The sequence below is a fragment of the Phragmites australis genome, chromosome 19, assembly GCF_958298935.1.
Source record: "Phragmites australis chromosome 19, lpPhrAust1.1, whole genome shotgun sequence".
Lineage (NCBI taxonomy): Eukaryota > Viridiplantae > Streptophyta > Magnoliopsida > Poales > Poaceae > Phragmites > Phragmites australis.
Window position 1 is genome coordinate 18244255 of NC_084939.1, and position 72089 is coordinate 18316343.

General features: G+C 44.7%; 2 protein-coding genes across 8 annotated transcripts; both read left to right on the forward strand.

Annotated features, from left to right (window-relative positions):
• The first annotated feature begins 9922 nt into the window (after positions 1 to 9922).
• LOC133900078 (disease resistance protein Pik-2-like) lies at positions 9923 to 34616 on the forward strand. 5 transcript variants are annotated; one of them, XM_062341182.1, is made up of 6 exons: positions 9923 to 10385; positions 25942 to 26017; positions 26552 to 26655; positions 26769 to 27953; positions 28365 to 29033; positions 32372 to 34616. In XM_062341182.1, the coding sequence occupies exons 4-6, from the start codon at positions 26880 to 26882 to the stop codon at positions 34193 to 34195; spliced, it is 3567 nt and encodes a 1188-aa protein (XP_062197166.1). In that variant the 5' UTR covers positions 9923 to 10385; positions 25942 to 26017; positions 26552 to 26655; positions 26769 to 26879; the 3' UTR covers positions 34196 to 34616. The 5 variants fall into 5 exon arrangements, with proteins under 5 accessions (XP_062197166.1, XP_062197165.1, XP_062197167.1 ...); XM_062341181.1 differs by having other exon boundaries at positions 26789 to 27953; XM_062341183.1 differs by having other exon boundaries at positions 26579 to 27953.
• A 2082-nt stretch (positions 34617 to 36698) lies between these two features.
• On the forward strand, positions 36699 to 42700 carry LOC133900110 (cysteine-rich receptor-like protein kinase 19). 3 transcript variants are annotated; one of them, XM_062341235.1, is made up of 7 exons: positions 36699 to 36949; positions 37100 to 37260; positions 39562 to 39823; positions 39932 to 40163; positions 40278 to 40428; positions 40539 to 40730; positions 41862 to 42700. In XM_062341235.1, the coding sequence occupies exons 2-6, from the start codon at positions 37120 to 37122 to the stop codon at positions 40716 to 40718; spliced, it is 966 nt and encodes a 321-aa protein (XP_062197219.1). In that variant the 5' UTR covers positions 36699 to 36949; positions 37100 to 37119; the 3' UTR covers positions 40719 to 40730; positions 41862 to 42700. The 3 variants fall into 3 exon arrangements, with proteins under 3 accessions (XP_062197219.1, XP_062197221.1, XP_062197218.1); XM_062341237.1 differs by having other exon boundaries at positions 41869 to 42700; XM_062341234.1 differs by lacking the exon at positions 41862 to 42700 and having other exon boundaries at positions 36700 to 36949; positions 40539 to 40879.
• The last annotated feature ends 29389 nt before the right edge of the window (positions 42701 to 72089 follow it).

A 72089-nucleotide genomic window follows, 5' to 3' on the forward strand; every position in this document is an offset into this window, starting at 1 on the left:
TCTCTCTCTTTGAACCGGCTCAAAAAAGAAAGGGACACAGTGAGGGGAAAATTTTTTGAAATAGCAAAAGGTATATATCAAGCCGATCAACAGCAAGGAACCAGGAGCAGTAAGCCACCGAGATTCAATCGCAAAGGGGAAGAAACAAAGTCACCGGGCAAAGCAGTACAAAGAAATAAACAAATACAGAAAGAGTAGCACAAGAACATCAAATCCAAACAAATCTCATTTTACTTCTCCGCCCTGCAATACGAAACAGAAAACAACCAAGGCAAACAACAGAGGGACGAAGACAGCAGCTGTAGACCGTGCGCCATCTTAGGGAGGGAAAATAAAACCCAAAAATGACCACACGTGCATATCGAACCAATAAACAGTAAGGAAGAAGAAGAACATAGCAAAGAAATCCGGGGGCATGGGAGGGAAACAGTACGCAACACCCCTGTTGGTTTAAGCAGCATGGAAAGCGACCACCCCAAAAAGTAACAAATCGAAAGGAATCCAGCAGAAGCAATAAAATAGATAATAAAAAAAGCGACCACCGGAACCACCTAGCCATCACAACTCAACAAATCCGACCAGGAGCACTGACAACACCGAGCAACAACGAGCAGGCAACAACAGAATCTAGCGAAGCAAAAACAACGGCTCACAAGGGATGCCAAACGCGAGTACAGGCACTGACCACAGCAATCAAGACCATGGAAGCAACAAGCAACACTCAGCAGCCAAGATCCAAACCTCGCAAACGGTAGGGAGGCGAAAATGGAGGAGAAAGAAGGAGGAGGCAGGGAGGCGAAAACGGAGGAGAAAGAACGAGGAGGCACCTAGGTTCTATTGACCGACGAACAACGAGCAGACAACAACAGAATCTAACGAAACAAAAACAACGGCTCACAAGGGATCCCAAACGCGAGTACAGGCACTGACCACAGCAATCAAGATCGTGGAAGCAACAAGCAACACTCAGCAGCCAAGATCCAAACCTCGCAAACGGCAGGGAGGCGAAAAGAGAGGAGAAAGAACGAGGAGGCAGGGAGGCGAAAAGGGAGGGGTAAGAACGAGGAGGCGCCTGGGTTCTATCGACCGACGGGCACACTGGCTGCCTGGTCATCGGGACACGCGTGTACGGAGCCGGTCAAACGGCGTGGCACAGCGGCCTGCACAGCCTTCGCATTAAAAGCCAAGCCAACTGGCACGCGGGAAGATCGAGAGAAGCAGGAGGCAAGCCAACCGGCACGCGTGGGAAGATCGAGAGAAGCGGGCGCGAACCAGCCAGAAGGCACGCACGCGCGGTGGGTCATCGTGAAATCCAACGTCGCACGCGCGGGTGGCAAGAATATTCTAGAAATCGATCGGCAGCGCAGCAGCGTCACACGATTTCGGATCAAATGCTGGGAAAGAAATCAGCCGACGTGGCTAGCCCGGCTGGCCAGATACCCGCGGCGCTGTCATATTAAGTAATGTCGGATCGTACAGCGGTAGATTGACTTCTGACAGTTAGCCACTTAGGGTCCGTTTGGTTCAAGGGATGAGGTGGGATGGGATGGGGCGATCCCTGTTTTTGTGGTGTTTGGTTCAGGGGCAGCAGGGATGGGATGATCCCTCCTGAGGAATATTCTCTCAATATGCTGGATGAAGATATCCCTCAAAATTAGTGGAATGAAGCCATCCACCTTTGCTAATCATGCACATTAGTAAAATGATTAATGATATTAGTATGCTTGTATTACTTATTAGTACATATTACTATGAGATTAGAATCTGTAAGGATTAATGTACTAATTATTGCTAATTAATGAGCTAATTAAAGTATGATTATGGTTAATTAGTATGTTTTATTGTTAATTAGTAATGACTATGACAAAAGTAACATTAATACATGTTGGTGCATGTTGATTAGTGTATTATTAATAATTATTATTTAAAATTAAAATATATAATTAGTTGATGATTCTCATCCCCATCCGTCCTCGTCCCTCCAACCAAACAAAAAAGAGACTCATCCCATCCAACCAACCAAACAAAAAAGAGGATCATCCCATCCCTAAAAACAGGGACGGTCCTATCCCATCCCACTTTGTCTCCTAACCAAACGGACCCTTAGCCTGTTACTTTGTAGGGAAAAGAGTAGTAGTTTGTAATTTAAGTACATCGGCGGGAATAAAATTTAACCCAAGAAATGTAATAATTATATTTCAGCATCCTTGCAAACAAAAAGAGGGGTCCAGTTTAAATAACATGATCCAAACTTATTTGGCCCCTGTTTCTTGATGGTAACACCGAATTTCATTGCGAGTAGATGTAGATCTAGAATACTTATCTATTTTCTGATATTAGCCAGGAATAGCTTCGTCAGAGGGGGCAGCGAGCCATCACGGGCCCACCTTTTCTGGCGCCTCCCTAAGCCAGGAGCCCCACGAGGTGTGGTGATCTACAGAAGCTGTCAGAAAAAAAAAGCCATTTTTATCGTGTTTGAGTATATGTGTTCGTCGTCATTTGCAGATGGCAGATGAGCTTTCATATATAGTATAAACAGACTTAAGAAATAGATGATGGGGTTGGTTGACCACCTCATTCCCAGCTGGCTGACCGCAAACTAACACGTATTAAGGAGACTTGGTGAATTAGTAATACTAGCAACTACACACGTATTTCACATAAATAAAATCAATAATATTGTAATAAGATCAAAACTTTTTTTTAAAGATCACGGCGAGCTAGAGCTTCAACCGAGCATATATTAAAAAGAAAAAGAGAATTGATCCAATTTATAAGAGAAATCAGACCCAAAAATCTTAACAAAAGCACATTTTTAGAGAGAAAAACCGGCACCTAATCCCAAGACGATAATGCGACCCTAACTAAACAAACAACGCTCACACCAAAAGGCACAACCAGACAACAGACAAGACCAACCTAACTCAACTCGCACGCTAACCAACCAAATAACTAACACCCTCACAACTCGGTCGGCGAAGTCCTACTCCCACGCCGCACCTCTCTGCTCCCTCAGAACTCAGTCAGCGGAGCCTTGCTCCCACGCCGCATCTCTCTATCACACAAATCGATAGCATGTCGCTTTAGAGGAGCGAGCATTGGGCCAAAACACTGTCGTGAAGCACCAAACTAGAATGAAGAGCCTTCGTAAAACGAGGGCGTAGGGGTAAACATACAGAAGAAGCCGACAGAACAAACCCAAACCGGCATACGACTCTGAGATGACAATACGACCTCGAACAACTCAACAACGCCCACAACACATGGCGCAACCAGTAAACAGTTGCGTCCAACCTAAATCAACTCGCGCACCAAACCAACATCCTGAGCCACAAGCCAGCGGAGCCCTGCTTCCACGCTAGTAGCAGCTTGGTTGGCGTAGCCCAGCTCCCATACTGAACCAAACCCCTAGTTAGTTAGCGAGCGCGTCGTTTCAGAGGAGTGCGCATCAAGCAACAATTGGTGTTGGGAACGCCGCATGAAATGGAAACACCATCGTGCGGAGCGGAGGCGTAGGGGCCAACGTACAAAATAAGCCAGAGGCACCGATAGCGTGGGACACTCCGAATAGAAGAACCGCTGTCGCCAACGAGAGCAGGAGGGCTGTCTCCAACGATACTAAAACTTTTCATGGGAAACAATAATTGAAAAACAAAAAATTGAGGATACACCCCTGTAAATAGAAGGAAGTAATAGTGTATTAATGGAATAGTAGAATAATCCACTCTGCGTCCTCTGGCATAGGGTTCAGCCACATTTCTCACTGGCAAAAAAAAAAAAAAAATCACGCATATTTCTGAACATATATATGCCACTCGTAAGTTGACAAAAAATATTCCTACAGGAAATGCTACTTTGTATTTACGGAGAAATACAGTATTCATGGAAAATGCTAATCGCAGCCATTTTCCTTTACGAATGAGGTTCAGACTTGCTGACAGTGACTGCTAGAGCAAGGAGATATTTCAAGCCAATTTAAGGTGTGATACAGGCACATCACATTCGTTGACCGACTTGCTCGTACGTGTTCAGAGATTAGCTCGAATAATTTAGGATCTCCCACTGCGAGTTCCATGATAACACCATACTCGCCTACCTCAATAACGCACCCAATCAAATGCATCCATATTCTAATTGGCAATCTTGGTCTTGGGTCAAGTCAACTTGTGTTTATCGGATCCAGATCTCATCGGATTGCTTTGTAGCTTCAAACACAGGAGCTCAACCATTCATCCTGGAACCCCTCCCCAGCTAGGATCCCTGAAGTCTTCTTCTCCAGGTTAGTGCTTCTAAGAAGCTGGTTTCTTTTCCAATGATTTTAGAACTATCATGTTTGTGCAAATTATGTCTTGTACTCGTACGTTGTTGAACAACTTCCTCGTTTTGGTAAAGCAGAAGTACAATAATTCTTGTCGAAGCTTACATCTGCAGCTCTACTCACATCGCCAGAAATGGCCAGTGACGCCGGCAGCAAACCGAGTCTTCTAAGCATTACCGAAGAAACTACCAGCAGAGTTTCTGAAGGACATTACAAATGGGTTCTCCCCTGGTCGAAAACTTGGTCTTAAGGTGCATTTGGAGCAGTTTATAAGATATATTTATGCCCAAACATTCTCCTCCTTTCGACCCACCCGCTCTCGTCTTAGGGAATGGTGCGCTCTCATCCCAGGCCATCCACCCACCCACCGTCACCAACCTCCCCTCCCCCTGGCCATTCCACCACACCAGTGACCACTCAGACCGCTCCTCCACTCCCCACGGCGGTGACCACTCTGGCCACGCCGTCCAGCTTAAACCCCCTTGTCGCTCCGTTCAGTCCGGGTCTGGTCGAGGCCTCGCTCTTTGGGCAAGAGTTGCCGGAATGGATGCTCTTCAGCCCCTCGTCCGCCTCAACCACTAACTCCAGCGGTCCGTCGTTGACGAGGCCACCATCCTACCTCAAGGTCGCTACGGGTAACACATCTAAGCAAGGCTACCAAGAACAACATCCCCCTTCGCCTGTGCTCCGGGATGCTGCTTGTCGCGTTGAGCGGCTACGTCTGCCGGAGCACCTGACAATCTCCGTGGTCTGGTGGTCAAGCCCCGCCTCCTGGCTATGTGGCCCTAGGTCGCTTGGTTGTGGATGCAGAGGGTTGTCAGCAGGTCGCCAGGAGGAAAAGGCGTTGGAATCATGCTTCACGCCCGCCGCTCCCCAGACTGGTCCCAATAGATCTTGTAGGAAGATGTTTTAATTGTTTTTCTACAGACCACGTAGCAGCTGTCTACCGGAACCCGTCACATTACCAGCGGTGCCGACAAGAATGGCACCAAGCTCTCCATTGCAAACGGCCTCGTTTCCCACCCATGGCATCGTCAGGAGCGTCGACAGGGATGTACAACCTCCAGGTCCCGCGGCACCCTCCTTCAGAATTGACCCGCTGCTAGCCAAGCCGCTCTCAACATGGGTTGTCTACGTCTCCAACTGCCTTCCGGGAATCGGCACCTTCTCTCATGCCGTATGCTGCCTCGCCTTCCATCTGTGTGGCTAAGTCCTCGCCGCCGGTTGCCGGACCTTCAACGACACCTACTAAGCAGCGACCCCTTCAGCAAACGTGTGTCATTCCACGGTATGCAGGGCTAATCTAGGAGGAAGCTCATCATATCTCAAGCATTGGTGGTGCTTGTCGTTGGAACCAAACCTCCGGTATCATCGGAGGAGGTTCGGTCGCTCTTGGTTGACTCCTACGGTATTGATGCCGCAGAATTCTCAGTTCATCGTGGTTCTCTGCAGGACTTCCTGATTGTCTTTCGGATTCCATCGCTTCACGATCCTGTGCACCACTCCGATATGCCCGCCGGTTCGCCCTTCCAGCTAAGGTTCAGGCCGTGGACACGCCAGTCGACGACGTGCACAGGGTCGATGCTATACTGTATGCTAATGGAGCTCAGAGGGATCCCAGCGCACGCTTGGCACATCTCGACCGGAGCACATCCTAGGTCCTTCCTGCTGCAATTTGCAGTTGACGCCGTCCACCGTGGCCAAGGATGACCTCCGTTGTTTTGACGTGGTGGCTTGTTGTATCAACCCTGCACTCATCCCCTCAGAAGTGAGCGTAATCGTTCCTAAGCCCATGGAGGAATACATTGAGAGGGGTCTCTTCCTACCCCGGACAAAATCATCCATTCCAAGCAGGCCTTCCTCCGCTATGACATCATCATCACCCTCAAAGAGATTCATGACTGGTGTCCGCTCTCGAATTCCTCTAATGAGGGCACACCACCGGATACCTTGGATAGCAACGGTGAAGATTATCCTACTTTTGATCCGCTGGCCGGTCTAGACCTTGGCCAAAGTGTGCAAGACTCCAGCTAGAGTCGAACGGAGGAGACGCCAATAGAGCGTGTGGTTGCGGCGTCACCTGTCCTCGATAGGACCGTTCATTCTTCTTTCACCGGCTTTCACCTTGTCGTTGTGTGGTGGTTGTCCGCCGGTGGCAGGGCTGGCCTGGACACAGACGGCCCCACTACGTTTGGTTGTTTGCAAGTTGAAAGGAATGATTTGCAAAGTGGTCAAAAGCTGGGGCCTGCAAAAGCAAAAAGGTCATGCCTGTTGGTCAGGGCGAGTGAGGCACCGCTCCAAGCTCTGGATCTGCTGGACCCTGTCCTCACTGTTCATCGGGTTCCGCCACCGGATTCGTGGGACCCCATGGCTGGGGAGTGTGTCTACAACCATCACTATGTGCAGCGTGATGTCCCACTGGACGTCGATGCCTCCCTCGTGTCTACCCACGACCCTCTGTCCAGGACCTGGGACCCAATGTTTGTGGAGATCTCGTGCCCATGCCCCTCTTTGCCAGGTCAACAGCTGTGGCTACAAGCAGGATGGCCCGATCACATGCGCTCTGGTGGCGATGTGCCTTCACCTGTCGCGACTCTGCCTATCCCATGCCCTGCTACTTCTGAAAAGGAGGTGTGGGTCTAGCTGCTGGAGGACGACCTCTCTTCAGAGCCCCGGTCATCTGGCAAGACGAGCCTGACTATGCCACTGCTGGAGAGTATGGGGCCGAGGGTAGAGTCCCGCCTCTTCACAACTGATGTGTTCACTCAAGTTATGGGCATGCCCTCGCCCTGCCCTCTGCGTGTCTATCCTCCCAAGATTTGTTCGCTGGTTTACCAGAGACATCGACGGAGGGAGATGGCTATGTCTGTGCCATCTCCACCTTCGCAGCCTGCCGTGTATAAATTCCTTACTCGTGTGACCACGCCTATAGACTCGGTACTACTGGAGCCACCCTCCTCTAAGCTCCGGCCTAGTGTGTTACCTTGCCGACAAAGCAGAAGGCTAGCCGATACAACAAGGAACTCCCAGTCCACTGTGGTTCGTCGAGCACAAACGGTTCTCATGAAAGCTAGGTGTCCTTGAAGAGGGGAGTCCCATCGATCAGTCTACCCAGGATGAATACACATGGCTGTTTGCCAAACCACTCTCCCGTTCCCACTTGGTTGTGCTCGCATCGCTCTTTGGTTGGGTCGTGTCGGAGGAGGGGGAGGTCTGGTCTGCGGATTTTAAAGATGAACCCACTTAAGTGTGCGTTTGGTGTATCGGTGGGTAAATTCTTAGGTTTCATAATACACGAAAGAGGCATAGAGATAGATCCTAACAAAATATCAGCTATAGATAAGTTGAGAGCACCACAATCAAAGAGATATGTCTGAAAATTGCTGGGAAAGGTCAATTATTTGAGGCGTTTCATATCTAACTTATCCAGCAAGGTTAGTGCTTTTACTCCCATACTTCGGTTAAAGGAAGAAACCGATTTTACTTGGGGGGAAGAACAGTAACAAGCTTTTAATGACATCAAAAAATAGTTGTCATCATCTCCCGTGTTAATGGCGCCCAAGGCCGGGATTCTGTTTTGGCTATATGTTGCTGCACAAGAGATGATAATAGGTGCTTTTCTTATACAAGAAAGCGAAGGGAAAGAATATGCGTTCACTTATTTGAGGCGGTGTCTCTTGGATGCGGAAACAAGGTATGCGTTTATTGAAAAATTATGTTTACCTTGAAGTACATGAAGGTATTTGTGGAACATATCGGACGGCTCACAAAATGGTATGGTTGTTAAGGAGAGCTAGATTTTATTGGTCGACTATGTTTGATGATTGCTCTAGATATTACAAAGGATGTGAAGCATATCAAAACTTTGGTGATATACAGTTAGCTCCTGCTTCTATGTTGAATCCTATCATCAAACCATGGTTGTTCCGAGGATGGGCTTTGGATTTCATCAGCCAAATTCATCCTTCATCTTCCAAAGGTCATCGCTTTGTTTTAGTTGCTATGGATAACTTAATAAAGTAGACCAAGGCCGTTCCCTTGAAGAACATGACACACAAAGAGGAGACAAGATGCCTCGTGCTATCAATGGGAAATACTTGAAGAAATATTATCCGAGTGTTTGTTAAGATGCTTGAGAAGGTAAACTATACATGGCCGATGTAATTTACTATCGTCCTAAGATATATCATTGTACATGGCCGATGTGAATATCATCGCCCTTAGAACATGCACATATGGCCGATATGTTGTTTGTATCGCCCTAAGTCATAACTTAGAGTAGAAGATAAGGTATTCGTGATTATCCTGTGTAAAAATATTTTTCGATGCGCAAGCTTTACCAAAAAAATAGGGGGGCATATGTTGATGGCAAAAAATGGCATGGCTAGATTTTTTGTATACACCGGATAGTTCGGTGATCATTATCGTGTCATCGTCGGACTATCCGATGCTAATAGTTCGATTTCGACCAGAAGACATACTTTCAACCAAGCATATATTAAAAAAAAGAGAGAATTGATCCAATTTATAAGAGAAATCAGACCCAAAAACCTTAACAAAAGCACATTTTTAGAGAGAAAAATCAGCACCTAATCCCAAGACGATAATGCGACCCTAACTAAACAAACAACGCTCACACCAAAAGGCACAACCAGACAACAGACAAGACCAACCCAACTCAACTCGCACGCTAACCAACCAAATAACTGACACCCTCACAACTCGGTCGACGAAGTCCTACTCCCACGCCGCACCTCTCTGCTCCCTCAGAACTCAGTCGGCGGAGCCTTGCTCCCACGCCGCATCTCTCTATCACACAAGTCGATAGCATGTCGCTTCAGAGGAGCGAGCATTGGGCCAAAACACTGTCGTGAAGCACCAAACTAGAATGAAGAGCCTTCGTAAAACGAGGGTGTAGGGGTAAACATACAGAAGAAGCCGATAGAACAAACCCAAACCGGCATACGACTCCGAGATGACAATACGACCTCGAACAACTCAACAACGCCCACAACACATGGCGCAACCAGTAAACAGTTGCGTCCAACCTAAATCAACTCGCGCACCAAACCAACATCCTGAGCCACAAGCCAACGGAGCCCTGCTTCCACGCTAGTAGCAGCTTGGTTGGCGCAGCCCTGCTCCCATACTGAACCAAACCCCTAGTTAGTTAGCGAGCGCGTCGTTTCAGAGAAGTGCGCATCAAGCAACAATTGGTGTTGGGAACGCCGCATGAAATGGAAACACCATCGTGCGGAGCGGAGGCGTAGGGGCCAACGTACAAAATAAGCCAGAGGCACCGATAGCGTGGGACACTCCGAATAGAAGAACCGCTGTCGCCAACGAGAGCAGGAGGGCTGTCTCCAACGATACTAAAACTTTTCATGGGAAACAATAATTGAAAAACAAAAAATTGAGGATACACCCCCTGTAAATAGAAGGAAGTAATAGTGTATTAATGGTTTATCTATCCATGGAACCTATGTGACAATAGCCCTATGTGTGTGTGTATATATATATATGGATTCATAGGGTTCAGCCACATTTCTCACTGGCAAAAAAAAAAAAAAAATCACGCATATTTCTGAACATATATATGCCACTCGTAAGTTGACAAAAAATATTCCTATGGGAAATGCTACTTTGTATTTACGGAGAAATACAGTATTCATGGAAAATGCTAATCGCAGCCATTTTCCTTTACGAATGAGGTTCAGACTTGCTGACAGTGACTGCTAGAGCAAGGAGATATTTCAAGCCAATTTAAGGTGTGATACAGGCACATCACATTCGTTGACCGACTTGCTCGTACGTGTTCAGAGATTAGCTCGAATAATTTAGGATCTCCCACTGCGAGTTCCATGATAACACCATACTCGCCTACCTCAATAACGCACCCAATCAAATGCATCCATATTCTAATTGGCAATCTTGGTCTTGGGTCAAGTCAACTTGTGTTTATCGGATCCAGATCTCATCGGATTGCTTTGTAGCTTCAAACACAGGAGCTCAACCATTCATCCTGGAACCCCTCCCCAGCTAGGATCCCTGAAGTCTTCTTCTCCAGGTTAGTGCTTCTAAGAAGCTGGTTTCTTTTCCAATGATTTTAGAACTATCATGTTTGTGCAAATTATGTCTTGTACTCGTACGTTGTTGAACAACTTCCTCGTTTTGGTAAAGCAGAAGTTCAATAATTCTTGTCGAAGCTTACATCTGCAGCTCTACTCACATCGCCAGAAATGGCCAGTGACGCCGGCAGCAAACCGAGTCTTCTAAGCATTACCGAAGAAACTACCAGCAGAGTTTCTGAAGGACATTACAAATGGGCTCTCCCCTGGTCGAAAACTTGGTCTTAAGGTGCATTTGGAGCAGTTTATAAGATATATTTATGCCCAAACATTCTCCTCCTTTCGACCCACCCGCTCTCGTCTCAGGGAATGGTATGCCCTCATCCCAGGCCATCCACCCACCCACCGTCACCAACCTCCCCTCCCCCTGGCCATCCCACCACGCCAGTGACCACTCAGATCGCTCCTCCACCCCCTACGGCGGTGACCACTCTGGCCACGCCGTCCAGCTTAAACCCCCTTGTCGCTCCGTTCAATCCGGGTCTGGTCGAGGCCTCGCTCTTTGGGCAAGAGTTGCCGGAATGGATGCTCTTCAGCCCCTCGTCCGCCTCAACCACTAACTCCAGCAGTCCGTCGTTGATGAGGCCACCATCCTACCTTAAGGTCGCTACGGGTAACACATCTAAGCAAGGCTACCAAGAACAACATCCCCCTTCGCCTGCGCTCCGGGATGCTGCTCGTCGCGTTGAGCGGCTACGTCTGCCGGAGCACCTGCCAATCTCCGTGGTCTGGTGGTCAAGCCCCGCCTCCTGGCTATGTGGCCCTAGGTCGCTTGGTTGTGGATGCAGAGGGTTGTCAGCAGGTCACCAGGAGGAAAAGGCGTTGGAATCATGCTTCACGCCCGCCGCTCCCCAGACTGGTACCGATAGATCTTGTAGGAAGATGTTTTAATTGTTTTTCTACAGACCACGTAGCAGCTGTCTGCTGGAACCCGTCACATTACCTGCGGTGCCGACAAGAATGGCACCAAGCTCTCCATTGCAAACGGCCTCGTTTCCCACCCATGGCATCGTCAGGAGCGTCGACAGGGATGTACAACCTCCAGGTCCCGCGGCACCCTCCTTCAGAATTGACCCGCCGCTAGCTAAGCCGCTGTCAACATGGGTTGTCTACGTCTCCAACTGCCTTCCCGGAATCGGCACCTTCTCTCATGCCGTCTGCTGCCCCGCTGTCCATGGGCTACACCTTCTCTCCTCCTTCCATCTGTGTGGCTAAGTCCTCGCCGCCTGTTGCCGGACCTTCAACGACACCTACTGAGCAGCGACCCCTTCAGCAAACGTGTGTCATTCCATGGTATGCAGGGCTAATCTAGGAGGAAGCTCATCATCTCTCAAGCATTGGTGGTGCTTGTCGTTGGAACCAGACCTCCGGTATCATCGGAGGAGGTTCGGTCGCTCTTGGTTGACTCCTACGGTATTGATGCCGCAGAATTCTCAGTTCATCGTGGTTCTCTGCAGGACTTCCTGATTGTCTTTCTGATTCCATCGCTTCACGATCCTGTGCACCACTCCGATATGCCCGCCGGTTCGCCCTTCCAGCTAAGGTTCAGGCCGTGGACACGCCAGTCGACGGCGTGCACAGGGTCGATGCTATACTGTATGCTAATGGAGCTCAGAGGGATCCCAGCGCACGCTTGGCACATCTCGACCGCGGAGCACATCCTAGGTCGTTCCTGCTGCAATTTGCAGTTGACGCCGTCCACCGTGGCCAAGGATGACCTCCATTGTTTTGACGTGGTGGCTTGTTGTATCGACCCTGCACTCATCCTCTCAGAAGTGAGCGTAATCGTTCCTAAGCCCGTGGCGGAATACGTTGAGAGGGGTCTCTTCCTACCCCGGACGAAATCATCCATTCCAAGCAGGCCTTCCTCCGCTATGACATCATCATCACCCTCAAAGAGATTCATGACTGGTGTCCGCTCTTGAATTCCTCTAATGGGGGCACACCACCGGATACCTTGGATAGCAACAGTGAAGATTATCCTACTTTTGATCCGTTGGCCGGTCTAGACCTTGGCCAAAGTGTGCAAGACTCCAGCTAGAGTCAAACGGAGGAGATGCCAATAGAGCGTGTGGTTGCGGCGTCACCTGTCCTCGATAGGACCGTTCATTCTTCTTTCACCGGCTTTCACCTTGTCGTTGCGTGGTGGTTGTCCGCCGGTGGCAGTGCTGGCATGGACACAGACGGCCCCACTACGTTTGGTTGTTTGCAAGTTGAAATGAATGATTTGCAAAGTGGTCAAAAGCTGGGGCCTGCAAAAGCAAAAAGGTCATGCCTGTTGGTCAGGGCGAGTGAGGCACCGCTCCAAGCTCCGGATATGCTGGACCCTTTCCTCACTGTTCATCAGATTCCGCCACCAGATTCGTGGGACCCCATGGCCGGGGAGTGTGTATACAACCATCACTATGTGCAGCGTGATGTCCCACTGGACGTCGATGCCTCCCTCGTGTCTACCCACGACCCTCTGTCCAGGACCTGGGACCCAATGTTTGTGGAGATCTTGTGCCCATGCCCCTCTTTGCCAGGTCGACAGCTGTGGCTGCAAGCAGGATGGCCCGATCACATGCGCTCTGGTGGCGATGTGCCTTCACCTGTCGTGACTCTGCCTATCCCATGCCCTGCTACTTCTGAAAAGGAGGTGTGGGTCTAGCTGCTGGAGGACGACCTCTCTTCAGAGCCCCAGTCATCCGGCAAGACAAGCCTGACTACACCACTATTGGAGAGTATGGGGCCGAGGGTAGAGTCCCGCCTCTTCACAACTGATGTGTTCACTCAAGTTATGGGCATGCCCTCGCCCCGCCCTCTGCGTGTCTATCCTCCCAAGATTTGTTCGCTGGTTTACCAGAGACATCGACGGAGGGAGATGACTAAGTCTGTGCCATCTCCACCTTCGCAGCCTGCCGTGTGACCACGCCTATAGACTCGGTACTACTGGAGCCACCCTCCTCTAAGCTCCGGCCTAGTGTGTTCCAAAGGTTGTTCCGAGGATGGGCTTTGGATTTCATCAGCCAAATTCATCCTTCATCTTCCAAAGGTCATCTCTTTGTTTTGGTTGCTACGGATTACTTCATAAAGTAGACCAAGGCCGTTCCCTTGAAGAACATGACACACAAAGAGGAGACAAGATGCCTCGCGCTATCAATGGGAAATATTTGAAGAAATATTATCCGAGCGTTTGGTAAGATGTTTGAGAATGTAAAATATACATGGCCGATGTAATTTACTATCGTCCTAAGATATATCATTGTACATGGCCGATGTGAATATCATCGCCCTTAGAACATGCACATATGGCCGATATGTTGTTTGTATCGCCCTAAGTCATAACTTAGAGTAGAAGATAAGGTATTCGTGATTATCCTGTGTAAAAATATTTTTCGATGCGCAAGCTTTACCAAAAAAATAGGGGGGCATATGTTGATGGCAAAAAATGGCATGGCTAGATTTTTTGTATACACCGGATAGTTCGGTGATCATTATCGTGTCATCGCCGGACTATCCGATGCTTATAGTTCGATTTCGACCAGAAGACATACTTTCAGGAAAAAATAGTCCGGTAAGGGGCTCATTGAACATTGGACTATGCGGAGAGTGGGATGAGAATTTGGTGCAGCAAATCATGCTCTCTGTATAAAATAGTCTGGCGAATGATCTAGTGAAAACGCCGGACTATCCGGTGTGTAGAAGGTCAATTTGCGTTGAAAACTTGCTCTCTGGAAGAAATGGTCCGGTGGAGATTCTGATGTATCATCAAACTATCCGGTGAGAAGGAGGTTTTTAGCTGAAAAAATGTTCTCTTGTGAAAATTGTCAGGTGAGGTCTTTGATGATCACCGGATCATTCGATGCGTTCAAAAGGAAAACTTTGCAAAAAATTTGTTCTCTGCAAATATTAGTCTGGTGAGGGTGTCTGGTGTACACCGGAATATCCGGTGAAGGCAGGTGTGCTCTCTTGTCAAAAGTTACTCGCTAGAAATACTCGTCCGGTGACATACTTCGGTGAGTATAAATGTGACGTCGGAATATTTGGTATGTCTAAGACAGAGTCTTAGAGTTTCGGCCGAGTGAACTCGCCCGATGGTCCGGTAGTGTTCTGGAGTTTGTTCTCACAGGACCATCCAGTGTTCAGTCTGAAACCGAATCGAAGTGAATTTATGAATTTGTTCGGATCTCTTTCGCGATTTTGGCCGAGCAGGATGTGTTTAGGGTTGGAATAGAGTCCTACTTTGATTCCCCAGGGTCAAGACCATACCCCCTATTATAAATAGTCGAGAGGTGGAGGCTGATTGCATATCCATCAGTCAATCACATCTATTGCATCTACTTTTCGTCTTACATTTACTTTCCTGCAATTTAGGGTTATTTCTTCGCTACTACTTCGAATCCCTATGTTTCGGGTGGCAGTTCTTTGTCGATTTGCTCGTAAATCGCCTGAGCGGCGATTTCCAAGGTTGCCAGTCGAAACCTTTGCTTGTTCGCTTGTAAACAAGCCGCGTGTCGCTGCGAAAAGCAACAAGTCGCATGTCGCTGCGTGTGGCGAGGTGTTGCCCAATTCCGCGCCAACACGCTGATTCGGTTTCGTGATATCTGGAGTTGCCTAATATGTGTTGTGCATACCCTGTCTGTGTATGATATAATCCTTATGTGTATATACCCTATAGGTAGGTATTCGACATGATATAACTTTAGTTACTTGATCTTCACAAATAACTTAGTCTCTATTCTTCAAACTTCTTCATGGGAGCAACTGCGCAATACCCTATATAGCAATTTCCAAGGAAATGGAGTCGACAAGGTTAGCGCCAGCGACCTCTTCGCACTGAAGCAATAGCCCACAGAGACACTATAGAGCTGTATGCGTCGCTTTGTACACATTCGTTGCCAAGCGAAGGGCTTGAGCAAAGACACCATCATTGATGCCGCTATACAGGGCATCAAAGGAGGGCTTCTGGTAGGAAAGCTTGCACAAAAGAGGCCAGAGAGTGAACATGAGCTCTTCAATAAGATAGAAGAGTATGCAAGGTCTGAGTTGGATCACCTTCAGAGGAAAAGTGAGATGGCAGCTTCAAAAAATGCTAAAGACAAATGCATCAGCTAGAGAGGCAAGCACTGGACACTCCAAGGACAGCTCGAAGCATATCAAAAAAGCCGAAGCATTTGAGTACACATCGAAGTCAACTAGATAGACTCCGGACCAGTCGAAGTTGCCCAGGCGATAAGTGAAGTGCAAGGCGGGGCTACTCGAGGAGGCCAGAGTGTCAGAGGCTGATGCTGAGGAGGCCGAGGTGGACGGACTCCGCAGGACCCGGCCACATTCTACTGTGAGTTACATGGTGAAGATGCTGGTCATAGGACTAAGCAGTGCCCACAGATCATGGCCATGAAAGAAATCTTAGCAAATCAATCATTCGATCATGCAAGAATCGTGCATCATGCCACACATTTCAGGTAGGGCGAAGCGTGGGAAAACAATCAGACCCGCAACCCAAGCACAATGTTCGCTAACCAGTGGCTACCAATGGTTGCACTGGCACACCAATATATTCCTTTACCTTCGGCCCAACCAGACCAGACGGTTGGCAAGTTGGCTTTCCAAGGAAATCTACCTCCGCCTCCACCAAGACCAGCGATCGAAGCCCCCCTGGAGACCAGCAGATCGGTGAGCACAGTAAACCATGGATACAATGTTGTGTTGGCAATATCTGGAGGATCCAATTAGGAAATAGAATCGAAGAGGCAGCGAAAAAAATATGTGCGAAGGTTTAACCACGTTGGTGTAGGGCCAACTTATGTTCATTCAAGGTGGTCCGATGTGCCCATTACCTTCTCACAGGAGGACATGAGGGTTCTAGATTACCCACATATGGACGCCTTTGTGGTTATGGCAAACATTTCAGGAAATGAAGTGCATAGAATTCTGATAGATGGTGGAAGCTCGACAGATATCATCTTTGCCGATGCTTTCGATAGGATGGGTTTGCAGCGAAGTGAGCTTCACCAGGCTGGGTCCCCACTACTAGGTTTCGGGGAAAGGCAGTCAATGCTTTAGGGAAGATAGCAATCCTGGTGTCATTTGGCGAAGGGTCAAACTTTTGAACGGAGGATATCACCTTTGATGTGGTTGATATCAACTATCCCTATAATGCAATATTCGGATGAGGAGTCCTGAATACATTCGGAACAATACCGCACCATGCATATCTGTGTATGAAGATGCCAGGTCCCGAAGGTGTCATAACGGTGCTCGGAGATCAACAGGTGGCCCATAGGATTGAAGTGGGAAATACTCCAGGTGGCGAAATATCCACGTAGTGGCTGGACCTTCGATGGATCATGGAGAGTGCGAAGAGCAACCGAAGGTACATAAAATGGTGAAGGCTGGACCAGAAGGGTAGACCAAGAAAGTGTTGCTTTGTCAAGATAGGCCAGACAAAAATGACGTCATCGGGGTAGAAATCACAGAAGAAGATCAACGAAGGTTGATAATGTTCCTTCGCAACAATGAAGATATCTTCGCCTGGTCTCCGAAGGATTTGCAATGAGTCAGCAGAGAAATCATTCAACACACTTTAAATGTAGACCCAAATGCAAAGTCCAAGAAACAAAAGCTTCGGAAGACTTCAAAAGAGAGGGAAGAAGCAGCTAAGGCTGAAGTGAAGAAGTTGCTTGACGCTGGCGTGGTGCGCGAAGTACTGCATTCGGAGTGGTTGGCAAACCCGGTGCTAGTGAAGAAAAGTAATGGCAAGTGAAGAATGTGTGTAGATTTCACAGACCTAAACTGCCACGAATTGATCAGCTGATAGATTCTACTGCTGGCTATGAGATGTTGAGTTTTCTGGATGTGTACTCTGGGTACCACTAGGTTTGGATGGCGAAGGAGGATGAGGAAAAAACAAGTTTCAGAACCTCCTTCGGTATATATTGCTTTGTAAGGATGGCCTTTGGCCTTCGGAATGCTGGCACAACCTTCGGTAGGTTGGTACAAATAGTGCTGAATTCACAGCTAGAGCGAAATGTCTTGGCATACGTCGACGACATAGTGGTCAAAATAATCAGAAAAGGACCACCACCTTGAAGACCTTTGGGAAACTTTCGAAAACCTGCGAAGTGCAGGCCTAAAGCTGAACCATAAAAAATGCGCATTTGGGGTGCAGTCTGGAAGGTTGCTGGGCTTCTTAGTCTCGAAAACGGGCATCAAGGTGGAACCCCAAAAAATTTAGGCAATAATATATATGAGATCCCTGTAGAGCAGGAAACAAGCACAGCGCCTGGCAGGCAGGTTGGTAGCGCTAAACCGGTTCATCGCAAAATCAGCCGAGCGAAGCCTACCTATCAGAAGTTGAAAGTGCCAGCTGTAGAAGTCTCTTCGCAGAAGGCACGCTCAGTCCCTATAATTGAGAGCGAAGATTGACGCTCTCCCATAATGGCTTATCTTCACGGCTACTATGAGCCCGAAGATAATATCGAGGCGAAACGCATGGCCTAGAGAGCCAGAAACTACAAAATTGTGGGGGATAACTTGTACAAGATGGAAGTCTGTGCATCGATGATGCGATGTATATCCCAGGCAGAGGGGCAAAACTTGCTGAGAGAAATACATAGAGGACTGTGTAGCTCGCACGTAGGCACTCGAGCCCTCGTCGAAAAAGTGTTTAGGCAAGGATTTTTGTTGGCCGAAGGCGGTCAACGATGCAGAGTATATAGTCCAAAGTTGTACACAGTGCAAGTATTTGGTGAAGGGATCAAACAAGCCTTCAACAAAGACACAGCTCATACCATCAATTTGGCCGTTAATGTGGTGGGGAATTGACATTGTCGGCCACTTACCAGTTGCCCCGGGAAATTTGCGTTATGCTGTCGTCGCGGTAGAGTACTTTTCCAAGTGGGTGGAGTCAATGCCGCTGGTGAATATAACGTCAAGAAATATCCAAAAATTCTTGTGACAGAACATCGTCTGCTGCTTTGGAGTTCCACGCGAAGTGACCGTTGATAACGGCATGCAATTTGATAGTGAAGGGTTCAGGCAATTCTGCGAAGACCTGGGAATCAAAGTCTACTTCACATCAGTGTATCACCCATAGTCAAATGGAGCCATGGAAAGGGCAAACAACATTATTTTTGTTGGTGTCGCAAGACGTCTGCAAGGCCTGCCGAAAGGAAAGTGGGTGGAAGAGTTACCGAAGGTCTTATGGTCCGTAAGAACAACGATAACAAGACCGACTGGGTTCACACCATTTCATCTGCTCTTGGCGAAGAGGCAATGACTCCGAAGGAATGTAGAAATAGATCATTTCGAGTCACAAATGAATCCGCACAAAGCGAAGAATTGACATCAAAAGATGCGTTGGAGGAAATAAGAATACTAGAAGGTGGAGAGACAAGAAAGTGTCCCCAAAGGACTCCGTCCCTGGGGATTTGGTACTACCAAGACTCAACAATGCTTCCACCATGGGAAAACTGCAAAGCAAGTGGGACGGCCCCTTTTTGGTGAAGAGGCCGTTAAGGCCCAGATCTTATCACTTGGCTACTGTAGAAGGTGATGAGCTCCCGCATACTTGGAATGACGACAATCTTTGCAAGTTCTATGTGTAGTAACCGAGGAAGTCTTCGCATCAATGGGAGAAGCACACGAACCAATGCAACATTTATGTAATTTTGTTTTCCTTTCATGTTATCAAAACAGTGTACGTGCGCTGTACTCTTTTCCTCACGGGGGGAACCCTTCGTTAGGGGGTGAGGTTTTTAATGAGGCAGTGACCTTTGTAAACAGTATAATATATATGGAAATACCCCAAGAAAGCATGTACTTTTTTTAGTATGCATAATTCATCGTCTAAGTGTTGCAGCCCTTCGAAAAAAGGAAGCACACCAATCGACGAGAAGCGCGCCAAGAACTCGCCATAAAAGTCAAGGTGCAAAATGTCAAAGAAAGACATCTTACCCTTCAACCTCGGATGGGCATAAACTCGCGGAGAAACCTCAATCATGGGTTGCTTCGAAGTTGTCCACATTTTAAACAATTTATTTCTGCAGCATCCTCGCCTCTATGGCAAAGTAATTACAATCGGGTTATAAATGTCTGTAATTCTAAAAAAAAGCCAAAGTGCTGCTCGACCTCAAAGAAGGCGGTGCACCTCTCGGCTAAGTCAGGGGCTAAGAGTGCCTGCCCCCGCATCGAAGGAGAAACAAACCTTTGGAAGGAAAAAAAATAAGAAAGCTGAAGTGCTGCTCAACCTCAAAGAAGGCGACACACCTCTTAGCTAAGTCGGGGGCTAAGAGTGCCTGCCCCCACACCGAAGGAGAAACAACCCTTCGGAAGAAAAAACAAAGAAAGTCGAAGTGCTGCTCGACCTCAAAGAAAGCGGTGCACCTCTCGATTAAGTCGGGGGCTAAGAGTGCCTGCCCCCGCACCGAAGGAGAAACAAACCTTCGGAAGAAAAAAAAGCTGAAGTGCTGCTCGACCTCAAAGAAGGCGGCGCACCTCTCAGCTAAGTCAAGGGCTAAGAGTGCCTGCCCTCACACCAAATAGAAACAAACCTTCGGAAGAAAAAAGAAAGAAAGCCGAAGTACTGCTCGATCTCAAAGAAGGTGGCGCACCTCTCAACTAAGTCAGGGGCTAAGAGGGCCTACCCCCGCACCAAAGGAGAAACAAACCTTCGGAATAAAAAAAAGAAAGCCGAAGTGCTGCTCGACCTCAAAGAAGGCGGCACACCACTCGGCTAAGTCGGGGGCTAAGAGTGCGTGCCCCCGCACTGAAGGAGAAACAAAGCTTCGGAAGAAAAAAAAGTTGAATTACTGCTCGACCTCAAAGAAGGCGGCGCACCTCTCAGCTAATTCGGGGGCTAAGAGTGCCTGCCCCCGCACCGAAGGAGAAACAAACCTTAAGAAGAAAAATAGCAATTACAATGCGAAACCAAGTTATGCACTACCGGGCCATTAAGAGCAAAGTTCCCACTGCCGAAGAACCCTAAGGCTTCAAGGTCCAGGGGACGGCATTCTCTAAATGATGCTTCACTTGCGTTACTGCTGAAGGTCCCTACGGCTTCAAAGTCGGGGGGGGGGGGGATGGTTTTTTCCGAATGATGCTTCGTGTACGTTGCTGCCGAAGGTCCCTATGGATTTAAAGTCAGGAGGGGGGGCGGACGGCGTTGTCAAGATCACACTTCGCACACGATGCTGCCGAAGATCCAACTCGGTAAGCACAAGTATAATAACAAAACATAATAATCATCTCAACATCCTTTATTTAACAAAATCATCAACATCAGGATCAACAAAATCCTTATACCATCGGCTAAAGCCAAATTAAAAGGCTATGCTTTGACTGGCATGAAAAGGCAACATTGGATCCAATGGGGATCCAGTGTAAGAAGATGAAGTGGTGGACGAAGATACATGCTAAGTGCTCCCGCATTCGATATGTTGCACTAATTGCGTAGAAGACCTCGGAGGTAACAAAATTGAAACTAGTGAGGCAGGAACCCACCCTTATCGTCTTCCAGCTCGGGCTTCGGGTCGACGAGGATATGCGGAGGCTCAACATCTCCGCGCGCAATCTGACGGGACTCACGCTCAGCCCTATGGGTATCTAAAACCGAAGGGCTAAAAGACTTCCAAAACGCTTTGGATCTAACATTCATCACGTCATAAGCCCTACACTTTGCCCTCCAGTACCTCTCGAAATCGATAGCTGGATGGCGGCGGTGGAAGGAGTCCCAACAAGACTAAGACATGAAAAAATTGTCCTGCCTCATAGTGATGGGAATAACGTCTTCGGCTACCTGCGTAGTGTTCGAGGGGAGGACCTGCGCAGGGAGCGAAGATAGTCAAAACATTTAACAACAAACAAAATTGTATATATTACAGAATGCCTCAGTCGATAACAAAATGTTCAAAACCCAACACGACGTTTCACGCTTTTTCTTCACACCTTCTCGGGTTCTTCGGCCGCCGCGGTCGTCACCTTAGCGAAGGGTCCTCCTTTGCTTTCGCCTACAGCAAAAAGTTCAATGAATGCACAGATGGTGAAAGCCCCCACCCTCTAAAAAAATGACAAAACACGTACTCGCTGGCGATTGATTTCCGCCTCCTGGAGGGCGAGCGCGCGGCCGTGTTTACACCAATAATTGGTGGTGAATGACCGCGCAGTAGCCTTCGACGCCCTTGACACGGCCACAGTTGACATATCCGTTGGGTAGCAGAAGGTGGGTTTTTGAAGTGCAATGTGATGGTCACAACCAGTCATTTTAATTGATTGCACTAAACTCCTTGCTGAGACCATAGCACAGAAGTCATCGTACAACTGGGCTGTAGGCAAAAGGCTTCCTCTGGTTTCACTAATCCATCCAATAAGTCCACCCAGCCCAACAAGATCAAGCGTTGGAGGCAGGGCCGAAGCACCGATCCCATTAAAGGTATTGCTAATGGTTTCACAGGCTGCAACGGCCTTCGGCTCCAGCTCTCCAAGCACAGTGTGGGCATCTTCGGATAGTGCCTTCGCCTCGTCCAGTTCTTCGTGTAGTCGCTGTGTTTTAGCTGTTTTAACGGTGCAGAGGGCTTGCAGCTCCGAAACTTGAGCTTCGGATGCCATTAGATTCTGCCGGAGGAATGATACCTCTTCCTCAGCCCTCTGTTTGCCTGAGCGAAGGGAGCTCACTTCCTTTTCAAGCTGCTACAGGCGCATATCAGCCTCCCTCACTCACCGTGCGAACTCACATTTTTGGGCTTCAAACTTCTCCGCCCGGACCTAAAACATGTCCCTCTGTGCCTTTGCATTTCTTACGCGGGCCTCGAAATTCTCTGCCTGCTTGCGCTGAGCGCGCGAGATAAGCATATCCTACGATAACGCATGGGTATGAGAACGAATAACCAAGGAAACAATGATAAAATATAAACAAATACCTTCACAATGGCAATGTCGGAAGCGTCGATGAGTTCAGTAGCAGGCTTTCACGCGAGAGAAATCTCAAGCTTGGGTAAAACAAATGTGCTAAAAATCTTCTTCGCATCACTGACCTCCCCTGAGCTTGGCTCAAACGATGAAATCTTGAAGGCTTTGGCTTCAATAGCCTTCGTGTCAATTAAGCCACCGTGACTCATAAGCCCCTTTCCTCCCGGCGGGGCATGGGTGGCGAAGTCTCCTCTTCCGTCTTTGTGGCTCTATGGCCACTGGACGACTTGTCGTTAGAGGAGGAACTCGAGGACGAAGAGGAAGACTACGAGTCAGCTACCACCTCAATATTCTCGGCCCCTTCGGCCTCAATTTCCCCTACCGCTGGCTCAGCGGTTGTATGCGGATCCAAAGGCTCCTCCTCATCGTCGCTAAGAATTAGTGTGGGAAGGTCCACACGTGCGCAAAAGGATGACTTCGGAGAAGAGGAGCGAGGATCATGTGTGCCCTTCTGGGGCTCCTATCGAATGGGTACAGCTCGGAGGGCTAGTGAGCCCTCGGGAGTGAATTCCTCGCGAAGGTCGTCGAAGGCTACTTCGCGAGGTCTCTTCCTTAGGGCGAGTGCTTTCTTCTTTTTGCCCCCTTGCGGTGAGGGGTTTGCGTTTCTTCGCTTCCTCTGGCTGCTAGTGGAAGATTCTCCACCGATATTGGCGGTCAGGGACCCTCTCCGCTTTGACCCGGTAAGGGCGCGGTCACTTTCGGTCTGTCCTTGTAGGCAAGACCTCGAAACTCAAAAATCCTGTTGAGCTGCCGGCCGAGACCTTACTCAGCGCATAGCTGGGCTTCGCCCTGGGTGAACTTCCCGAGCAGCATCATGGCCTTAGCCTCCACTTCGGCTGCCATTAGGTCTGCCACAAAGCAAGAAGTGTAAGCAAATTACCACCAAGATGCACTTACGAACGTGATAAAAGATAATACCTGTGAAACCGTGGAGAGCAGGATGGGGACGGCAGAGCCCCTCCGGCCCTTTGTCTCCAAATTCCGGGATGCTCCAGTCCCGACTGAGGGGCCATACTCTGGATGCCACAAACTCCTCTACGAGATCGCGAGTTGACAGATACTTCACACACCTGGCGAAGGCCTCAAGTGCCAGCCTTTGAGAGGCCTTCAGCTGCACATTGGGGGTGCGGTTCCCCTTCACTTCTTCGCACTTGGATACAAGAAAATCTTCCCGGTCCACTTTGTGGTAGAACCACCACAGCGTCCAATCCTTCTGTCATTTATTTTTGTATACCACAGCTGGTGTGGTCAAGCCAGCGTGGTAAGTAAAGTTTAAACATCCATAATGGGCTTCACTTTGCACGCTACGGGCGAAGACTAGCTTCGGCTGATGGTGAAGTCGGTGGGCGATGACGAAGGCCCTGGCTGACGCCTTCACTCCTTCGGAATGGGCCTCCCAGGCGAGCAGGCCAAGCCGAACGATAGTTTGTGTGAGCTGATGCAGGTAGACTTCAAACAATTTTAAAACTTTCGAGACCATGTCATTGCAAGGAAAGCGGAGACCCGCTTGGAAGTAGTCGACGAAGACGATAGCTTCATCATCTTTGGGCTCTGGCATCTCGTGGCTCCGCGGGAGGCTAACCTTTGAGACATCACTAATCAAGCGCTCCCTTACATGCCCAACCAGGACCTCATCATCCTCCTTAGATTGTCCAATCCAGTAGGTCTTTGGGCGGTTTGCCTTGACCTTCGGAGCCATTCGTGCTGAGCTTCGGAAGCTAAGAGACTACAAGAGACTTCTGAAAGAAAACCTCCGTACAAGAGCTGTGGCTTCAGTGAGTTCAAGCGATAAAAATTAAACCACCACTTGGAGCATATTTATAGCGGTGAAAACAGGGGGTAACTGTGGTTAAAATGAGACGCGTCGGAAGTTGAACTGTAGCTGTAAAAGACATTTCAGCATGAAGCGAAGACATTTAACGTGCTCGATCCGATGGTTGTGTAGGGCAGAATGGTCATACCAACACCAAAATACAAACAAAAAATAAAAATAACAATAGTCAAAATGAACTGCATGAGGGGGCAATCTGCTAAAAAGTTAAACTAGCTCTCGGGGGTCTTCGATGGGCCGAAGGGGACGACGTTGAGCTATATCATCCGATTTATAGGCTCGGCCCTTCGAAGATGAACCTTAACTATAGGGGGCTGCTATTAGGGGATGATCTCCCGTACCCCTTCGGATGGCAAGTCGAAGTCCGCCGGTGGTTGAGCACTGATAAATATTGCAGTTGTGTTTCAGGATGTGCAGGCGAAGGCTCTAGCGGGCCTTCGATCGGAGGCCAAAGGTCGATCCGCGAGGCCAATTGCCAGCATAGGTGAAGGCTCTGGCAGGCCTTCGGTCGGAGGCCAAAGGTCGACCCGCGGCGCCGAGGACTAGAATAGGCGAAGATCCTGGCGAACCTTCGAGTGGAGACCGAATGGTGACCCGGGGTGCAGCGCCGGGACTGGCCGAAGGTGCCTGGTGGGCATCGAAGCCCATATAGCTGCTCAGGGTATTGTTGTAAATATGCAGATGTACTTGATGGTACCATAATACCCCCGAATATATCGGGAATGTGGCACTTGGGGTGGAAAAACTGTAAATTCTAGTTTAGAGTGGTCGAGTACAGGCTATAAATAGACTAGTACTGTAACTGAGATGACAGAGAAATTAAGATTATTTCACCCTCTAAACACGTGTCACACTCTGAAGCCTTCGACTTCTCCTCCAATCGGAAGGCCTTATTTGTCTGGGGACTTATATTCCAACACTCTTCAAAGTATTAGATCAATTGTGATTGCAGCTACTTGTCAATCTTGCTCAGGTTTTGTGACTATTTTAGATTTTTAGTGGTTGTGCAGCTGGTATTGGCGAGTGCCTCGAATCATCACGTTCATGCCGAACATACTATTAACCGATTTGATTACCCTCCTGCCGAGTTTCCAGTTCTAGCATTCATCGATGCCCCCTGAACTCGAACCCAAACCATTGTTGTACTTACATATCGACCCTGCTGTAGGGAGAGGCAGGTACGTAAGAGATGCAAGCTAGGTGCTTGACGAAATTGCTCAGTGGAATGGTTGTGCTTCACTTGATTGATTACACCCCTACTTGCTTGTGCACGCCACCCCAGTCCCCGGTGCTAGAGGCACAACAGGAACGCCGACACGGCAACACCTCTCCTGCATCGTCGGCGTGCCATTATGATGCCGCCGCCGCTCCTCTATGCCACTATGATCCAAAGGCGTATGTTACTGCATGTGACCTGGCCCTCTCCAGCATTCGATCTGCGACCCTGCGTTTCGAATTTACCTTGGAGGTTAAATTTGATTAAAATCTTGCACTTGGCACATGAATTGCCTTGGGCAGGTAACCACGCAACATTTCTGCACTACCCCATTTGGCAGCACATTCATCACTCTTTGTTATTAACACTTACATGCACGATGCAAACTACTGATAACACTTGTAACTGAACCTTTGTCAGGCTTTCATATGATTATCCATTGTGAACACATCCTTTTTTTTCTTCTAAGATTAGTAGAATAAAATTATGTTTTTCATAGGACTACTGAGTTTTCAAAGTTTCTTCCTCGTTGGAATACTGGGAGAAGGTTGCAGAAGTTATAATGGAATTCAACAGTATGTATTTTATCAGAAGCTTTTCTCCGAGGCATTATATCCTACTCAGTAGACATATATAGCTTATCATGTCACTGAAAATTGTTCATCTGATGCAACTGCTCTGCTATTCTGTTAGGAACCTTCAAAACCTTCATCTTGCAAACCAAATTTAGAACTGTTTATAAACCCCTACAACATACTGTTGATCAGTTAGTTGAGTTTAGATTGTATAGTATATGGAAAAGGAAGTCAACTTAGGTGATGCCAAGGTTCAAGGCTGTTTGGGCTGTGGCCATCTCATTAACAGCTGGCTGATAGCAAACTAATTCGTATTAAAGAAACATATGAATTAGTATGACAAACATTTTCACTTTGTTTAAGCCCTACGGTATGAAATGTGTTCATTTAGAAATGTGTGTTTGACATATTTTTGCTGAGGTGTACCAATTGTCTTGCTCCTAAGTGGTCAATTTCGTGATTTACCCCCATGTGGCAACATAGGCCAATCATTCTGTTTCTATTTCATTAATTTTTTTTCTCTTTTTGATGCAGGTCAACTTGATTAAGATGTCGGTTCAGTGCAGATCCATTGACCCGAGACGCACAGCTTTTACATGGTTGTCAATTTGAAGTGTTCAGCTGGCGAGACTAAGTTTGTGAGTCTACTGCCAAATTAATTTGTTATTAGTCCAAATCATCTCTCAGATCTGGTCATTTCGTTTAACAATGTCCAAATTAGCTGTATCTCAGCTGATCTCTCCTTTTATAGTCTCATCTCTTTGTTCTTAGACGATGCACAATTATGAGCATTAGCAACATTACTTGCGACCTGCTACCACACAACTAAAACGTAAGTAGAGAGTGAGAGACTGCACGAGCAATGGCAGATCTCGTGGTTGGCTTGGCCAGGTCGGTGGTAGAGGGGGCGCTGACCAAGGCGCAGTTGGCAATCGAGGAGGAGGCAAAGCTGCGGCAGAGCACGCAGCGCGATCTGGTGTTCATCGCAGGCGAGTTTGAGATGATGCACTCCTTCCTCAACGTTGCCAACGAGGAGCGTGTCAAGAACAGTGTGGTGAGGACCTGGGTCAGGCAAGTCCGCGACCTGGCTTACGACGTGGAGGATTGCATTGAGTTTGTTGTTCACTTGGACAACGAGCCAAACTGGTGGCGCCGCTTGCTGCCGCCGTGCATGGCGGTGGCGGCGCTGCCCCTTGATGAGGCAGTCGCTGAGATACAACAGCTGAAGGCCAGGGTTGAGGATGTGAGCAGGAGGAACTCGCGCTACAGCCTTATTAGCGACTCCGGCTCAAAGCCCATCACGCAGCCACAGCCGGCGTCCAGCACCGCCGTCAGCACGACAGCGCTCGATATGCTCGTTGAGGCGAGGCACACTGCGAGAAAACAGCAAGGCTTGGGGGACCTCACCCAGTTGATCGCCAAGGAATGCAGTGACCTTGGGGTGATCTCGGTGTGGGGAACAGGTGGTGATCTTGGTACGACGTCCATCATCAGGAAAGCCTACCAAGACCCGGAAATTTGCCAAAACTTCGGATGCCGTGGCTGGGTGAAACTGACACATCCTTTCAATCCCCATGAGTTCCTTCAGAGCTTGGTATCTCAGTTCTACACAAACTCTTGCCTGCAAGAAGGAACCAATGTAGATGTAAATGAACTGAAGAGGATTGAGGTTACAGCGACCACGCAAGGCGGACTCATTGATGCGTTCATGAAGCAAGTAAATGAGAAGAGGTACCTAGTTGTCCTGGAAAACGTGTCCACAATGGGAGAGTGGGATGGCATCAGGACATATCTACCTGACAAGAAGAACGGCAGCTGGATCATTGTATCCACGCAGCAGTGTGAAATCGCAAGCTTGTGCATCGGGAATTCTTATCAAGTGTTGGAGCTGAAGCAGTACTCAGCTGAGCACTCTGTATGTGTCTTCTTCAAGGAGGTAAGCCTGGGCGTCATCAAGTTATCCAACAACGATGTATATTTTCAAGATCAAACTCGAGTTCAGCTGGGGGATATTAAAAAAGACAAAAATTCATCAGGAATATTGTTTGTATAATTTCCATCTCTATTCATTCACTGATTGTCAATTTGATATCTTTTAAATGAAATCATGCTTGATGATTCAGTTTTACACAATTGCAGAATGTCATCTCCCTTACATATGAGAAATTTTTTAAAACTTCTACACATGGTTTCTACCTGATGTAGCCCTTAGAGTATCCCAGTTCATCATGTAGGACTTTGGCACAAAAACTTTGTGCCCACTCCTTGTGTGTTGCATCTCTCTCCACATCCCCTCCCTCAAGCCTAAAGTTCCTTTGTATGCCCTTGTAACTGTTTTCTCTTTCAGGGTTCTCAAGGTCATGGAGTTAAAGGTGAGGAGATCAATAAGGTGATGGACAGCAGCATTGAGATATTAACACATGACGGAATGAGCCACATGAGTTACTTTCCCACATCTAAAAGGAAAGCTGCCCGTGATTGGATGGACCATTTTTACCTTGTTGAACGCGAGTTAGAAACGAACCAACTTCGTCACTATATTGCCAAGGCACGTTTCAATGCTTTCCAAGTGATGTCTCTGTGGGGGATTGCTGGCGTTGGGAAAACAGCCCTCGTCAGGAACTTGTACTATGACAGAATTCTTCGAAGTGGCTCATCATTTGACATGTACGGTTGGGTCAATGTACCCCATCCGTTAAATCTAAGGGACTTCTGTCGGAACCTTCTTTCTGATTTGCATTCAGAACCCCTTCAATCCATGGGAATCAAAGACCCCATTCAAGAGTGTCGTAAGATTCTAAAAGAACATCGGTGCCTCGTCATAATTGATGATCTGCAGTCCACGGAAGAATGGGACATAATTCAAGCTGCTTTAGTATCTAGACCTTCCGGAAGCATTATCATTGCCATTACAACTGAAGCAAGCATCGCCACACATTGTGCAGATAATGAAGAGGTCATTCTTAATGTCAAAGGTCTAGAAGCTGAAGCAGCCTTCAAGCTCTTTCAAAAGCAGGTGTGTTTACTCACAAGAAACATTAATCTGCTCTACATCATTTCAATGTAATTTTTTGCATAAATGTTTTTTGGAAACTCGAAACTTGATGTGCAAATTTCCTTCTTTTCCCCTTCACTTGATTAACAACAACCTCCGATTATTATCTCACCCTTATTATATAGGTGTAAAGAATGAATGTTACTCCCTCCGTCCAAAATTACAAAGCGCATTTTATTATAGGAAAGTCAAACTTTTGTATATTTTGATCAACAATTAGTCAAATTATAAGTATGTTTCTAATTTTAGAGACCGGGCCATAATAAAATACGCCTTGTATTGTTATGTGCGGTATTACCAGATAAGTTAGCATAGTCAGATTCCAATAAATGAGTCAGTTTAGGATTAAAATCCGAAGGTCAGTTGGATTAGGATAGGTTAGTAGAGTTAGTTCGACTGAGAAGATAGAGTTAGATATGTTAGCATAATTGAACTCGGCTATGGGTAGTCATTAGATGGAAAGAGATAAGTTGTAATCAGGGAGCACTCGAGTCCTACTCGGTTTAGAGTCGGTCAAGCTCTGGATATAAAGAGCAGCCGCACCCCCCTTCAGGGAATCAAGCAATAAATCAATTCAGTTTCTCATCCCTGTTCTCTAGTTCTCATCTCCCTATTGTTACCTTTGTTCCTCATCCGCTTGCTACTACAACCGACGCCCCACAACGGGTAGGAAATTGGCAAAGGATCAGCCGGAAACCTCCCACACCTCGCTATCCAATCCAGTCACTTCCCCACTGACGTGACATGCACCCTCAGACAGAGAGAAATATTGTACATAAATAGCCATGAGCCATATCTTGCACTAGGACCATCGTGTCACTATCTAGGCGAAGAGTGGCTTGCACTAGCAACTCCAAAACTCAAAGCAATCATTAGATTTGCAACCATCAATATATTTTAATGTCAGAAGTCTATTATTAGTATAAATGTTTGGTCTTAAAAAAAACTCATTTAGAGGGGAAAGACGTCCCCCTGACTGAGTTTTAAGATTGGGGCTCACCAAACCTGGCCGGTGCGGTAATCTCACCAATGCTGCTTCGAGGCAGCACGGGACTTGTCCACACCGTAACACAGGAGTTGGGCGCACGACAATGCAGCACCCGGGTTCGAGCCCGGCTGCCCGGGTGGGCGGTGTCTTGATGGACTGTCGTGCCACCACGTTATCTACGTGTCCGCAAAACTTTTGGTCTTTTTGTCAGGTATAGATAAATTCGGTAAATTAAAGCTCACTCAAATATGTAGACATTTAAAAAAATTACGCCCAAAAATTTCTTGTGGCCAAGGCGATTTAAGGCCTCTATGAATGCTTACCATGTGCAGCCTCATGTATGGCCCTGACCTTATCGCACAGTCCTTGTTTTGGAAGCTGTTGCTTCTTCAAAAGTAGTTTCTAACTGACTGCTCTGAGAAGCAATTTTGCAATGAAGCCAAGCAAGATGTTTGGTAATCTGGTTGTTTCTTAGGTTTGTTGGATGCTCCTGAGACTATTGAACTACGAATATTCTAAATGCCATTGATTCAAGTGACACTTCTATTGTTAATTTCCTTCTCTAAATAATCGAACTTTAACACACATTCCAACTAATCTGGATAAATGGTTTGCATGGCATATTTTTCAACCACAATTCTTCATCCTATGGACTGGAACTGCAGGTGCTGGACCTGCAAAGATTGGTGTGGAAGCAAGTATCCGTAATGCAGATAGTTGGCGTATATGTTTTTTTCTTTCCTGAATGACCCTCTTAAAATGCTTAACCATAAATCCGATCAAAGATCACGCAAACTGTAATGAACCATCATTTAGCAGATGTACACTATGCAAGTTCGCTTCAGTGTCAAATTACTTTTAAAATTTAAATTGAGTGACTACCATTGTGGAGTATAATATGTTCCTAGTTCTATTGACATGTGCATGTCAATTGTTTTAAGAAAGAAAAAAAACAATTTTGGAACTGACATAGTATACACAGCAAATTGTATCAAACTACAACCTTATCCAATTCAGAAACCAGATCAAACTATTAAGCTACCAGTCTGAGCAATAAATCTCCAACTGCCAAATCCGAACAACAAACTAGATTGGAGCAATTCCCTATCTCGAAATCTCAAACAATTAGTTAGACCCAACTAAAAGAGCCCAATACAGCCTGATCCTAGTTTTACTGTCCCAATGGAATTTTTTTGCTGGGATCGGCAGCAGGAAGTTGCCTGAAGCCGTCCCGTCTTAATAGCCTTACCTATCGGTCCCGGACAGTGTTTCGGCCGAAAAGAAGCGGACCTTTTCCATGTCCAGTCATGTTAAATCCGTAGGCGTACTATGAATATTTACATTCTAGGAAATATGCACAAACTACAACAACCAACATGAGCAAAAGTTCACAAACAACTAAGCCGAACTGCAGGGAGCCAGCGGTTGTTGATAATAGGATTGCAGATGGTGAACTTCAACAACAACTTAGAAGGAGTGGACCGACAGTGACAGATGAGGTTGTTGGCACCGATCTGCTTCGCTGGGGTATTGGGGAGTAGGGATGGCTGTGATACTCTCCCTTAGGACATGAATGGTTGGATGGTAAAAATATATCAAACAAACAATTTTCCGCATCTATAGGTATAATTGGAAACGGGAATAGGGGTCCACTGGTGGGAAATTGTGGTGACTGGTGAAATCAAGCAAGGGATTCTGATTTTAGTCCCAATGTTTTGTTTGGTAAGGAAAATAGGAATATTACGAGAAGTTGATCATTTTATATTTTGTATGAAGTCATGCTATGAGTCATCTAAGCATGTGCTCCTAGATTGATACTCTCTCTATGTTTTTCAATGCTCCGGCACTGTGTTTATGTGTCCATAGAATTTTAATCTGGTCCTCTAATTCATGTGTCATTTCGAGGGCGTCATGATGAAAATGGGAAAATAAATGTTTATATGTATCTGACTGAGCGGTTGTGTAACCTTATGATCCTCAACAGGTCGCATACATTTCAGATTGTAACCATTGCACTTGTTCAAACAGTTGTGGAAAAATATATGACCCTCTGCTAAAAAAAGTGGCATGGTCGATTCCATATGGTCGTAGAGGTCATATTAAATTTTGGCTAGTAACATATATTCAAATGTTAATAATAGATTTAAATTACTAGAAAGCCCCATGTTTGCTTATGGAAAACAAAACAAACATGGGATTAATAGTAGTACGTTTTTCACCATGCACCTACATTTTGTGACTGAAACATCTAAATCCAATGTGCTTATAGTACTAACTACTAACATTTGTCCTTCAAATATTGGAACATTAGGTACTTAAGAAAAAGACATCATCTTCTATAACGGACTCCAAAGCTGCGGAGCTACAAGAACTTATACTAAAGTGTGGCGGACTTCCCAAAGTAATAGTTGCTATAGCTGATTTTTTGGCACCCAAGACAGTCACATGGATGGATAGTGCAAGTTCTATGAATCGCAGATTTATGCATGAGCTGGAGAGCAGCCCAGAGTTCGCTAGTCTACAGGCACTATTTGGCTGGATGCATTCGTACTTTCGTACATGCCCAGATTTCCTCAAGCCATGTATCTTCTATCTATCGATTTTTCCAAGAGACCACTGCATTCGACGGAGGCGTTTAGTGAGACGCTGGATTGCGGAGGGCTACTCCAGGGACTCCGACAAGAGTTCTGCAGAGGAGAGGGGAGAGTGTTTCTTCTCGAGGCTGCTTGATCTGAGCATAATCCAGCAGCCACCACATTCAGTCACAACTGCATTCAATGACACAAGAATGGTATTGTGTCAAGTCAACAGTTTCATCCGCGAATACATCATCTCTCGTCAAATGGAAGAGAACCTTGTCTTTGAACTGGGGGGCAGTTGCACCATGACCACTCAACGCTCAGGGCGTCACCTCAGCATACTGGAAAGCTGGGATAGAGACAGAATTGTGTTTGAAAACATAGAATTCTCACGGCTACGGTCTCTGACAGTGTTCGGAAAGTGGAGATCCTTCTTCATCTCTGACAGGATGAGGTTGCTTCGGGTGCTGGATCTTGAGAATGCATCAGATGTGAAATACAAAGACCTCAAACAAATGATGAAGCTGCTGTCTCGCCTCAAGTACCTTTCGCTACGAGGATGCACTGATATCTGCCGGCTGCCGAGTTCATTGGGTGATTTGAGGCAGCTAGAGACTCTGGATGTCTTACGTACCTCTGTTGTGACGATGCCAATGACCATCACCAAGCTAAAGAAGCTGCAGTACATTCGTGCTGGTACCATAATACCAAAAGAGGAACAACTAACACCAGATACCTCGGCATCACCGTCATCATCTGTGTTCTGTAGAAGTCGACAACTAGATGGTGTTGAGGTGTCTACAAGGATTGGGGAAATGACAGCATTGCACACGCTCGGTGTTGTAAATGTCAATTCTGCAGGGGGGAGGGCAATCCTGAAAGAGCTCAGGAAGCTCACCCAGTTGCGCAAGCTCGGGCTTTCAGGTATCAACAAGAAAAACAGCAAGGAGTTTTTCTCTGCACTCTCAGGTCATGGCCATTTGGAATCCTTGTCAGTGCGGGTAAACAAGTATCATCAAGAACTTTTGGATGGCATCTTCCCCAACGTTGCGGTGTTCTCGCCACCAAAGAATCTACAGAGCCTTAAACTGTATGGGCTTGTAGACAAGTTGCCAGTATGGATCAACCCTCTTCACAAGCTCACAAAGTTGCATTTGGAGATGACTATATTAGCAGAAGATACCATTAGGGCCCTCCAGGATCTTAAGCTTTGTATTCTACGTCTCAGTATCAAGCAGCTTCCTGGTGGTAAGCTCGACTTTTGTGTCATGTTGCATGGAGAAGAGTTGCGATGCTATGAAACAGTAAAGATACTTGAGATTGCTTGCAGCTCCACCTTCAATGTAACTTTCGGATCACAAGCACTGCAAAATCTTGAGCTGCTGAAGGCTCACTGCTTGAGTGGGTCAAGGTCTCAATTGCAATTCTCTGGGCTAGAAAAACTGTCTGAACTCAAGGAGGTCCAGATTAAGGGTTCCCATGACTGCACACTCAAGGAAGCCTTGGAGCAGCAACTCGCCATGCATCAAAAGAATCCTGTTTTGAAGATTGAGTAGCTACGTTCGTCCGGTGATTGATGCTGAGCTCGAGACCATTGTTTCAGTCGGCCAAGCATTGCCGGACAAAACGATCGGTGCTATTCATTTGCTGGTTTTTTCTTTCTCGCTCCTACTCAACCCTAGTGTTCTGGATCGGAATGCCTGTGTAACTGTCCTGCGCTGCAACCATCGGGAGAAGAAAAATACATAACTAGTCGGTACTTTTCCTATATGCATAATGCATTTTACGTAGTGAAATACATAACTAAACGCGGTCCGTTTTATGGTTCGGTACGGAAAAATCCCAGCTTATATATCTTATAGAAAAAAAATGCTCTCGTGATATATTTATATGTATATGCTAGAATTTGGACATGTCCATTTCTGTGGCATTACATTCAAAAAGCAATTGCTATGGTATTTATCTTGATATCTTGTAGTTTTCTGGTGTATTATCTATTTTATTCTCGAGTTTGTTGTGTAAATTTTCTGTAGATGGGTTGTAATGTTGTTTTGTTCCTGGTTGCTGATTTTTGCTTAAAATATACAATTCTCTCAGAATCTCCAATTGGTAGATGCATTTCCGCTTGCCTTCATATTAATGTCGGATCGTACAGCGGTAGATTGACTTCTGACAGTTAGCCTGTTACTTTGTAGGGAAAAGAGTAGTAGTTAGTAATTTAAGTACATCGGCGGGAATAAAATTTAACCCAAGAAATGTACACTATAATTATATTTTAGCATCCTTGCAAACAAAAAGAGGCGTCCAGTTTAAATAACATGATCCAAACTTATTTGGCCCCTGCTTCTTGATTGTAACACCGAATTTCATTGCGAGTAGATGTAGATCTAGAATACTCATCTATTTGCTGATATCTGAGATATAGAGATGTAGCAAGGAATAACTTCGTCAGAGGGGCCAGCGAGCCATCACGGGCCCACCTTTTATTGTTTTCTGGCGCTTCCCTGAGCCAGGAGCCCCACGAGGTGTGGTGATCTACAAAAGCTGTCAGAAAAAAAGCCATTTTTATCATGTTTGAGTATATGTGTTCATCGTCATTTGCAGATGGCAGATGAGCTTTCATATATAGTATAAACAGACTTAAGAAATAGATGATGGGGTTAGTTGACCACCTCATTCCCAGCTGGCTGACCGCAAACTAACACGTATTAAGGAGACTTGTGAATTAGTAATACTAGCAACTACACACGTATTTCACATACGTGAAATCAATAATATTATGATAAAACTAAAACTTTTTTTAAAAGATCACGGCGAGCTAGAGCTTCAACCGATCGTATATTAAAAAGAAGAAGATAATTGATCCAATTTTTAAGAGAAATCAGACCTAAAAACCTTAACAAAAGCACATTTTTTGAGAGAAAAACCGGCATCTAATCACAAGACGGTAATGCGACCCTAACTAAACAAACAACGCTCACACCAAAAGGCACAACCAGACAACAAACAAGATCAACCTAACTCAACTCGCACGCTGACCAACCAAACAACTGACACTCACAACTCGGTCGGCGGAGTCCTACTCCCACGCCGCACCTCTCTGCTCCCTCAGAACTCAGTCGGCGGAGCCTTGCTCTCACATCACATCTTTCTATCATACAAGTCGATAGCGCGTCGCTTCAGAGGAGTACCATTGGACCAAAATACTATCATGAAGCGCCAAACTAGAATAAAAGCTGTCGTAAAACAAGGACGTAGGGGTAAACCTACAGAAGAAGTTGATAGAACAAACCCAAACCGGCATACGACTTCGAGATGACAATACGACCTCGAAGAACTCAACAATGCCCACAACACATGATACAACCAATAAACAGTCGCGCCCAACCTAAATCAACTCGTGCACCAAACCAACATCCTGAGCCACAAGCCAGCGGAACCCTGCTTCCACGCTAGTAGCAGCTTGGTTGGCGAATTCCTGCTCCTATACTGAACCAAACCCCCAGTTAGTCAGGCAACAACTGGTGTTGGGAATACTGCATGAAATGAAAATTTCATCATGCCAAGCGAAGGCGTAGGGGCCAACCTACAAAATTAGCCAGAGGCACCGACAAGAACCGTTGTCGCCAACAAGAGCAGGAGGGATGTCTCCAACGAGGCTAAAACCTTTCACGGGAAAATAATAATTGAAAAATAAAAAGTTGAGGATACACCCCTATAAATAGAAGGAAGTAATGGTGTATTAATTGTTTATCTAAACCCTATGTGACAATAGTCCTATATATATGTGTGGATTCATAGGGTTTAGCCACATTTCTCACTGGTAAAAAAAAAACCACGCATATTTCTGAACATATATATGCCACTCGTAAGTTGACAAAAAATATTCCTATGGGAAATGCTACTTTGTATTTACGGAGAAATACAGTATTCATGGAAAATGCTAATCGTAGCCATTTTCCTTTACGAATGAGGTTCAGACTTGCTGACAGTGACTGCTAGAGCAAGGAGATATTTCAAGCCAAGTTAAGGTGTGATACAGGCGCATCACATTCGTTGACCGACTTGCTCGTACGTGTTCAGAGATTAGCTCGAATAATTTAGGATCTCCCACTGGGTGTTCCATGATAACACCATACTCGCCTACCTCAGTAACGCACCCAATTCTAATTGGGCATCTTGGTCTTGGGTCAACTTGCGTTTATCGGATCCAGATCTCATCGGATTGCTTTGTAGCTTCAAACACAGGAGCTCAACCATTCATCCTGGAACCTCTCCCCAGCTAGGATCCCTGAAGTCTTCTTCTCCAGGTTAGTGCTTCTAAGAAGCTAGTTTCTTTTCCAATGATTTAGAACTATCAATTTTGTGCAAATTCTGTCTTGTACTCGTACGTTGTTGAACAACTTCCTCATTTGGTAAAGTAGAAGTTCAATAATTCTTGTCGAAGCTTACATCTGCAGCTCTACTCACATCGTCAGAAATGGCCAGTGACGCCGGCAGCAAACCGAGTCTTCTAAGCACTTTACCGAAGAAACTACCAGCAGAGTTTCTGAAGGACATTACAAATGGGTTCTCCCCTGATCGAAAACTTGGTCAAGGAGCATTTGGAGCAGTTTATAAGGTATGTTTATGCCCAAACATTCTCCTCCTTTCCACCCACCCGCTCTCATCCTAGCGAATGGTGCGCTCTCATCCCACCCGCCATCACCAACCCCCCTCCCCCCAGCCATCCCTCCACGCTGATGACCACCTAGACTGCTCCTTCACCCCCCCCCCCCACGGCGGTGACCACTCCGGCCATGCCGTTCAGCTTAAACCCCCTTGTATCTCCGTTCAGTCCGGGTTTGGCCGAGCCCTCTCTAGGCAAGAGTTGCCGGAATGGATGCTCTTCAGCCCCTTGTCCGCCTCAACCACTAACTTCAGCGGTCTGTCGTTGATGAGGCCGCCGTCCTACCTCGAGGTTGCTACGGGTAATGCATCTAAGCAAGGCCACCAAGAACAACATCCCCCTTCGCCTACGCCCTGGGATGCTGCTCGTCGCGCTGAGCGGCTACGTCTGCCGGAGCGCCCACAAACAACACTGAAGCGCCAATCTCCGCGGTCTGGTGGTCAGGCTCCGCCTCTTGGCGATGTGGCCCTAGGTCGCTTTGTTGTGGATGCAGAGGGTTGGTAGCAGGTCGCTAGGAGGAAAAGGCGTTGAAATCATGCTCCGCCGCTCCCCAAACAGGTCCCGATAGATCTTGTAGGAAGATGTTTCAATTATTTTTCCACAGACCACGTTGCAGCTATCTGTCGGAACTCGTCACGTTGCTTGCGGTGCCAGCAAGAGGGGCACCAAGCTCTCCATTGCAAACGGCCTTGTTTCCCACCCATGGCATCGTCAAGAGTGTCGACAGGGATGTACAGCCTCCAGGTCCCACGGCACCCTCCTTCATGGCATCGTCAAGAGGGGCCCCGCCGCCAACCAAGCCGCTCTCAACATCGGCTGTCTATGTCTCCAACTACCTTCCTAGAGTCGGCGCCTTCTCTCATGCCGCCTGCAGCCTCGTTGTCCACGGGCCGCACCTTCTCTCCTCCTTCCATCTGTGTGGCTGAGTCCCAGTCGCCGGTTGCCGAACGTTCAACGACATCTACTGAGCAGCGACCCTATCAGCAAACATGTTTCATTCCATGGTCTACGGGGCTAATCCAAGAGGAAGCTCATCTCTCTCAAGAGTTGGTTGTGCTTGTCGTTGGAACCAGACTTTCGGTATCATCGGAGTAGGTCCGGTCGCTCTTGGTCGACTCCTATGGTATTGATGCTGCGGAATTGTCAGTTCACTGTGGTTTTGTGGAGGACTTCTTGATTGTCTTCCGGATTCCATCTCTTTGCGATCATGTGCTCCACTCTGATATGCCCGCCAGTTCGCCCTTCCAGCTAAGGTTCAAGCCGTGGACGCGGAGTCGATGCTATACCGTGTGCTGGTGGAGCTCACAGGGATCCCAGCGCACACTTGGCACATCTCGACCGTAGAGCACATCCTGGGTCCTTCCTGCTGCAATTTGCAGCTGACGCTGTCCACTGTGGCCAAGGATGACCTGCGTTGTTTCGACATCGTGGCTCGGTATATCGATCCTACTCTCATCCCCTCAGAAGTTAGCTTAATCGCTCCTGAGCCCTTGGAGGAATACGTTGAGAGGGGTCTCTTCTTATGCCCGGACGAAATTATCCATTCCAAGCAGGCCTTCCACCGCTATGACATCATCATCACCCTCAAAGAGATCCATTACTAGCGTCTGCTCTCAGATTCCTCTGATGGGGGCACACCACTGGATACCTGGGATAGCAACGGTGAAGATTATCCTGCTTTTGATCCGCCTGGCCGGTCCAGACCTTGGCCGAACCGTACAAGACTCCAGCCAGAGTTGGACGGAGGAGACAGTGATAGAGCGTGTGGTTGCGGCGTCACATTCCTCAATAGGACCGTTCATTCTTCTTTCACCCTGTCGCTGCACTGCTGTCGACTGAGTTGCAACGTGGTGGTCATCCGCCGGTGGCAGGGCTGGCCTGGACAAAGGCGGCCCCACTACGGTTTGGTCGTTTGCAAGTTGAAAGGACTGATTTGCAAAGTGATCAAAAGCTGGGGCCTGCAAAAGCAAAAAGGTTGTGTCCATTGGTCAGGGTGAGTGAGGCACTGGTCCAAGCTCCAGATCTGCGGGACCCTGTCCTCACTGTCCATTAGGTTCCGCGACCGGATTCGTGGATGCGTTGTATTTTAAATTCAGTGGCGCTACGGAAAGAAAAACTAGCCCGGCCGTTGGAATAACATTGTAAGTGGATGGTTCTTTTTCTTAATATAATGATACGCAACTCTCATGCGCGTTCGAGAAAAAAAAAGGTCCATAAAAGCACACCAATTACAGTGTATGAGATGTCAAACAGGGATTTCTGCAAGATGGACAAGCGATTGCTGTGAAGAAGCTTGCAGAAAATTCGCCCGTGGCACCTGAAAGGCAATTTCAAAATGAGGTTGGAAATCTTATGGCGATCCAGCATGAAAATATAGTGAAACTGGTTGGCTACTGCCATGAAGCGCAAAAGAAAGTGATCGAGCACAATGGAAGATATATTCTTGTAGACATGGTTGAAAGTTTACTCTGCTACGAATATGCTCCTAAGGGAAACCTTGATAAGTATATTTTCGGTAAGAGAATGCACTATCCAATATATTGTTGATAATGCACTAAGAAAATACATTCTTTTGCATATTGTTATTATATATTATTACATGATCCATGTTTTCATTCTTCAGATAAATCTACTAGACCTCGTTGGGAGACATGCTTCAAAATAATTAAGGGGATCTGCCAGGGTTTACATTTCCTACATAAGGAAATGGATAGGCCTATTGTTCATTTGGATCTTCAGCCTGCAAACATATTGTTGGATGATAACATGGTGCCGAAAATTGCAGATTTTGGCCTGTCAAGACTCTTTGGCGAAGAGCAAACCCGAATAAACACACTAAATGTTGTGGGAGCAAAGTAAGCCCAATAAGAGTTGTGAACTACCACTATTCCATTTTTTTTAATTATGAAGTAAATTGCATTTATGTCCCCCATGATGCTTATTATACTGTTGATGTTCATGGCTTCCAGAGGGTATATGGCTCCAGAATATCTTTATAGAGGTGAAATCTCACCCCGGTCAGATATATACAGCTTAGGTCTTCTAATCATCGAGGTCACCACGGGAGAGAAGAATAGCGCGAACGACCAAGACATGTCTGCGAGACACTTTATAGATAAGGCAAGGAGATATTACTAGCATATTTGAAGATTGGAAATCTTTTTAAGATGCCTATTTTAATTAAGTTAGTTTGAATACTGTCACTTATGCTCAAAATTTCAATTGTGTAGGTGCGTCATACCTGGACAGACGAACACATAGCATCCAAGTACTCATCACTAGATGCGGATAGCCTCCAGCAAGTAAAAACATGCATTGAAACTGGGCTAAAATGTGTGGACATCGATCAGAAGAAGAGACCTTCTATAGCTGAGATTGTTGACAAGCTCAATGGAAGACATGCTCACTAAATGGTGAACGAGGTATGAATACATAATGTGGAAGGGATTATTGTCGTGCAGAGTTTGTTCACCACATGTTGGTGATATGCCCTAGCGGCGATTACAGACATGATTGTATTTTAAATAATATGTTCTTATACTTTTTGAGTAATTACCATTTACATTGGTCAGTGACTGTGACTCACTCTTGAAGCTATTTATTTATCCTACGTTGTTGTTTTAAATGATCCCGGATCTTATATCATTTGTTAGACAATATTGGTCACCCATGTATTGATTGATGATCATCATGTTTGAAGATAAAAAAATATAGAGATATCAAATCAATATATTTGATTTACCACCTCGACACACTGATATAGCTGTTATATTTCTATGTGCTATCAGATAGTCTCTGATGGTGTACATGCTGATCCTTACACCTAATATCGTGATGGTTTCCATCATGTGTAGTTGTACACTTATAGGGCGCCAAAGGTGACTTGTAACCGTGTAATTAGACAATAGCTTTTGGGATTCCAAACGTAACTTGGCCCAACCGCCTGCAACTAGGACCCGTGGGCAAATCAGACATTTCATAGTGCTTCTCTCTTCTCTCAATGATTATTTAAATGGACATGTTGTCCACGCAGTGGGGATCTAGAGCCAATAATTAGGAGGGCTTTCCCTCTTTTTCTCTCTCCTCCTCCTCCTTTTCTTCTCTTTTTCTTCCTCTTTCATGTCCAAAAATTGAAGGAGAACTCCCAAATACGTCCTGGGTAGAGAGGGCTTAAGCCCCCTATCCCCCTTGGATCCGCCGCTGTGTCCAACAACAAATATCCACCAATCTATAGTGTATAGCAGTAAAGATTTAAACAACTAGTGTCTTTCTATAGAGACCACACTCTAAGAGTGTCTAGTTGCAATGTTTCTTGTTAATATTTGCCCAATCTTCCATGCACATGAATCACTGAAATTGCAGCGAAACTAACGTATGGTTCGTACATAAATGAGAAACCAAGTTGAAATATGCCTTGGTTTATATGTGATATGTGATTGACAAGGTTGTCGATTTGGTTCGTCGAGTTTTGGATTGCTTGAGCTTAGTTTGAGCATTTTTATTATGGACTAACTGGAGTTCGAGTTGGATAAATATGTTTGTTTGTCTCATAGTGTGCAGGTGACGGATGAAACTTGGCAGTTGATGGCGGGTCATCAGGGCTAAACGAGTGTTTGGTGTCAGACGATCAAGGAGGCTGGGCGGAGTCAAGGGTGATCCTAGCTATACACATGGAGGTCAAGCAAAGCATAAAACAGAGGATGAAGATGGCGTGTTGATAAAGTCAAGTGAAAGAGATACCAGTGCAAGTAACAATGTGGTCTGAGGGATCGGGAGTGGGAGAGACTTGCTGATGGTCAAGATTACAGGACGGAGTACACGTGTCGACATCAAAGCGCTTGCTTAAGGGGTAAGAAAGTGACAAGTCACGTTTTGAGAAGCATGCAGAGGGTTTTACGGTTGGGCCTCAAAACCGTGAGAGGACTTATAGAGGGTTTTACGGTTGGGCCTCAAAACCGTGAGAGGACTTCTACGTTTTAAATGGACAAATAAAACCGTGGGAGGACTGGAGGAGTATGTGACACCATCACAAAGCTTGCATCAAGGCGAAGCTAAGTAGTGAAGGCACTGGAGCCGTCCGATAGACGGAGCAAGAAATAGACCAAAATACCCTCGGTGGTATGTAGGAGTGTACCACAAGCTATTAACAAGCTAGAAAGCTTAGGGGTCAAGTTTCCCAATCCTATAAATAGAGGGGTAGGGTTATGGGAGAGTTTGAACTAGTCACTTGAGCCCTTTATGCTAACCATTTGAGAGCATATTTCTAGGGTTTTGGAGGGGAGCAAGATGAGTGCTTAGCCTATGTAATATGTGAAAGTTTTGAGAGAAAAATCCTTGTAACCCACCTAAAATATGGTTGATCTTTTTGAGTAATGAAGTTTATGTTTTTACATATGTTTGAATTCCCTCCTTCTAGTCTCTCTATTGGTTCCCTTGTAAGTTTGCAAGTTTTCCTTTTTCGGTTGTGATTTTCTTGTTGATTTTTGTTTTTGCCTTTGAACTGCGATTTTTCAACCTGAAGTTGTTCTTCTTGTTGTATGTATTTGAAAGGGTCTTTAATCCACTTGTCTTTAGACCATCAACTTGAAGAGTTGTTTCTTTCAGTGACCGTCTTTTTTTTTGTCGTTTAAGATTCAAACTTTTATGCTCAAAGATACATAAAATAGTCTTGAATAGAGCATCTAATTCATATTCCATCCAAAGAGCCATGTTGTTTTGAAACTTTCTTTCTCATTTTGTCTTATAAAGTTTATGCTTTCATTTTTGCTTTTTTAAAGAGCGTTGGTTGAACAAGGAGTAGTCCACCTATTTCGTAAGAAATTTATAAGTCACCTATTCATTTAAAGCCTTCCTCGTCATATTTGTTTCAATATGTATAATTCTCTTTAAATCCACGCATGACCAAGTGTGCATGGATATTGTCTGGTTTCGGGAACTTCTTTTCATTATTGCAGTCGCGACATGGACAATACATTGCCGTTTTACCACGATCTTTCATATCCGCCAAGGCAGCACTCATGAAATTCTTCACCCCGCTCAGGTACTCCGGACAAGTTCGGGTCTCGAGGTACATCTAACTTCTGTTCATCATCTACACTTAATGTAAAAACATTCATTCTTCATTAACAATGACCTTAAATTCGTGGTTAAGCACGCGATTAAAAATTCCCTAGAAATACACTAGATCTGTGGCATCTCGCGGTAGATCGGGCAAATCTAATATCAAATCTAAAATAAATACAACTCACTTGTACTAAGATTTTGGATAAACATGCAAAATAGTTTATTACAACTCAAAGCACAATAATTCTACCAATTAGGGTTTAGAGGAGGAGAGGAAAGGAGGACGAAAGAGGGAGATGCGAAACTTCAAAGACCTAGCACCAATTCATACTTCAAATCAACAAGATATTAGAGGATCCCTAGATGAGCCGATGAAAACCGCCAGCCATTTTGCGGGCGGCACTGTGCAGTAACTATTCGCCCGCACAGTGGCTAAACAGCTTTTAAAACTGATAGGTTATAATGACGGGTTGCATTATAACCTATCACTTATAATTGGCTCAGGGAGACATGTCATCTTTGGTAAGTTATAAGTGACGGGTCATAATATGATCCGTCACTTGTTACTATTGTAGGGGGATCCATCATCTATGATCAAGTCATAAGTGACATGTTTAGTTATTACCCGTCACTTATGTTCGTGGTGACGGTTAATATTATAACCCGTCACCTATTATCTGGTATCACTGATGGGTCTACAAATGGACGTGACCCGATGTGACATAAGTGACGGGTCGCATAACGATCCGTCACTGAACTGTGTCTCCTATATCCGTTTTTCAGGTAGTGGAACCTTGTTACAAATATGTTCCCAGTCGGGCCCTGTGATCCAGCTTCTGTTTCGCATGAATTGTGCTACGCTACACAGATCGAGCAACTGGATGACCATCAACATTTATCCAAATATGCTTTTGTATTCAACCGTGAGGTGGCTGAACACTTCTCCAGACAAGCTTCCTTCGGGAACAATAGCTTTGAGTGATTTTCATCAAGTCTTCATATTTCATGCACGTAGCCATTGAGTGTTTTTCATTGTCACCACTGTTCTGCTGCAAATTTCTGGTGGGAAGTTGTAACTTACAATATCCACTGTTTTGTTGATTGCATGTCGTCAGTTACAATGAAATATCCCAAATAGTTTGGAACGAGGTTACAAAAATTGTTTAAAAACTATTCCACATTACCACAATAATCAATGTGCGGAGGAAAGGTAAAGCAACGTTCCATTGGAGCGCATTATTAAAAAGCTACTCCATAACCACAATAATCTATGATTTGGTAGCAGGACCGTGACCATCGAGGATTTACCAACAACAAATGTATTAGACACCAACGCGTATTATAAATCTGCATAATTTTGAACACTAATTTAGTTCGTTACAAATTTTCTGCAAGAGGCAGTTTTTGATGTGTATTGCTTTAGAATGCTACATGTGAATGTGATGTGTAAGATGCCTGATAGCTTTAAAACCTTTTGTTCCTTCGGATGGGCAACCTTGCAACAGATTATTTTTGGCTATACTATAAGACTATTTGGTACAGAGGTTCATTTTTTAAGTTCTTGATCCCTTGTTTTGAAAAATAAGTGCCCTTATTCACAGTTCTATATATCACATGAACTCGTACAATCTCCAGCTTGGTGACTATAATATAAGAGAGAGAAAATAGTACCATGAGTAGGAGTTGAGAAGGCAAATTAAGAAATATATGTCAGCTTAATTAGCGATTTCCATCTTGAAACTACTTCACTTCCAACTTAATTTCTAATAATGTGCTTACAATGAGATGTTTCGTGTCAATTGGCAGTTTCAGTGAGTTGGGGGAAATCCATAAGACGCAGCTGAATAATTACATAATTCATAACGTGCCAATGTGAAGCTCAGGCCCAAATGTAAGCAAGACATCAGTGATACAAGAGTGAACGTACAAAGTTGTTCAGCGGCATACGGAGGACCACAGAAATTAAAATTATATAGAGAATCATCAGCATTCCTATATCCAGCCACAATATCGCAAGCTATTTGTGGGATCAGAACCTCTCCGGTTGTGACCCTTTTTATCCATAAGAAAAATCTATAACAAAAATCTAAAAATAGATAACATACAACACCGTATTATCAAAACAGACAATATATTGAAACATTTACAAATTTAATATGTGTATTCGGCAACTCGCGTACCGAAAACCCGATTACAACACACGAGGCACCGAAAAAGCACGGGCCGGTAGTTTTCGGCACATAACATGCCGAATACAATTCTGTTGTAGCATCTAAACCCCTAAGTAAGTGGTAAGTATTTCGGTGATTAATGACAAACGTATCATTGTGACTAATGCGTATGTTTTGAAAGGAATCAAAATTCTTTACTTCACAATGATTGAATGAGTTTTCTTGGTCCCTCATGGAATTATATTGATCGATCAAAGGACATTTACGTCAAGATTAAGGATCTTCTAGTTCTAAGTATCACAAGGTGATAAAGGACACTTAGAGTAGATATATGTCTCCTTTTTGTCTTTTGACCGTATAAAAGGGGGCTAAGTGTTTTAGCTTGATCTAGTTGAGTCTAGACATAATTGGATATACACTTGCGAAATTCTAGCACCAGGTAGCTCAAAGAAGCCCATGGGTGAGAAGTTCAGAAGTTAGAACTCAAAGTCGATTGAATTACATGAGTTCCAGAATATTTGTTCGCACCGGATTGTTCGGTGTGAGAAGGATTATACTCACCGGACTATTTTTCTTCTCTGTGAAGATTTCAAATGACCTCACCAGTTAGCTTGTTACTCTTGGAGAGTGCCAGATATGCTGATTCCTAAGGCAAAGGCTTTACATATAGCATTGAGACTCAGCCTTCTCCTGAGGATAGGATATAGAGAGACGATCACCAGTTTGCAGCAGTGGCTGATATTTTTCATCCACACTCACCAGAGATTTGATATGGTTGATTTGATCCTTTGTGAGATTGAGGATGTGATTGCTGAGGAGATGACAATGGCTAAATAGCAGCCTTATGCACATTTCATATCCCACATGATTTCACATTCGGTCATATTCCCCCTGTTCGTCCAGACGTACACACTATAATTTGTATGCTCCAACAGCATCTTCAGACAGGTGACAAGGCCAGCGTGCGATGTTTTATGCTCAGGAGCGGATGCCAGCTGATGTTAGAGAGAGAGCAACGGCAAAGGATCAGGCCCTTGAGCGGTCAAGGCAGCGCTTCTGCACGTATTTTACTTGAGTGACAGCGACTCGGATTCTTCAGATCTTGAGTTCTTCCCACAATCGCTAGGTCACATGATGCTAAGGTTAGAGGGTCTTCTCAGGCTGTACCCACTTCGATAGTTCCTTCAGCACCTGAGACAACAACCTCCGTGCCCCCTGCTGCACCACCGTTCGAGTTCATTATTATTCTTCAGCAGATGCAGCAGCAGCAGGTAGCCCAGGCAGAGCAGCAGGCCAAGCTGCAGGCAGACATGCTTTGGCAGTAGGAGCAGTAGCTCATGATTATACATTCACTCCAGTAGCAGCAGCAGGCTACCTTAGCAGCTCTTCAGGACGATTGAGAGAACAATGACCGCATGTTCACATTTATCTCTGGATGTCTTGGGTCTCTCTTTCAGGCATCAGGACTACAACTGCCTGTTGCTCCTCCAGCTCTAGCCCCAACACCTAGTCCTCTCCCGGGCAGTGTCAGTGGTCTCTTGGGAACACCAGTGTCAGCATTCCCTTTGTCACCTCTCTTCAACACTGGTGTGTTTTCTCAGCCTGCTGGGACTACGACGAGGCTAGTTCTACCTTCATTGTTACTCCTATGACTGGCTCTCTTTGCTTCGAGGACTCTTCACAGCCTACAGTGCCATCTCAGCAACCATCCATTCAGAATCCTCTAGTCGTTCAGTCTGCCTTCGAGGAGCTCGATGCAGCACTTCAGGAGATGGCTACTCAAGGCAATACTACTACTACCAGCTTGTCCCCAGTTATAGTCTCAAAGGCACCGTCAGAGTCAGCCCATCCTCCTCAGCCGGTTGTTGGCCCCGCAATTGTTGAGCTATCGGATTCAGATACAAACTCAAGCTCACAGTTCAAGGTGCGACCTTCTCCAGCAGCGCCGACTTCCTCCTCTCATCTGAATGTTTAGGAGTGTGCTCTTTTTGGTTCTTAGATGCCAAAGGGGGAGAGTGTCTAGGTGATAGGGGGAGTCTTTTGGAGAGAGGTAGATAAGTGACTAGTGAGATTTTTAGTTCACAGACATAGGGGGGAAAAGTAAACTCATCGGATTGTCCGATGTTAACAGAGGCGTGTGCATCGGACCATCCGGCGTTCACCGAAAAAGTGAGTGGTTGGGCAACGGCTAGATTTGGACCTCTAACCTATATATACCCCCTCACTTGGTTTCATTCGTTTCTCTTGTAACCCAGAAGCATTCATACACAGTGTGTATCATCTAGAGGTAAGGGAGAGTACTTGAGGTGATTTGAAAGTTCTTAATTGAAGATTAAGGACTCCATTAGTGCTTCAAGAGTAGTGAATATATATCTAGCTGTTGTTTAGGCTTGATAGGGATCAAGTGAACCAGTTAGCTTGTTACTCTTGATGGTTGGCAACACCTAGCCGGTCGTGGAGATTAGAGGTGTTCTCGGTGAACTCTTGGAGGTCTTGTGGGAGCCCCAGGAAGCTCGTGTACTTGGTTTGATGCCCGCCAATCCGGAGATGGAAAATTGACGATCACTAGTGAGCACTTGAGTCTTGGTGACTCAAGGGAGAGCGACATCCTTGTGTGGATGCTCCAACGAGGATTAGTGGAGAGTGTCAACTCTTCGATACCTCGGAAAAAATTCGATGTCTCTTTTCCCTACTCTTGTTACATTCCGTATTTTGCTTCTAGTATTTCCTTCATACAAGTTTCAATTCCGCACTTTACTCATGTTCTATATGCTTGCATATTTATGCTTATCATTCTAGCTTGCTAGGTCGTCTAATTGCTTTATTCATTCTAGGTTAAGGTTGTTCTTTATTCTAGAATTCAGTAGTTGGTTTAGTTTTTTATTAGTGTCCTATTCATCCCCTCTAGGATCATTAGATCCTTTCATCCGTACAACATATTCAGCATCTTATATGCTAAAAACTATCAGTATTCAACATCTAAGATATCAAATACTCTAAATAATATCATATTTTGACACCGCAAATACCGAATAACACCGTAACTTCATAATACCGAATACTCTAAACAATATCATATTTTGACACTTAAAAACCGAATAATACCGCGACTCCACACGTAATGCAAGCGCGCGTGAAGTCGGCCATACCGGTCAGTGGCGGGCACACCTAGGTGTATATGATCTGTGCATCCATTTTTTTGGCCTTGAGAAGAAAATCGATTGTTTCCGGTACGTCTTCAATGCGCATGCATGCATGGACCACAGCAAAATGCAAGATCTACTGTTTTTGTTTTGTTGAGCGAGAAATTATGGAACAAGCGCTTTTTAGGATTGGAATTCTAATTTAGGTTAAAATATATTTTTTTCATTATAAGGTGACACATATGTACTCATATCACTTACACACCTGTTAATACGCCCTTTTTTTAAAAAAAATTCAAGCGTGCGACACTTTGTCCGTCTCATGATCTAATTGCATTGTTGTTTGATGTCTTTGCCCAAATAAATTTTGTTTGAGGTTTAATGATTTTTGTTTTGAAATTTTTTGACAATTATGTCATGACAGGAAGTTATCAACCTATCGCTAAAGGCTACGGTCATGTCTTCATATGGATTGGTGACAAAGCTTCTCGCCATACAGGCATGGAGATATGACCTCCTATCATCGTATGATTCGGTGACTTGACCATATCGCCCGGTGGTATGGCTATATGTCACTAGCCGATATTATGTTATTTTTACAATTTTATTAATTTAACTATTATTTTTATAATTTTTTTAATAAAATAATATTATTAATAATTCTTTAATCTCACGTGGCCGCATTTTTAATACCAGCACAGCAGCTGTCGGTGACGTGCTCTGACACATGATCGAATCAATTTTCTAATCCAACTAATCTCTATACACTTGGCCAAATGATCATGACTCCTTTCACCGAGTAAAAAAAACACCTGCGAGCTCCAGGCCGTCTCGTGCAGGCACATGGCCGAGCCACATACGAATCCAACGCGGTGACGACTGTATCTAACACCTCACCTGCTGAATGTGATACTGTTTAAAATATCTGATATCTTAGATATTGAATAGAGGTGTTTTCGGTATTTAAGGTATCGATTATGTTACAGTGTTATATTCGATACATCAGGTGTCAAAAATTGCTAAAGGTATACTTTTTCAATGCTTTATATGTCAAAATCGAATTTTCAACATATAAGGTGTGGAATACACATGTTAAATTTGTAAATACATCAATGTGTTATCTATTTTAATAAATATAGTGTTATATGTTATGTATTTTTTTAATTTTTGCCGAAAATCTAGGTGCTGGGGTGAGTTGTATACTCCATTCAACCGAATAGGTTTACAGTTTCTACTATACAATAATATGTGAAGTGGTGTCATTTACTTTGCAATTTGCAAATGAGGGAACAACCGTTCGGTTCTTGAACTGCAAGTTGCTCATCCTATCAAGGGTCTCCTTGAAAAAAGCGATAACATAGGGGTTGTTGACTGCAATAAACTTGGTCCCTGCGTGCTTGCCCACTTGAGAAGTGCTAGTGTGAGATTCGAAAATAGCGCCCTGCGCCCGCAGAACGTGCGCCAATGGCTGGCCTACTGGTTGTTGCTCCAGACGTAGACTTCGTCCAAGTCTTCCAAAGCAAATTTCAGATTTTTTTCTAAGCAATGGAACAGACAAGACAAAGAAGCAAGACTTGGCCCAGAAAAACAGAGAGAAAAAAAAACAAGGAATGGAAAGGAAGAAGAAGCAACGTGCAGCTGTAGCGAATTTTTCTAAAAATAATATTAAAATAATGAAAAATTACAAAAATAATATCTATTTTTGAAAAATTATAAAAGTAATACCCTGTCAGTAAGCGAAATACTGACATGACCCTTGTCGGCATTTGCCTCACCGATAGTAAATCTTGTCGGCATAGTGTCTTTGCCGACAGGACTTGTTGGCAAGGAGGATATTGACATGACACTTTTCTGGTGACGACAGGGTTCTTGTCGACTGCCCATATACCGATAGGGTTTGTTGCGAGTCATACGCTGACATGTTACTTAATTTCTTTTTTTGCAAAAAAAATATTTATTTTTTAAGAGAAAAGATTTCAAGAGTGAAATGATTGTTGCGTGCATGTACAAATGAAGAGTAGCGCGTAAATAACATAAAAGTAGTACGGAATAGAAGATCTCAACAGAATCACCAACCGTAGTGATACAAATAACATTAACATAGTACGAACTAGAAGTTCTAAACAGAGTCCTCGACAGCAACACAAATAACATAGAAATAGTACATCAAGGTGCACATCCTCCTCTGGGCCTTCCTCTACCATGACAACAAATCTGGTCTGTCGAATACGACAAGGGGTCTAGTGGCTATCCAGGGCGAGGCGCAATCGCCAGGGTTGATGCATCCTCTTAGGTAGGCTATGTAGGTTGTGGGGCTTCAAGCATCAGAGAGAAGCCCTAGGTGATGGGAGGCTCCGTGAATGAGTCATCCGGACTATGGGCGTAGGCCTCGAGGAAGGAGAAGTAGCAGGTACGAAGGGCCACGACTGCCACTATGAACCTGTAATTATAAAAAAAAATTAATAGCTAGAACTGCGAATAGAAGAAAACAAGTTATGTTAAAAACAATAACGTACCTCGTAAGGGTCCCATCTACACCGGTGTGGACACAAAAGTGAACCCAGGTTATGGCACCTGGGACGACGTCCCCTCTTGCCTTGGCAAGGGGATTAGTGCAGTATGTGGTGGTGGAGACCTACTCCTAGATGTCTCAACCACGTTGTCATGTCTAGGGTGGCAAGAAGCACTATGTATGGCATTGTGACAACAACGTACAAGGCGACGTAAACCACTAACAAGCTCTAGCCGGTCCACTCTCAATGAATCCTAGTTCACCTGACCTATGAAGGCAAGGAGGTTGTCTCCCACCTCCTCGTAGATAGGAAGTTAAATTTCAAAATTACAGAATAATTTACAATTGGTGAATTGATGTAAGACATAGTAACCGGCTCATTGTATGTGGCAGGAGGGCGCCTGGTGAACGTGTCGCTGATGTTGGCATGGTGGGGAAACCCACTCTACTACTCTGGGAAGCACCTCCACTAAGTGACCACATGGAACCAACAAAGGTAGACCTAGTACGTTGAGTGGTCATAAGGCCTTGTAGGTTCGAAGACGTCTGTGGTAGCATCCACCCACTGCTGCAGTTGCAACTGCGCGATCAACGTGACGTCATGACCAAGATTGCGCCCCTTCCTCTAAAGCCTGAAAATAGAAATGTTGTTTAGCCATATTTAAGTAAATGAATATTAATCGAATTGTACTGTAAAATACAACTTACCTGTGAACAGACTCTCGCATACAGTGTCCCCTCGGTAGAGGGAACTCCTGGGATACCTGCACTGCCAGAGAACACAGTCGATGCTGTATGGATTGACGTGGATGCCAAAGACGAGGTTCCTCCGTGTCAACTAGAAGGCACTGTCTGCACTACAAAACGAGCTAAGGTCAAATGGTGCATGAGGCCCGACATCGGTGGTCGTGTGCGGTGTCCAGCGCACACGATCCTCCCTCCGTTGGTTGAGGCACGCGACGAAGTGGGGGTAGAGCCCGTGTGTTGTACGAGTAGTCCACCACGGCTGAAAAAAATACGTAAGGATAATTAATTACAAGCATCATAATAATCAATGTGCGGAGGAAAGGTAAAGCAATGTTTCGTTGGAGCGCATTATCAAAAAAGCTACTCCATAACCACAATAATCTATGATTTGGTAGCAAGACTGCGGCCATCGAGCATTTACCAACAACAAATGTATTAAACGCCCACGATTAGTAGAAGTCCTTGAACACTAATTTAGTTCGTTACAAATTTTCTGCAAGAGGCAGTTTTTGATGTGTCGCTTTAGAATGCTACATGTGAATGTGATGTGTAAGTTGTCCCTGGTCAACCAATCCAACCAGAGATGAGATGTTTTGATAGGTTTATAACCTTTTGTGTCTCCGGATGGACAACCTTGCAACAGATTATTTTTGGCTATATTGTAAGACTATTTGGTACAGAGGTTCTTTTTGAAATTCTTGAACCCTTGTTTTGAAAAATTGGTGCCCTTAATCACGGTTCTATATATCACACGAACTTGTACCATCTCCAGCTTGGTGACTATAATATAAGAGAGAGAAAATAGTACCATGAGTAGGAGTGAAGAAGGCAAATTAAGAAATATATGTTGGTTTAATTAGCGATTTCCATATTGAAACTACTTCACTACCAACATAATTTCTAATAATGTGCTTAGAATGACATGTTTCGTGTCAATTGGCAGTTTCAGTGAGTCGGAGGAAATTGATAAGATGGAACTGAATAGTTACATAATTCATAACGTGCTACTCAATGTGAAACTCAGGCCCATGTACAACAGGAACCTTTAGCTAACGCTTGCGGGTGATTGTCGTTTTTTCATGCCAACGTGGATGTTCAGATGGACGCTTGCCACGACGTCACTGCTCACAGAAGCGGCTGACGCTCGGAGTAGTTTCGAGATGAAAATTAACAGTTTTAGCATGGTAACTTAAGATTAGGAAAAGAGATTTTGTTATTTTCATTGTAGGTTGAGACCCTTATACAAATTCTTTATCATTCTTTCTCTTTAAACATCTATATAAGTGAACGTACAAAGTTATTCAATGGCAGATAGAGGACCAAATAAATTATAATTATATAGAGAATCATCAGCATTTGCATAATCAACCACACAATTTCACACGCTATCTGTAAGATCAGAACCGGTCTGATTGGGACCCTTCTTATCCGTAAGGAAAATCTAGTGCTGGGGTGAGTTGTATACTTCACCCCCACCGAGTGAGTTTATAGTTTCTAACGTGTAGTAATCTGTGAAGTTGGTGTCATTTACTTTGCATTTTGCAAATGAGGGAAGAACCATTCGGTTCTTGAACTGCAGGTTGCTCAACCTATAAAGGGCCTCCATGAAAAAAGCCATAACCAGGGGTTGTTGACTGAAATTAATTTGGTCCCTGCGTGCTTGCCCACTTGAGACGTGCCATTGTGAGCTTCGAAAATAGCGCCGTGCGCCCGCAGAACGTGCGCCACTGGCTGGCCTACTTGCTCCTCCAGACCGTAGTCTTCCAAAGCAAATTTCAGATTTTTTCTAAGCAATGGAATGGACAAGACAAAAAAGCAAGACTTGACCCAGAAAAAATAAAGAGGGAAAAAATGAAAGGAAGGAATGGAAATAAAGCAGAGGCAACATGGAGCTTTCAGCTACAGCTAGTTCATTGCATACTGGAATATTGCGTTGGTAATATGCGAAAAAACTAATTCCAGATTCTATACAAAAGCATATTTTACGATCTATAACAGATGAACATACTTCTAACTCTAGCAACAAGCAACAATACCAAAAATCCATCAGTTTCATTAAGAACTCACAGTCGGTTTAATGAAGGGATGAAGTTAACGATGTGTCGATTCGCTGCCGTGCAGATCGTAGATGAAGCAGTGCAGAGCGGTCGTGCAGGTGCGCTGCCCAGAAACCTTATTGCCATGCCTCGTGCGGGCTTCACGACGGCAGAGGCTCGGAGATATCACTCACCCTCCAACCTTGCGCACGGCAAGGAGAAGGGCCGGTGAGATCCGGCAGCACAGCACACAAGACAGTGATCTGGATGGGTGGAGAAGAAAATGTGGAGCAGAGAGATCTGTACACAAAAGCCTGGAATTCTCCAGGATTTATAGGGAAATGGCTGCCCTCTTGGAGCCGTTTTCTCTCATAAATTGCCCACAAATTGCTGCCATCATAACTAACCAATAACTCTCAGAATTAAGGCATTGATCACGATTAAAACGGCTGATTATGATATTGATCATAATTAAAAAGGGAGAGCAGCAAAAGGGCTTGCAATTTTGTGCTGCCACGCCACACCACGGCCGCGCGTCGCAAGTCACAAGTCACGCGAAAATTCACGCGAAAAATACGTAAATACGCGCGCACGTGCGTGTGAATATAGCAAAATATACTCTCTCTTTCTCATTTTCTCTATTTTAAAGAGGCGAGAGAACTCAAGTATTTAAGTTAGTCTACATCCCCTTGCCTGGCAATACAGGACTAAACCTTCTTGCTTTGCATTCTCATGAATGGGCTTTAAATGGGACACATTCCAACAATCCCCCACCAATGCCAAAGCGAGAAAAAGAAGGAAAAAGATCACTGTATTATAGTGATGTTAATATACCAGTCTTTTAGTATAAGTCCCATATGGGTTGAACTTACACCTAGAATATCAAGATTTACCTTTCCACAACTGATGAATGGACTATGTCTTGAATTCATAGTTTTGTGTGGGCAGATTTCACTTGAAATCGCAATTGATACTAGGCTGCTAAAACAACCTCGCCTAAACAGAGCGTTTATGGTCTGCTCCCATATCTTCTCATGAGCTTTCTAAGAGAATGCCCTATTCTCATGAACTGCGACCAAACAATTAGGCTCAAGTAGGTGTTTTCCTTCAAGATATCCTGCAGGCTAATATCTTCTGCAACGAAAAACATTAAGGCTTTACGCCAACCTTTCATGCAGTCAAGAGTACTTTTATTTTGAACATGTGTAATGTACTCTTTGGTTACATCATCAATTTGTTTTTTCTATTACCTAATTCACGGGATCTCCGCTCAAAAGGATTTGTTACCATTGTGATGCACTAACTTAAATGGGCCTCATTCCCATGTCCTTGGACACCACTGAAATCGCATTTCGTGGTAATCCCTTTGTAAAAGGGTCTGCCAGATTTTTCTTAGTACACACGTAGCTCACAACTATTACTCCGGAGTTTCTCATTTTTCTGACAGATTTAAGTCTACGCTTCACATGTTTGGAGGACTTAGTATTATCCTTAGTACTCATAACCTTGGCTAGCATAGTTTGGTTATCGCAGTACATAAGGATTGGTGGTATTAGTTTCTCAACCAATGGTAAGTCCAATAGAAGCTCTCTTAGCCATTCAGCTTCAACAGTGGCTGTCTCTAGTGCAACAAGTTCTGCTTCCATGGTTGACCTCGTCAAAATGGTCTGTTTACAAGACCTCCATGAAATTGCACCACCTCCAAGTGTGAATACATAGCCACTGGTGGCTTTGATCTCATCTACATCTGAGATCCAATTGGAATCACTATATCCTTCTAACACAGATGGATATCCTGTGTAGTGAATCCCAAATGCTGTTGTGCCTCTCAAATAGCGCAACACTCGCTCAAGTGCCTTCCAATGATCATCTCCTGGATTTGACGAGAACCGACTTAATTTGCTCATAGCAAAGGAAATGTCAGGTCTCGTTGCACCAGCCAAATACATAAGGGACCCAATTATTCGTGAATATCTCAATTGATCTATTCCTTGTCCTTCATTCTTTCGAAGTTTCACACTCGCATCATATGGAGTCGGAGAAACTTGACAGTCTTTAAAGCCAAATCGGCTTAGAATCTTCTCCGCATAGTGGGATTGATTTAAAGTGATCCCATCTTCACTCTTGATCAATTTAATAAAGTGATCAGATCTTCACTCTTGATCAATTTAATATTCAAAATAACATCTACCGGACCCAAATCTTTCATCTCAAAACAACGAGACAAGAAGGATTTTATTTCATCAATCACGGCAGTATTTGTTCCAAAAATTAGTATGTCATCAACATACAAGCACAAAATTACTTCTTGACCCCCACCAAAGCGATAGTATACACACTTGTCTGCCTTATTGACACTAAATCTAGCAGATGTTAATGTGTTATCAAATTTTTTGTGCCATTGTTTAGGTGCTTGTTTAAGGCCATACAGGGATTTTAACAATTTGCACACCTTATTTTCTTGCCCAGAAATCTAAAAACCATCTGGTTGCTCCATATAAATTTCTTCCTCCAACTCTCCACAAAGGAAAGCTGTTTTTACATCCATTTGATGAACATGAAAACCATAGGAAGCTGCTAAAGCAAGAAGCACTCTGATGGTAGTAATTCTTGAGACAGGAGAATAAGTATCAAAGAAATCCTCTCCCTCTTTTTGGGTATAACCCTTGGCCACAAGCCTAGCCTTGTACTTTTCAACAGTACCATCGGGCCTTAATTTCTTTTTAAGGATCCACTTACACCCAACTGGTTTACACCTGTTTGGAATATCAGTAATCTCCCAAGTCCCATTAGACATGATAGAGTCCATCTCGCTATGGACCGCCTCTTTCCGATACTCTGCATCAGGAGATGCAAAAGCCTCCGAAAGAGTTTTTGGCACATCATCAACAAGATGTACAATAAAATCATCACCAAAGGATTTTGCAATCCTTGGTCTTTTGCTCCTCCTAGGAGCCTCATCAACTATATTGTCATCCTTGTCAGATATCTCATTATTTGATTCAGTGGTATAAAGGTTTCAGGAGTATCTACATGAGTTTCATTATACTCATTATAGTTAGAACTGCATGCTGCTCTCATGGGATAAATATTCTCAAAGAATGAAGCATCTCTAGACTTCATGATTGTATTAGCACAAATTTCTGGAGTATCAGATCTCACTACTAAAAATCTATAGGCCGTGCTATTTTGAGCATAACCCAAAAACACGCAATCAACTATTTTGGGTCCCAGCTTTCTCTTTTTCGGCGTAGGTATATTGACTTTTGCCAAACACCCCCAAGAACGTAGAAAATTGACATTGGGTTTTCTCCTTTTCCACCCCTCATACGGAGTGACATCTCTATTCTTTGTCACAACTCTGTTTAGGACGAAATTGGCTGTCAAAATAGCTTCCCCCCACCATTCGTAAGGCATACCGGCACTCTCTAACATGGCATTCACCAAGTCTGTAAGTGTCCGGTTTTTCCTCTCAGCTATCCTATTCGACTGGGGTGAATATGGTGGTGTAACTTCATAGATAATTCCACGATCAGCACAAAATTGAGAGAATTCATTTGAGATATACTCTCCTCCGTGATCATCATGTAATCGCTTAATTTTCCTCTCAAGTTGGTTCTCAACCTCGGCCTTATAAATTTTAAAGTAGTTTAGAGCTTCGTCTTTTGTTTTTAGTAAATAAACATAGCAATAGCGTGTTGCATCATCAATTAAGGTCATGAAATATCTCTTGCCTCCTTTAGTCAACAATCCATTCATCTCACACAAATCAGAATGAATAAGATCTAGAGGTGCCAAATTCCTCTTTTCCTCTAATCCTTTAAAAGGTTTTCGAGGTTGTTTAGCTTGAACACACGATTGGCACTTTGATCCTTTGACAAAATCAAATTTTGGAATTAACTCTAATCTAGACATTCGAGCAATGGTGTCAAAACCAATATGACAAAAACGAGAGTGCCAAGAGCTGGTCTCGCAAATATTATTCATGGATGCAACATTCAAATTATAATTAGACTCAATAGTACTTAGGCGGAACAAGCCTCCGCTCTCATAGCCTTTACCAACAAAGTTCCTGAATTTAGACATGACAACTTTATTGGACTCGAACACTAACTTATGACATCCTGACAAAGCAAAGAACCACTAATAAAGTTCCTGTTTATTGTTGGAGCATGCTGCACATTCTTCAAATGGACAATCTTCCCTGAAGTGAGCTTCAGTTCGACCGTACCAACACCAAGAACAGAAGCAGCGGATCCGTTTCCCATCAGGACGGAGGAAGACCGTGCTCCCTGGTAAGAGGAAAATAAGGAAATATCAGAACACACATGTATATTGGCACCAGTATCAACCCACCAATCTATTGATTATAATACTAAAAATACAACTGATAGATTACCATACCCAGAAGATCCGGCCTCATTGCCGTTGTTGCCAATAGTACCATTCACAACCTTCTTGTTTGGCTGTCCATCTTCTCTAGTTTTGCGGTAGCGGCAGTTCTTTGCAAAGTGTCCATCTTTGCCACACACAAAACATGCTTTGTCCTTCAATTTCTTCTCAGTATTCTTCTTTTTGAAGTTAGTGGTTTTCTCTATGATGTTTGCATTAGCACCATTTTCCGTTACTGCGGATGTAATCGGCATGTCCTTTGCTCTTGCCTTTTCCTCCACATCAAGGGCTATAATAAGATCCTTGGTGGAGATCTCTCCCCTCTTGTGTTTCAGGCTAGTGGCAAAATCCCTCCATGATGCAGGAAGTTTGGCAATAATACCCGCTGCCACAAACCTATCAGGTAGGACACAACCCAAACTTGTGATCTCCCCAACTAGAAGCTGTAACTCATGCGCCTGTGCAACTATCGATTTCGCAGCATCCATGCTGTAGTCATAGAATTGCTCACAGGTATAAAGCAAGTGACCAGATTCGGAGACTGCAAATTTGCGCTCAAGTGCATCCCACAACTCTGTGGGGTTTGTGTAATTCATATACACATCGTACAACTGATCTGATAACAAGGTCAAGATGCAACCAAGTGCAGTGTCTCTTGCACTCCCAAAGTTGGTATTCTAATCAACCATGAATGACATTTGTGGATGGATTACCCACCACAGTCCCAACGACATGAGCCAAAACTTGACTCTAGTATGTCATCTACGGAAGTTCATACCACCAGTAAACCTCTCAGGTTTCATTGCATCCGAAGCACCAGCCATTGCTGAATAAGAATTAGCGCAATAAGGTTTTTGGAATGTTAGTAATATGCGCAAAAAACTAATTCCAGATTCTATACAAAGGCATATTTCACAATCTATAACAGATGAACATACTTCTAACCCTAGCAGCAAGCAATAGTACCAAAAATCCATCAGTTTCATCAAGAACTCACAGTCGGGTTGATGAAGGGATGAAGTTGATGATGTGTCGATTCGCTGCCATGCAGATCGTAGATGAAGCAGTGCAGAGCGGTCGCGCAGGTGCGCTGCCCAGAAACCTTATTGCCGTCCCTCGTGCGGGCTTCACGACGGCAGAGGCTCTGAGACACCGCTCACCCTCCAACCTTGTGCACGGCAAGGAGAAGGGCCGGTGAGATCCGGCAGCACAGCACAAGATAGTGATCTGGATGGGTGGAGAAGAAAATGTGGAGTAGAGAGATTTGTACACAAAAGATTGGACGTCTCCAGGATTTATAGGGAAATGGTTGCCCTCTTGGAGCCGTTTTCTCTCATAAATTGCCCACAAATTGTTGCCTCCATAACTGACCAATAACTCTCCAAATTAAGGCATTGATCACGATTTTGTGCTGCCACGCCACACCTTGGCCGCGCGTCACAAGTCACAAGTCACGCGGAAATTCACGCAAAAAATACGCGAATACGCGCGCACGCGTGCGTGTGAATATAGCAAAGTATACTATTTCTTTCTCATTTTCTCTATTTCAAAGAGGCGAGAGAACTCAAGTATTTAAGTTGGTCTACATCCCCTTGCTTGGCAATACGGGACTCTTGCTTTGCATTCTCATGAATGGGCTTTAAATGGGCCACATTCCAACATATTGCAGCTCTCTCAAGTCCCAGCCAAGCTCTCCCTCCCCTCCCCACACCAGCGAGGCAAGATCCGTCGTGACCTGCACGTGCGGTATAGAGTTGGTGATCTCTAAGTCAGCTAAGAACAACTCGAAGATGTTTACAATGTTCTTCAGTTTTGGAGTATATAAGAATGCCATCGATTAAAATTACGACAAACTTATCGAGTTCTCCATGAATACCGTGTTCATCAAATACATGAAGAACGCCGAAGCATTCGTCAAGTTGAAGGATATGACAGTGAACTCATAAAGCCTGTAGCGAGTGGAGAAAGTTGTCTTTGGAATATCCTCCGGATGGACTTTTATTTGGTGGTAGCCCAATCTTAACTCAATTTTTGAGAAAACACGGGCATCGGTAAGCTAATCAAATAGAATATCGATCTAGAGAGCAGATACTTATTCTTGACTGTGACCTCATTCAGCGAACGGTAATCGACACACATCCGCATAGTACCATCCTTCTTCACAAAGAGCGCTTGGCATCCCTAGGGTGAGTAGCTTGAATGAATGAAACCCTTTGATAGCAACTCCTGAATCTGTTTTTTCAACTCTGCCAACTCATTTGGTGGCATCTTATAAGACTTCTTCGAAATTGAGGCCGTACTAGGCAAGAGATCATTAGAGAATTCCACTGCTCGGTCGGGTGGCATTCCTGACAATTCTTCTAGGAAGACACTAGAAAATTCATAGACCATAGAAATATCCAGGATTTCTGTGGCTATGACAACCTTCAGAGTGTACAAGTGGAGACAACCCTCCCTAAGATGAAGAGAAACTCGATCACCCTTGGGATTCTTGAGAGAAACGACTCTCCTGGCACAATCAAGCCGAGGCTCATACTTGGCCAACCAATTCATTCCTAATATGATATCAATTTCTCTAATATCTAGCAGGATCAAATTTGCAGAAAACTTAACTCCTTCAATTAGGATCTTAGCCTTAGGGACAACTCGGTTGGTTGTCAACTTAGTACCGGGTACATCAATATGATAGGCAGAGGGTAGGGTCTCGGTGACCAAATTGTGACTCAAAACATAACTCCCCTTGATGAAAGAATGAGATGCTCCCGAATCAAAAAGAACAACTGCAGGATGAGAGTTCACAAGTATCCTACCAACTAGCACGCTATCATACTCTAGAGCCTCTTCGTTGGTGATGTGACGCACTCGGCCACATTTGGGGATGTGAGTAGCTTGGGAGGCTTGAGGAGTGGGTTGAGAGGGTGGTGGCCTTGGAGTAGTCACCGTGGCTCTCAGCTTTGGATAAGGGCAAACCCGTGTAAATTGGCCGATACGTATATAGTTGTAACACGAGCCGCCGGGGCCACCTGTCACACTCCCTTGAGAACTAGTAGGTCTTGGAGTCTGTCCTTGAGGAGTGGATAAAGTCGGGCGTCGTACAATCTGCATTGGTCATGGAGCAGTCGAGGTCGACATGTGAGATGGAGGAGGCTGACTCTCTGTCCGTGTACGTTGTAAGCTCCCACCCAGGGAAGGCGATGGAACCCTCTTGCGTTTCTTCTCCTCCTAGTGGTTCTTTAGATTGAGCTCCACCGTGAGAGAGGTGGTCACTAGCTTGTTGAAGTCGGTGAACTCATGCACCGACAACCGGTCTTGCATCTTGGAATTGTGGTTGTTCACAAGCGGTATTGCTTCCGCTCATCAGTGTTGACCTCATCCTGAGCATACTGTGCAAAGTGATTGAACACCTGCACATACTCCATCACTGATCTACCTCCTTACTTGAGGTCTAGGAACTCCCGCCACATGATCTCCATGATCCTCTTTGGGTTGTGAAAATCACAGAAGGCTTGACGAAACTCCATCGAAGAGACGAGGTGATTAGCGGCGTGCATGGCCAAATAGTTGGTCCACCATGCATCGGCCGTGCCTAGAGCTGATGGGTGGCGAAGAGCACCTTCTAGTGGTCCTCGTACCGAAAGACAGCAAGCTTTTGCTCGATAATCCGCAGCCAATGATCGGCGTCAAGAGAATCCTCAGCACACATGAAGGTGGACGTCTGAGTCCAGAGAAAATTTGAGAAGTCATCACGATGTCTAGCCACATCACCTCCATAAGGGACCGTGTTACACACGAGAGTTTCGAGGAGTGCCGTTTGAGCTTGATAGTTCTATTTAATTTGCATAAGCACATCGCCATACTCGATTGTGGAGGCGGTGGAGGGTTGTTCTTATTGGAACCTTCAGGAAGATCATTCCTGAGATTTTGATGGGTCCTCATCCTGTTGTGATGATAAGATGAAACAGGGAAAAGTCAAACTCCGATATAACATAACAGTATTAGCTGAATATCATTTCATTGGATCCCATAATGTTGTATATTTGGAAAAACACATGCATATAGTTGATAGAAAAATAAAGGCATGCTTGATTCCTATCTACACGTTTCTTTCTTGAACACGTCTCTCTGCAACGAACATCAAGATCAAAGGCATTCATATATACAAGAATTTCCAATCATAACCCTTCACGCTAAGAAAATAACAAATAGCATGAACGATGCTTGTGCATCTCGCCGCACAAGTGATATTTCATACGTTGTTGCAAACGTATTCACTTCCCGTACCGTTGTCTTATGGGACACCCCCATGTAATCGCCACATGGGTAGATGACCATATCTATCACCGTATGGTGGATGTTCATACGTTATTGCCAACGTATTCACTTCTCGTACCAACACTATAAGAGACACACCAGGCCCCTACCTCACACTATTGAGCCCCTGAGATTTAATGCCATCGAGACGCGTTCCTTACCTTTTTCATTGATGCAACATGGTTCATGAAAGGAACATCACAATGCGAAACTAAACAACCTAAATGTTGCACACAACAAGCGGCATAATACAACAAGTTCATACATATTCGCAAGATGGGCATAAAAAAACTTTAGTGGGTTGCTTTGTGGTATTGACACATTTACTAACCCATGTCCTACACATGTTTAGGCTACTTTATTAAACCAAGCTCTGATGCCACGCTATGAGAAACTGTCCAAATAGTATTCTAATTAATCACCAGGAGGATTATTTACTTAATTACAACTTCAATGATTAACCGGAATACCATTCCGGTAGTCCTGGCACGTGGTTTGTTCCTAAGATCGCAATACATGCCTTTCTAACATATAACATCACAACAGGATGAGGACCCATCAGAAGAAGTGTGGAGCCACATGCCCTTAGGCTCTACCTCAAAAGCTTTGCCACTCGAGAGTAGTTGCCTACCTAGGCCCGCCACCAACATCAGGGGGCGTAAAGTAGCCAAACACCGTATCTTCCTCACCAGCAGAACCTGAAAAAGCAGCGTAAGTGCGAAGGTACTCGCAAGACTTAATAAATATAGGGCACATATAAATAGCCCGACTCCAATGATTGTGCATTGAGCTATTAGCAAGAAAAGGCTACATAGTTAAGTAGAACATATGCGACCGTAACGTAAGGACATATGTGTGAGCACCTATACTTAACCAAATGAACCTTTCCAAACCTATGAACAACATGAACGTAAATGTAAATGGAACCATCTCATGTAATCAATGACTATCAACAACCATGCCCAACAAAACCATACCAACCATCCTACATTTGTGACTCTACGACTGATGCAAATGGACATGAGCATGCTCATTACGGAGAGCACGGCAATTCGAATTGTTTTTGCACCTTGCAAGGGGTATAACTTTACCCACATGGTACGAGGACCATATGACTTGAGTGACCACACAGGCCCATCCAAGGGGGTACCTGTGTTAACCTTTCTCGTATCTAGAACAATCCACTTGCAATGCCCCTATGGGACTGGGGTTACTGCGAGCATGTCCCAGACACCTTTGACTCCCTGCCACCTTGCTTGTCCTTTTTTTTTTTCTCTTACGTGTCATAGGGCTGCAAGGCAAGTGTCGGTACGGCGTATGATATTCGGCTTACCTTACCATTAGATCAGCATGTGGTTAGTATAGAAGTATGAAAAGTGCTAGAGCCAATTACACTGACGTGCAGTGCTTAAACGATGCAAACGGTCTATAGTGCCCGAGCTCCTCTCCCGAACTACCCCGAGGAACTCCTCCGAGGCAGAAGACACCCCTAGCACCGCTGACATCTCGCCTCAACCTCACCGCTCATCCAACCATCAAGATTCGTGAACAACGGATGAACCATTGCTCGACTTCTATCGAGGAACTATGCATTATTAAGCATTTCGAACGACTCTTAAGTTAGACATCAATAATGTTATCAAGGCTATAAGAATATGGATAATCAATAACTCAAGGTAGAGGTAGTGTATCAAAATAGGTTCTACCCATGGACACACGACATCGACTCACTGTACATGCAAACTTACATAAAGCGTAACTTATCAATTTAGACTCCATAATTCAATCAAAGGGTGCAACATGCTTAGATGCTTGCCTTGTTGCACTGGGGTTTGCCTGATACTTCCCGCACAACACTCGCAAAACTTTGGAAGGTTGGCGTCGCCTTCACTCACTTGGATTGTCGGCGCAACGATCTCTAAACGGAATAAGAATGCATTGCATAAATAATAAAGGATGGAAAAGTTTGCACATGATGCATGCTTTAGTGTCGTACTTTGAAAACATTTGCAAAAGATTGCTAAGTGATTAGGGTTTTGAAGTTTGAAACCCCGGATAAGCTAACCTAAGTCCATCTAACTTCTAGAGGCTGGCAGTCAGAACGACATTGAACCGGCGGTCAGACCGTCAGTGTGCCGAATGTTTTGGTCTTTGGCAGCCAAACGGCAGGCATGCTAGTGGTCAGACCCCTGTATGGCGGTCAAACCATGCCTTGTGGCGGTCTAACACCTGTATAGGTTTTTCAACTTAGAATCTCCGGCCCTTGTGGCGGTCCGACCCCTGTGTAGGGTTTTCAACTCATACAGGACCTATTGGTGGTCAGATTGCCAGACCTTGCTGGCAGCACCTTTCCGGGGTCACGGGCGAGGACTTCAGCAAAACTTCGACAACGAAGGGTACCAAAATGCTCTATGGAACTAGTGGAATGCTACTAAAGTGATTTGGACAACATTCACCAAGCTAAACTCAACATACCCCATGCATTGGATCTAGGTTAGGTTGAACTTGGGTCTAAACGACATGAGGGTCGAATAGAGCTCGGAAACAATAGGGAAACGATAGGGGATGCCTCACCTTAGTGTATGGCAACTTCCTATCAGATCAATCCACTCCATAGAAGCTTCGGGGTGCTGTGCGAGCTTGAGGTTGGATGAGCATGCCTCTAGCAAGGGAGAAAAGGGGAAGAGCTCGGGGAAGTCCTTCAGAAGCATGGGGAGATTCCGACCATCGATCTTTGGTCATAGTGGATGTCAAGGTGGAGTTCTTCTCTATCTAAGGTGGAGTGGGGAACAAAGTGAGGGAGTGAGTATGAGAGAGAGAGAGAGCAACATAGAGTGATCGATTCACTTAAGTCGAGCCTCTGCGCTCTGACGGTCAGACCACCAATGATCCCAGTTAGACCACGGTAAGTCCACATGGTAAGCCCACGTGGCTGCACATTTGGCAGTTAGACCACGGCTAAGCCCGGTCAGACCACAGCTAAGTGTCCCCTTCACTCTCCACCTTTTTCTAAGTATCTGGGACTACTTCAAAGTGCTCTAAACTATCTCTAAAGTACTTAAAACACATTTTTACTCAACTCGATAAACAAAAATGTATAATTACATGCGATGATGGTCATACATGCTTAATTATGCAATTAGCATTTTAGGACGTGACATCATTCCAAAGTGTTACAAGATCTTCCATTAATGATTTTAGGTAGACATCGATATCGTTGCCAAGTTGCCTTGGCCCTTGTATTAGCACATGCATCATAAGGTACTTCAGCTTCATACACAACCAAGGCAGAAGATTGTAGATACATAGAGTCATATGCCAAGTGCTATGACTACTACTCATGTTGCTGAATGGATTCATCACATCCGTACTTAGCCCAAATCTTATATTCCTCACATCTTCTGCAAAGGACTTTTTGTATTTCCTATCGATGTTTCTTCATTGTGTAGAATTAGCAGGGTGTCTCAGCATTCCATCATCCTTGCACTCCTCGGCGTGCAATCGCAGCAATTAGGGATGTGTTTTGTTCACGAATAAATGCTTCGAACTAGGGACTATACGAAAATTCCACATCACCTTGATAGGAGGCCTTTTCTTCTTCACTTCACCATTGATATCATCACTGTCACGCTTGTACCGTGGTGCACCATAGACCAGACACGCTTTCAAGTCTGCATGTTCTTCACGATACAACATGCAATAGTCTGGACATGCATGTATTTTTTGTACTTCTAACCCCAATAGGCAACCAACTTGTTTAGCCTGGTACGTGTTTTTTGGCAGCACATTTTCCTTTGGAAGCAATTTCTTTAAGAATAGTAATAATTTTGTGAAGTTTTTATCAGACCATCCATTGATTGCCTTAAATTGTAGCAGTGAAAGTATGATATGAAACTTTATGTGCTCCTTCTCGCAGCTTAGGAACAATGGTGTTTTAGAGTCCTCTACCATACGCTGAAACTTTTGAAACCCTCTTTCATTGGTGAATTTCCCCTCCCCATCGCACAACATCTGCACCAAATCATCATCATTGTCGTCAGCCAACATCTACTCTAGATCATCATCGACCAACGTATCTTTGATAGGCGGCATATCAGTGTATTCGTCAGCTGACATATCGATGCATAAGTCTTCGTCTTCTCTGCTAATGTGTTGCCCTTCCTGCACGATCTCAGCTTCACCGTGCTCAGTCCAATGGGTATAGTCAGGCATAAAGCCTCTTGGCATCCAGTGAGAATGTATTTGTTGGGTGGTGGAAAACTACTTCTTATTTTCACAATTGACGCATGAACATCACATGTATTGAGACTGTGTATTTGACTTGTGCGCCGCGGCTGCTACCAGGAAATACACCACGCCATTCTTATACTCTTCGCTCACATGAATCACATCGTACATCCATCTTTTATCCATATACAATTATATCATTATTGTAAATCCATATTTAAAATATCTAGAAGATTTTGCAGTCACCAACAAATAAATTACCTCACCATCTCCTACCTGCATTTGGCCTAGGTTGGAGGAGCCGCCTATTGTATGCTTTCGCGTCTGCTTCCGATGAGTGTTTGTTGGTGCCATCCTCAGAATTTTTCATTATTATTCAACGCTTACATGCATGATATACATATAGCAATAACTTATCAAAATTAAACAACACATTGATCCACGTTGCTCTCTGCCTCTTCATTCTCTAAAGAAGGAGCATGTGCAATGCGATGAGCATGAGTGATATGCAACGAAATGTGATCTGAATGTTATGTAAGTGCACATGAATGAAGTGCACTGGGTAATGAACATGATAGAACAAGATTTATACAAAGAAGACATCATAATCTAATGGTATAAACAATTAAGTGAAGTGTTTTCCTACTTTACCAATTAAATCAAAAGAGAGTATACTAACACCACTTATATTTAGGAAAAACTAACATGCCAACCAATATTTTTACTATGTATAGTTATACCAACAAAGATTTCTAGAAGTGGTCTCGACCCTAAATCATTTTTATTTATTTCTATGCAATTTTTAGAAGTTATCAATGTGATACTAAACATGTGCTAAAACAATGGGCCAAACTACTATAACATGCTGACCACTATTTTCCCATTTAGCATTCTATTTATCAAGACTACTGGAACTAGATTCATTATTTTTGGATGAACCAATGTTAAATAATGATTTAAGCGAGGTTGGAAACAATTAAATCAGTACAGGAAAAAAAATACAATTCTCATGAGTGCTAATAATTTTATACAACAAAGCATGAACATACAAAGCTAGCAAAACTGGTTTCATAATTTTTGGAGCTATAACAAAATTACTATGAATTTTCTAATCTTTAGCCAAATTTCTTGTTGTACAGATAATCCTTCCCCACTATTATATTTCTTGTTTAACTGAAAAGTACAAATCCTAGCTGGCCTCTTGCACTAGACCCCTCAACCCTCGGTCATAGACCGATGAGGCCCAAGGCTTTTGCTGACCCGAGTCAATACAGTGCCCAGGGAGAGAGAAAGAAACGGCTAGCGGCAGAGGGAATGGTCGCCGGTGGCGAAAGGGGCAATGGCGTGCTCGGATGAGGGCACCATAGGCACCTTGCGCGAAGGATCCCTTGCGCAACAAGGAATCCATTACTAGGGTCTTTGGTCGGTAGGCCCAGCAAGAAGATAGCAAGAGGCAGCATGGAGCCAGGCTGCGACGAGAGCGGCAGCATGGCAACACAGGGCTTATGCAGAGCACTGGGACAACAACAAGCTATGACCGAACTAGCATGCGGAAAAGATTGGGTGTGGCATTGTGAAGCTCACGGAGCAATGGAATTTGACGGAGAGGGCTCAGAAGCGGTGGTGCATCGGTGAGGGCGAGGAAGGTTGCTGGGGCCAAAGAAGATGCTGTTGTACTCGGGCTTGGGGAAGTGTCACTGTTTTATACTTTATACATAACTGCCGGTTGATACTACTAGCCGGTAGTGATGTCCAATTATCACTACTAGTCGGTGGTTTCAGTCGATAGTGATGATGGAGCTGGGGATCACTGCCGGCTCAAGCCATGGGCTAGCATTGATGACCTTTATCACTATTGGTTCATAAGCCACATTGGCTAATTCTTCCTGCGCGACTTATGAACCAGCAGTGATTTCCCATCACTGTTGACCCATTAGGAACTGGTAGTGATGAGCTGGCATATATGGCCGGTTCTGTAGTAGTGAAAATTGGTAATGCTACATGCCATATGTTCCATCAAGATGCAAAATGTATAGTTAATCCAAATACACTAGTGTAATATGTCATACCTTTGTGATAAAAAAATATTGTGGAGTTGAAATTACTTTATATGCGTAAAACATTTTGTTTCTAATAGAACCAGTAATAAAATAGTTTCAGTAGAACTAGAAGATTTGGAATAATTAGATTTAGCATCATATAATAACAACATGGAGTGGCATGTTAGTTTTAATTATGATGAAATCTTAATTCCTTTGTCTGATATAAGATTTTTAAAGAAACCAATCACTACTACAGAAAAGGTCATCCCTACCCCCCCCCCCTTTCACTACTGGTTCATTAATAATTAGCAATGATAATATATCACTGCCAATTCGTAAAGTTCAAGACGCACATAAAAAGCCGAGCTAACAAGAATTGGCAGTGATACATCACTGTCAGTTGGTAACATGAACCAACAGCGATATTAGTTCATCAAAAGGTGTGCCTTTAATAACCAGTAGTGATAATGGCTGTCAATGTCGGTTGTATTTACTAATCGGTAGTGATATCCTGAAAAACCATATGAATTCCTATGCCTGCCTGCTTGACTTCTCCCGAGCGCCTTTCAATATTTCTCACTCGATCGCTCTTGCCCTCACCCTCTCCCATCCACCGCCGCCGCTCTGGCCACTCCATCGTGATGGATCCACATGATTCTTCTCCCGCTTCGGCCGCTCCACCGTTGGCTCTATCAAACCCGTCCAAATCACACTCGGCTTAATCAACAGTGTCGTCTTTCTATAAAGATAAGAGCTATACTCCCGTCATTTGATGTGTCGAGTGCTAACACTTATCTAAAAATATCCATCGTTGCTACTATTTGATTAAAACGAGGGCAATTCCAGCAGTCCCGATATATGCTCAACAAAGCCCAAGATCCCAACATATACCGTTTACTATATAATATCATCAGAAGATGTAAATAGAGTGTAAAGGTTTAACTTTTATTACATACCTTGTTCACAATTCTAGTTTCTACTTAGTATCGGAGTGTTCATATGGACCAAAAAATATTCAAAAACAAAAGACTAGTGGCACCATTGCCCATAAGGTACCAATAGGATTAGCTCAGACATTCCTCATCTACTTCTGCCCATCGCTGGCATCATCATGGTAGAAATATTCAAACACAAGTTCGTCGTTACATGCAACAACTTAAGGGTTGCACCTTGAGTATGAAGGTACTCACAAGACTTACACAATATGGGTATATGCTATCTCGACTCCAAGGATAATGCATTTAGTTGAATAGCAAGGAATAGCCACAAGTTAAATTGTTCAGCGAAAAAGCACTTTAATCAACATAATGACTTGAATAGCTAGCAGTGACCAACAATAAACATACTTCTCTCAAATAAGAATCAGCATATGCTTCTCCCAAAGCCCACATAATTTCAATTTTCCCAAATAGAATGAAATTCTACGATGATGCCCAAAGAGACAATTCAAATTGATCTTACACCCTTTAGAGGAGTACTTCTTTACCACGCGACACGATACCATTCGGCTTGTGCATCCTACCAGCTACACAAGGGGTACCTATGACAACCTTTCCCAAATAAGCCCCAACAGTTTGGAGCATGCGTCTCTTAGTGCGGAGGTCAACTAGGTCTACTCCCAGAGCAACCTGGATACTTCTACAAGCTCGCTAGCCCACAACACCGTAGATGTTTAGGCTAAAGGGTCACAACAACATAAGGTATTTGGCTCATCTTTACCATATTCGGATATATGATTAGGACGGGAAAGTGCTTAAGCCAAATGACACTACGGACGATGCTTAAACCATGCAAGCGGTGTATGACACCCAGGTCTCCTCTCTCGAACTTCCCCTAACATTGCCCACATCTCATCTCAATTTTACCAGCTCATAAGCGGTCCATGGCACCCGGGTCTCCTCTCCTGAACTACCCTGACATCGTCCACATCTCGTCTCAATCTCACCAACTCATCATCACAACTTTTCATTCTTTTGAACAGTCATTGAAAACCCTACAGCTCACGAACGACAGTGACACCCACCGCTTGACTTCTACCAAGGACCTAGGTAACGCTAAGCAATTACCGCATCACTTTTAAGTTGGACCATGACACATTTTACCTATGCTACAAAGATCAGGATTAACAACTTTGTCAAGGTAGGTACTATGCAAAAAAATATAATCTATCCTATTCCGGACATCGACTCAATAAAACATCCATACATGATACATAGCAATATCTAGAAAATTGAACAATGATTCACCAAATTATAGGAGAGATATGATGTATGCTTGCCTTGTGCTTTAGAATCAAACTCGGTTCCTGCTCAACCTCGGCTAATCCTCCATCACTCGTCGGCTCATCATTCTCTAAACAATAGAACGATGCCTCATAAATGACTATGAATGGAATTCTATGAGGTGTGCTCCATATGTAGTGCAATAGTCCATGAGTGCATCACAACAATAAATTATTAAATTGGGTTATGACTAAATGTTTTGCAATTTTTTTGGATTAATTAAGCTTAAACTAAAACTTAATCCTAAATAGAAAAATTAACTATGCAAAACATGTGGGTGATTGTTTTTCATAAACAGGCATAAACTATAATAAAATTTACAAAATTAGTTTCACCAATTTTGGACTTACCAATAATTAGTTATGAATTATTATATCTTAAACAAATTTCATTAACTATAAAAATTTCAGTACATATTTCGTGGCTCCTAGCACTTTTAATAAGTAGAGTAGGATCATATGAACCTAACAAAATAGGTTTCACTATTTTTGGAGCTATATTTAATTTCCTCTGCATATTTTAAGCTCACAATCGATTTACGCATTGAACACAAATTCATTTCCTGATTTTCTCCTTTAACCGAATTAAATAAGCGTAGGCACCCTTTTACACCCAGGCGCGCATCTAGCCTCAGAGACAGCTAGTGTTGCCAGCCTACTAACTTGGGTCAACATGGCCTCCAGGCCGTGCCAGCACCTCGCCGGCGCACCACGTCACTAGCGGCTAGCCGAAGGCACCAGGAGCAATGGCGTGATGTAGGGAACCTATCTGAGGCACACGTAGTCGATGGCGATGACCTAAAGGTAGTCTACAATGGCGTACGACGGTGGCTCGGTCTAGCACGCTAGTGGCGGC

Coding starts and splice junctions, on each gene's coding strand:
- LOC133900078 (XM_062341182.1), top strand. CDS start 26,880: ATGGCAGATCTCGTGGTTGGCTTGGCCAGGTCGGTGGTAGAGGGGGCG. Junction 27,954..28,364: donor TATGTGTCTTCTTCAAGGAG/GTAAGCCTGGGC, acceptor TTTCTCTTTCAG/GGTTCTCAAGGTCATGGAGT. Junction 29,034..32,371: donor TCAAGCTCTTTCAAAAGCAG/GTGTGTTTACTC, acceptor TTGGAACATTAG/GTACTTAAGAAAAAGACATC.
- LOC133900110 (XM_062341235.1), top strand. CDS start 37,120: ATGGCCAGTGACGCCGGCAGCAAACCGAGTCTTCTAAGCACTTTACCG. Junction 39,824..39,931: donor CCTTGATAAGTATATTTTCG/GTAAGAGAATGC, acceptor TTCATTCTTCAG/ATAAATCTACTAGACCTCGT. Junction 40,429..40,538: donor CGAGACACTTTATAGATAAG/GCAAGGAGATAT, acceptor TCAATTGTGTAG/GTGCGTCATACCTGGACAGA.